This window comes from Theropithecus gelada, chromosome 7b, assembly GCF_003255815.1.
Source record: "Theropithecus gelada isolate Dixy chromosome 7b, Tgel_1.0, whole genome shotgun sequence".
NCBI classification, from domain to species: domain Eukaryota; kingdom Metazoa; phylum Chordata; class Mammalia; order Primates; family Cercopithecidae; genus Theropithecus; species Theropithecus gelada.
The window spans coordinates 93,528,085-93,600,173 of NC_037675.1; the positions used below are offsets into that span (position 1 = coordinate 93,528,085).

The window sequence follows — 72,089 nt, forward strand, 5'->3', positions numbered from 1 at the left end:
AGGTTTCTCCATGTTGGTCAGGCTGGTCTCGAACTCCTGACCTCAGATGATCCGCTCGCCTCGGCCTCCCAAAGTGCTGGGATTACAGGCATGGGCCACTTGCGCCCGGCCTCAAATTGCGTTCTTACAATAATTTTTTTTTAAAGAGCAAACAATGCTAATCCTTGTCGTTATGGGTTTTAAAGTCTATGTGGAATAAAGAGGGAGAAAAAAAGGCTACAATTTGATAATCTTGACACACACATACATAGAACAGATGGCATGTATACACCTGTGAAACCATCACCTCAATCAAGAAAATGAACATATTATACCCAAGTTTCCTCTTGTTTTTTGAGACAGAGTTTCGCTCTTGTTGCCCACGCTGGAGTGCAATGGCGTGATCTTGGCTCAATGCAACCTCTACCTCCTGAGTTGAAGCAATTCTCCTGACTCAGCCTCCCAATAGCTGGGATTACAGGTGTGCACCACCATGCCTGGCTAATTTTGTATTTTTAGTAGACACGGGGTTTCACCATGTTGGTCAGGCTGGTCTTGAACTCCTGACCTCAAGTGATCCACTGGCCTTGGCCTCCCAAAGTGGCTGGGATTACAGGTGTGGGACACTGTGCCCGGCCTTTTTTTTTTTTTTTGAGACATAGTCTTGGTCTGTTGCCCAGGCTAGTGTCCAGTGGCATGATCTCAGCTCACTACAACCTGTGCCACCCAGGTTGAGGGGATTCTCCTGCCCAGTAGGTGGAACTACAAACGCAGGCCACCATGCCTGGTTAAGTTTTTTAGTAGAGACAGGGTTTCACCATGTTAGCCAGGCTGGTCTCAAACTTCTGACCTCAAGTGATTCCACAGCCTCGGCCTCCCAAAGTGCTGGGATTATAGACATGGGCCACTGTGCCTGGCCCAGCCTCTTTGTAATTCTTTTCAACACCTTCTAGACCCTGATCTCTCAACCACTGAACTGCTTTGTTACTACAGATTGCTATTTATAACATTTCCTATTTATAGAAATGAAATCCTATCGCATGGGTTCTTTTTAATCTTTCATTCAGCACCGTTAGTATGAAATTCATCCATATTATGTTATCAATAGATCATTCCTTCTCATTCCTGGGTGATAGTCTATGATATGAATTCAACACACTTTATCCATTCATATGTTGATAGACATTTGGGTCATCTCATTTTTGGCTGTTACTAATCAAGCTGCTATGAACATTCATGTAAGTCTTTGTGCGGATGTATGCTTTCATTTCTCTTGGGTAAATAACTCAGACTGGGATGGCTGGGTCAAGTGATAGGTGTGTTTTACCTGAAACTGCTAAACTTCTTTCCAAGGTGGGACAATTACTGGTGGCTACATTTTATATTCCTGCCAGCAGTGTGCCTTCTAGCTGCTTTACATCCTTGCCAACAATTGGTAGTCTTCCAAATTTTAACTATTTTATTTTTACTTATTTAAATCTATTTTTTGAGACAAGAGTTTCATTCTTGTTGCTCAGGTTGGAGTGCAATGGCACGATCTTGGCTCACTGCAACCTCTGCCCCTGGGGTTCAAGTGATTCTCCTGCCTCAGCCTCCCAAGTAGCTGGGATTACGGACATGCACCACCACACCTGGCTAATTTTGTATTTTTAGTAGAGATGGGGTTTCACCATGTTGGTCAGGCTGGTCTCGAATTCCTGAGCTCAAGTGATCTGCCCGCCTAGGCCTCCCAAAGTGTTGAGATTATAGGCATGCGCCAGCCTAACTTTAACCATTTAATAGGTGTGTAGTGCCATCTCATTTTGCTGTTAATTTGCATTTCTCTAGTGACTACTAATGTTGAGTACCTTTTCATGCGCTTCCTTGCCATCCTCATATCTTTTTTGGCAGTGTTTGTTAAAATCTTTTGCCCATTTAAAACATTAGGTTGCTTAAACTGGGCACAGTGGCTCACGCCTGTAATCCCAGCACTTTGGGAGGCTGAGTTGGGTGAATCACCAGGTCAGGAGATCAAGACCATCCTGGCTAACATGGTGAAACCCCATCTCTACTAAATATACACAAAATTAGCCAGGTGTGGTGGCGGGCACCTGTAGTCCCAGCTACTTGGGAGGTTGAGGCAGGAGAATGGCGGGAACCCAGGAGGCGGAGTTTGCAGATCACACCACTGCACTCCAGCCTGGGTGATATAGCAAGACTCAGTCTCAAAAAAAAAAAAAAGTTAGGTTGTTTATTATTAAGCTATAAGGATTGTTTACATATTCTAGATGTTTTTCGAAGAGCAAAATTTTAAATTTTGATAAAGTACAAACTTACTGATTTTTAAAACTAGTTCATGTTCTGTGTGTTGTATTTTAAAAATCTTCACTTCCTGTGTGTATCCTACATTTGAAAAAAGGAAAAATCTTTGCCAAAGCTAAGGTCACTAAAATTTTCAGTATGTGATTTTTATCAAATAAAATCTTGGCCTCCTCCTTTTTAAGTCCCGTTGAAGCACAAAGTTTGAGATTTTTTTCTGAAAAATATATGATAAAAAATTTGCTCTATGATTTAATAGTACTGTGGTCCAAAATGAGAAACAGCAAATTAAATGCTAATTATAAATTTAATACCAACGTATACAATCAGGTACCTAATAATTATTTTATTTTTTATTTATTTTTGAGATGGAGTCTCACTCTGTTACCTGACAGGACAGGTATGCGCCACCACACCCGGCTAATTTTTTTGTATTTTTAGTAGAGACAGGGTTTCACCACGTTGGTAAGGCTGGTCTGGAATTCCTGACCTCAGATGATCTGCCTGCTTCAGCCTCCCAAAGTGTTGGGATTACAGGCGTGAGCCACCATGCCGGGCCCTAATAATAATTATTATTTTTTTGAGACGGAGTCTCACTCTGTTGCCCAGGCTGGAGTACAGTGGTGTGATCTTGGCTCATCGCAAGCTCCGCCTCCCAGGTTCACACCATTCTTCTGCCTCAGCCTCCTGAGTATCTGGGACTACAGGCGCCCGCCACCACGCCTGGCTAATTTTTTGTATTTTTAGTAGAGACGGGGTTTCACTGTGTTAGCCAGGATGGTCTCAATCTCCTGACCTTGTGATCCGCCCGCCTCGGTCTCCCAGAGTGTTGGGATTAGAGGCGTGAGCCACCGCACCTGGCCTTAAGTATGCTTGTTACTAGAAGGACTGCCTTTGTATGAAAAGAAAGACATTTCCGATTCTTCACGTTTTTATTGCTCTCAGAAGTTTAAAATGTGAGCATTCGATAGTTCAGCCAGACTCTTCACTTCCAGGTAACTTCTTCATTGGGTCGCAATTCCCTGTGTGAAAAGCAAAAAAGGAAGAAATGGAAAAACTGTAAATAAAACTTTGATAAGAGATAAAAGGGGAAGTCAGAAGAACATGATTTCAATATTTCATTTTCTTTTTTTTTTTGAAATGGAGTCTGGCTCTGTAGCCCAGGCTGGAGTGCAGTGGCACGATCTCGGCTCACTGCAAACTCCACCTCCTGGGTTCAAGCAATTATCCTGCCTCACCCTCCTGAGTAGCAGGGATTACAGCTGTACACCACCACACCAAGCTAATTTTTTATATTTTTGGTAGAGACGGGGTTCCACCATGTTGGCCAGGCTGGTCTCGAACTCCTGACCTCAAGGGATCCGCCTGCCTCAGCCTCCCAAAGTGCTAGGATTACAGGTGTGAGCCACCGCACCCAGCCAATATTTTATTTTCTATTACACTGATCCGTTTAAAAAACTTACATATTAAATTCATCATATTTATTCTTTTTATTCATGACTTTAACTTTTACCATATTGTCAGCTTCATTTTTCTGGGTTAAAGAATTGTGATTACTTAGTTTATATGAAAGCTATTATCTCTGCTCAGTGAGTTCATTCAAAATGTTTTCTAAACCCTTTCCAGCTTATTTTCTCTTTCTTGAAATCCCTGATTTGTGAATCACCTCTATCATCTCTCCATACCCACTGTGGATGCTGCTCACTTCTCTTGCCCCTCAAGCTTCCTCCTACCCAGCTGTATGCCCACTGGCAGGCATCCTGTCTTGCTAACGGGAACTCTCTGCTGCCAGAGGAGCCATCTCTAAGGCATAATGGGACCAGGCAGCTGCCAGCTGCTATCACTCTACCACCAGGTCTAAAGCTGTCAGGTAGTGTTGCTAAGAACACAGCGCCTAGCTGCTATTATTACTATTTCTCTCAGCTACAGCATGTCTTAAGACAATATATGACAATATATGTGGAAGCTGTAATATAAGCTAGGCTTTGGTCAGCTACTTTTAAACTGTGGCTGTATTAAAATGCACTTTGAATTTAAAAAAAAGATGATACTTTCAAAGACCTGAAACAGCCTATTCATTAAATGAAGACTTTACATTCTAGAGGTAATCATATTGTTTTATCCAAGGATTCAATAACAAACAAGACTAAAAACAGTGTCATTTGAATCTAAGTCCTCAAGGGGGAAAAATTACCCCTTCTATTTATTTTTGGCACATATAAAAAAGAATATTCCCCAAATTTGGCCAATTGCTGGTTTAAAAACATGCAGACTAACCTTTTAAATAACGAACTCTTGTTCCGGAAGGCAGTTAGCCGTTCATCATTCTTTCTGTCTAAATAACATCCAATGACAAATCCCATAGGGACAAGAACATGAACCCAGTGGTCCCGCACAATCTGAAGTAAGTTCACCATGATAGCTAAAAGAAAAAAAAATTATCAGAAATACAACTGCTTTTTTTGTTTTCTTTGAAATAACTTTTAAATTGCATCTGGGCTGGGCACGGTGGTTCATGCCTGTAATCCTAGCACTTTGGGATGCTGAAGTGGGCAGATCACTTGAGATCAGGAGTTTGAGACCAGCCTGGCCAACATGGCAAAACCCCATCTCTACTAAAAGTACAAAAATTAGCCAGGTGTGGTGGTGCGCGTCCGTCATCCCAACTACTGGAGAGGCTGAGACAGAATTGCTTGAGCCTAGGAGGCCGAGGTTGCAGTAAGCCAAGATCATGCCACTGTACTTTAGCCTGGGCAACAGAGCAAGACTCCGTCTCGATAAAATAAATAAACTGCATCTGAAACAGGAAGATAATAGACATAGATGTAATAGATGTTAAAAGCCTAATAAGCCTCTTTGTTTGCCTGGCATCAGAATATTGTATAATACTTAAAAATCTAATTGATGAAGATTACACACGGGACAATGATTAATATAAAATTACACTGCACTGAGTCTATTTATTAAATTTTACTACTAGCTTCAATAGTGATGTGATATGATACAGAGCAGAGAAACAGAGAGGGTATGTAAAACATTCTGCCTGCAATAGCTGATTGTTTGCATCCTCCTCATGTTGTTTTGGAACTTTTTCTTATAAAAGAGATGAGGTCTTGCTACGTTGCTCAGGCTGGAGGGCAGTGGCTATTCACAGGCACTATAGCTCTCAACTCCCGGGCTCAAGTATTCCTCCTGCCTTAGCCTTCCAAGTAGCTGGGACTATAGGCATGCACCACTGCACCTGGCTCTCATTTAGAACTTTTACATGTGTAAAACATATTTAGAACCTCTCGCAATGCAAAAACAAATTTAATACAATTTTGCCAGAAGTGGAATTCTTTAGGTAAAGCTGTAATTACTGAAAACTAAATTTAGAAAGAAAAAAGATATGAGAGAAAAAAAAACTATATTCAATAATGTCACTGTAGATATGAATATAGATTACTCTAAAAAAGGTAAAAGGGCCAGGTGTGGTGGTTCACGCCTGTAATCCCAGCACGTTGGGAGGCTGAGGCAGAAGGACAAGGTCAGGAGTTCGAGACCAGCCTGGCCAACATGGTGAAACCCCATCTCTACTAAAAATACAAAAATTAGCTGGGCATAGTGGTGCATGCCTGTAATCCCAGCGACTCAGGAGGCTGAGGCAGGAGAATCGCTTGAACTCGGGAAGCAGAGGTTGCAGTGAGCTGAGATGATGCCACTACACTCCCGACTGGGGGATAGAGCAAGACTGTCTCAGAAAAAAAAACAAAAAACAAAAACAACAAGGTAAAGGGAGAAGAAAATTTACTTTTATAGTGTGACTACTAGGTGGCTCATGCCTGCAACCCCAGCACTTTGGGAGGCTAAGGCAGATGGATCACTTGAGCCTAGGAGTTTGAGACTAGCCTGGTTAACATGGAAAACCGTGTCTCTACAAAAAATAAATTGGCTGGGTGTGCTAGTGTATGCCTGTAGTCCCAGCTACTTGGGAGGCTGAGGTGGGAGGATTGCTTGAGCCCAAGAGACGGAGGTTGCAGTGAGCTGAGATCACACCACTGTACTCTAGCCTGGACAACAGAGCAAGATGCTGTCTCAAAACAAAAACAAACAAACAAACAAAAAAGACTACTAGGTTACTAGGTACCAGAGCCATGTATTTCTATACGTAATGTGAATTAACTATTATTTACATTTTACAGATAAGAAAACAGCTTAATCCAAATACTATTAAGTATAGAGCTGGAGTTCAAATTCAGCTTCACTCTACAGCTCTGGCTCCTATTATATAGCTCATGCCTAAGAAACCCCTTCCTGAATTGATGTTTATGGTACTTAAAAGCTTTTAAATGCTGAGTGTCCAGAAGGTAGATGAGGAGGAATAGAACTACAGGTTTTTCTTTATCCGAAATGCTTGGAACCCGAAGTGTTTTAGATTTTTTCAGATTTTGAAATATTTGCATACACATAATGAGCTATCTTGGGGATAGGACCGAATTTAAACATAAACTCCATTTGGGCTTTACATATACCTTATACACATAGCCTGAAGGCAATCTTATATGAAACTTGTTTTTTTTTTCAAATAGTCTTGCTCTGTCACCTAGGATGGAATGCAGTGGAGTTATCATAGTCCACTGCAGTCCTGAACTCCTGAGCTCAAGTGATCTTCCCACCTCAACCTCCTGAGAAGCTGGAGCTACAGGTGTTAATTTTAAAAAATCCTTAAAAAAATTTGTAGACACAAGATCTTGCTATGTTGCCCAGGCTGGTCTCAAACTTGTGGCCCCAAGTTTCACATTTGGGGGCATTTTGGATTTCCAATATTCTGATCAGGGATGCTGAACCTGTAATGGTCATCAGGTGGAAAATAAATTGCACTAATTCAATAAAAACATAGTTGGATTGCCAATTTCCTATAAAAATTCGTGCATACAGATGAATTCAAAATACACCTGTGTGCATTTGGACCTAACCTAATAAATCATGTACAGTGACTGAGAAGACATATGACAACATCCTAGAAAGACAATACATTATTGCCAACAAAACTGCTTAGCACTAAGCTCTGCTAGGCCTATGTAGACTGAATTTCTGCCTCTCCTCTGACACTGATTGGCAGTTATACAATTCATACATTTTTCTTTCCTTTTTCTTTCTTTTTTATTTTGAGACGGAGTTTCGCTCTTGTTGCCCAGGCTGGAGTGCAATGGCGCGATCTTGGCTCACCGCAACCTCCGCCTCTCGGATTCAAGGGATTCTCCTGCCTCAGCCTCCTGAGTCGCTGGGATCACAGGTATGCGCCACCATGCCCAGCTAATTTTGTATTTTTGTTAGAGACGGGGTTTCTCCATGTTGGTCAGGCTGGTCTTGAATTCCCGACCTCACGTGGTCCACCCGCCTAGGCCTCCCAAAGTGCTGGGATTACAAGCGTGAGCCACCGCGCCCGGCTTTTTTTTTGAGACAGATTCTCACTCTGTGGCCCAGGCTGGAGTGCAGTGGTGCAACTACAGCTCACTGCAACCTCTGCCTCCCAGGTTTAAGTGATTTTCTTGCCTCAGCCTTCCGAGTAGCTGGGACCACAGGCACGTGCCACCATGCCCGGCTAATTTTTGTATTTTTAAGTAGCGACGGGGTTTCACTGTTGGCCAGGCTGGTCTCGAACTCCTGACCTCTTCATCCGGTCACCTCGGCCTTCCAAAGTGCTGGGATTACAGGCATGAGCCACCGCGCCTGAACATACGTTTTTCTTTTAAAAGGCAAGGTCGGCCAGGTGCGCTGGCTCACGCCTGTAATCCTAGCACTTTGGGAGGCTGAGGCGGGTGGATCACGAGATCAGGAGTTCGAGACCAGCCTGGCCAACATAGTGAAACCCCGTCTCTACTAAATATACAAAAAATTAGTCGGGTGTGGTGGCGGGAGCCTGTAATCCTAGCTACTTGAGAGGCTGAGACGGGACAATCGCTTGAACCCGGGAGGCGGAGGTTGGAGTGAGCGGAGATTGCGCCATTGCACTCCAGCCTAGGTGACAAGAGTGAACCTCTGTCTCAAAAATAAAAATAAAAAAGCAAACCAAAAGGGTAAGCGCATCATTTTGGTGCAACGGTGTCGGCTCAAGAGGATCTGCGGTTTGGAAGAGAGCGAGGTTAGCGAGGAGACAGAAGGCTAGGACTTAGATGAACGTAAGCTGCTTGGGGAGGGGAGGCAGCCAGCGTCTTCCCTGCTTCAGGCCAGGCATGGGATACTGGCTAGCGGGCGGTCACTGGGTCACATCTCTACGGACGTTTTCCTGTTATAACAGCCTCAGAAAACCCATTCCAAAAGCTCCGGCCCGGAAATCCCATCCTCCACCCGAAGAAAACTCCATTTTCCTTTCCCGTCACCTTCGCTCGGAAGCCCCGGGGAAGCTCAGACCACCCCTCCACACACGCACAGCACCGAGGGCCTGCCTAGAACCCTCTCCGTCACCCTCGCCGTGATCCGCGGCGCGGCGGCCCCCCAGGCTCCCCAGACCCACCTGCAGCCTCAGTGCCAACAGCGACCCCGAGACCAAGGGCAACTCAGCCACCCGCGCCAGTGGAAGCTGCGACCTCGGGACCTGCCATTCGCCGCGCCGGCACGGAGCAGAGGGGTGACGCCAGCAAATCATACTACTTCTTCCTCCTCAGGGTTGACTCCTTTTTTTTTTTTTAGCTTCCAAACATTATCAATAATTTCTGAATACAATTTCGCTCCACTCAGACGAGGCGTGCAGGTGTGAGCGCCGTCGCCTTCCCACAGCCCCGTGCCCACCCCCCGGAGATGGTCTCGCCCTGGGTCATCCTCGTTTACGCCGCTCGCCTCCAGCTCCAAAATGGCGGCCGCCGCTGGGGGGCTTCTGCCGGCCGGTAGTGCCCCGCGCTGCTGAGCCAGCATCGGCTTTTCTACCTCTTGAACCTGGATTCGCTTAGGGGTTGGGAAGGGCAGTGGACGGCGTTGGGGGAGGCCTGACGAGGCAAGTGAGGGCGGGAGAAAGGAGTAAGCCTCTGGCGGGGGAAGGCGGCGTCACTGGCCCTCCGGGAGCGCCGGGCCCCGACTCCGACCCGGTCTCCCCCGAGGACTCGCCCCCGCCGCTTCGGCTGCGACTGTCCCTGTCGTTCCTGGCAGAAGTGGTCAGCGAGGGAAAGAGAAGTGACTTCTCCATGGGTTTCAAGCTCCCAGCTGTTTTGCGGCAGCTCGTACGGTTCCCTCCCGGGATCTTCTTTCCTCCTTTCTGCTTCCCTCTGCTTACCCTTTCATCTCTTGGCGCTGGAGGAGTTAAGCCGACGCCAGCTTTAGCTGCTTAGCCTCGTGGCTACGGCGTTCTCAGCCTCCCCCGCTCGGGCTCTTCCCGTCGTTTTGGGTTGAGAGACCACGAGGTTACTAAGCTCTGGGCACCGCGTAGGCGTCCTTTTAGTTCATCGACTCCAGAGACCTTTAGGATGTTTGTACCACGCTGTACTAAAAGGGTCTCGGCCCTTCGCGCCCTCCCGCCATTGCCCCCCCCAGCGCTTCCACTATCACTGTGAAGTTATAATTCTTTTTTGACTTCGTACTGTTTTGTGTGCTCTTTAGAAAACAAGAGGTCAGACTGTAACCCCGGCAAGTCTGGCATCCTGTGACCAGGCGAACCTGAGCTATCATTTATACCCATCCCCTAATTTTTAATTTTACAATCCCTTTAACCCCTTTTTTCCTTTCTTTTTTCTTCTTCTTTTTTTTTTTTTTTAATAGAGACGGGGTTCACTATGTTGCCCAGGCTGGTGTCGAACTCCTGGGCTCAAGAGAACCTCCCATTTTGGCCTATGCTGGGATTACAGGCGTGAGCCACCATGCCCGGCCTTGCAACCCCAGTATGAAATTGCTGCTTTCCCTCAACTGACAGGAAAGAGACTTCCCCACTCAGTGAGTTCCAGGGCTAACCCAAACTCCTCTGTTTTCCCTTGGATTTTGCTTAGTTCACCTTAGTTGTCATCAACATGCACGGTCATGATTTTTTATTTTTGAGAAGGAATCTCGCTCTGTTGCGCAGGCTGGAGTACAGTGTCACGATTCTCGGCGCACTGCAACCTCTGCCTCCCGGGTTCAAGTGATTCTCCTGCCTCAAGAGTCACGAGTAGCTAGGAGTACAGGCGCGCACCACCACGCCCTGCTAATTTTTGTAGTTTTAGTAGAGACAGGGTTTCACCTTGTTGGCCAGGATGATCCGCCCGCCTCAGCCTCCCAAAGCGCCGGGATTACAGGCGTGAGCCACCGCGCCCAGCTGATTTATTATTTGAGACGGGGTCTCGCTCTGTCCCCCAGGCTGGAGTGCAGTGGTGCCATCTCAGCTCACTGCAACTTCCGCCTCCCGGGCTCAAGCAATCCTCCCACCTCAGCCTCCCAAGTAGCTGGGGTCACCAGCGCAGCCACCGCGCCCGGCTACTTTTTTGCGTTTTTAGTAGAAATGGGGTTTTGCCATGTTGCCCAGGCTGGTCTGGAACTCCTGAGCTCAAGCGATCGGCCTTCCTCGGCCTCCCAAAGTGTTGAGATTACAGGCGCAAGCCACTGCGCCCGGCAACATGCACGATCATTATTGAGAGGGCAAGTAACTGTGAGATATTGGGTATTGTATATACAACGATGATCACTTTTACTCCTCTATACATTGAAAATCCATTCAAATACTTTATGTGCCCCCTTTATAACAAAATAACTTGGGTTAGGGCAACAAAAAAGGCTTTATAAAGGAGTAAATATGTGAGTTGGGTCATGTAGCATCAAAAGGAATTTGCTGAGCTCAAAAGGAGAAGGTAATTTCGGGATTCAGTACAGGAATATAGAGCTTTGAGAAGCTTTAGCATACTTAGGGAGAGTGGGATAATCAACCTGCTTGAGCATTTAGTGCATGAGTGATTGGTGAAGCAAGAGGTAGGTTAAGATCAGCTTGTGAAGGATCTTGATTTCCAATAGGGAGTTTAGATTTTATTCAGTAGTTAGCAGGAATCCAGTGGATATTTTGTGCAAGGAGTGAGCAGGAGGGTATTTGTTTTTTTAGGATGGTCTCTGACAGCTATATAGAGGATCAACTGGGAACAGAAAAACTAGATGAAAGGAAATTGGCAATCATTCAGGTAAGGCAATGAGGGCCTCCATGGAGGCAGGACATAAAGGAGGTCAGAGAGACACTAAGTAAATGTCAAATGGGATTCACCTGCTGACTGCTAAGTTAATGGTAAGAAGGTGACTTGAGTTTTTATTCTGGGAGAGTAAATGGTTGGCAATACTATTAAAACTTAGTCTGAGACATGCACACAAACATACGATGGTGCCAACCTGCACTTTAGGGGTGACAACACGATGCTCTATAGTGTAAAGCATTGATTTTTATGGTCTGGAGTCTAGATATGCACTGTTATAGTAGTCACTAGCCACATGTAGCTACTGAGCACTTCAGATGTGGTTAGTCTAATTGAAATGTGCTGTAAATATAAAATACACAGTGGATTTTGAAGATTTAATATGAAAATGTAAAATATTCAACATGATTATATGTTGAAATAATATTTTGGTTCTACTGGGTTAAATAAAATACATTAAAATTCACCTGTTTCTTTTTCACTTTTCCATGTGACCACGAAGAAATTTAAACGTACATTTGTGGCATGCATTATATGTCTGTTGACAGAGCTGTTCTAGTCTAGACTAGATGTGGGAATTGGTAAGGAGGTGGAATATGAGCTGGGCCCAAAGACATTGAGCAGTGATGTCAGGGTGGCTTCCTGGCAACCTCCATTGCCAGTTAAGGCATTTGGTTTGTGTTTTCTCAAGCAGTAAGAAGCCTTCAAAGATTTCTGAGCAAGGGGTAATATGTGCAGGGTATTTCTGAAGATGAATCTGGTAGCGATGTTTAGGTTGGATGAAGGGAGGAAAGGAGGCAGAGAAACTGAGAAACCCAAACATAAGGTAGTGAGGCCCTTCCTGTATTAGGGTACTGGCAGTAGGGATAGAAAGAGAATGATATGCAAAGCGTTGCTGAGGGAAGAATAATCAGGAGGTGGTAATAATAGACTGTCCCAGAAATGAAGAATCAGCATGTAGCATTCCAAGCCTTGGTACTTAGATAACAACTAATATATTCATGTCGCAGAGCTGTAAAATACAATTTGAGACTGAAGAAATTTGGTCTCAAGGTAGAATCAGCAAAGTTAGGAGGGAGCGGTCCACTAAATACTTTCTCTTTTTATCACCCTGCTTTCTGTATCATCTTATCAATCATACGCACCAGCTAATATCCCCAAAATACAGAATTACCTATATCATGCCATCATTCTACTTGATAATGAGTCTTAAAATGTTTCTGTTGCCTGCAGGACTAGGTTCACAGTTTCCAAGGCCTTTCATTATCTGGCCCCTTTCTGTTCATTAGGCCTTACCTTTTCTGCTTTTGTGAATGTGTGCCAGGCTAGTTTTTTCACTGGTACTTTAAAACTTTTTACTCAAAAGTGCGGAGATCTGAGATCTCTGGTACTCCTTTACTCCTGTTATTCCTCTGTTTTAAGTACCTTCTCTTTGTTTCTACCCATGTCTTATCCTTAGTGAGTAATCTTAAATCCCACCTCTTCTATGATTCTCAATAACATAAGGTAATATCAACTTAAAAAAAAAACTTCCCATATATATATGTATTTTATATATTTTATATATATATATATATATATATTTTTTTTTTTTTTTTTGAGATGGAGTCTTGCTCTGTCGCCCAGGCTGGAGTGCAGTGGTGCGATCTCGGCTCACTGCAAGCTCCACCTCCTGGGTTCACACCATTCTCCTGCCTCAGCCTCCCGAGTAGCTGAGACTACAGGCGCCTGCCACCGTGCCTGGCTAATTTTTGATATTTTTTTTTATTAGAGACGGGGTTTCACCGTGTCAGCCAGGGTGGTCTCGATCTCCTGACCTCATGATCCACCCGCCTCGGCCTCCCAAAGTGCTGGGATTACAGGCATGAGCCACCGCGCCCGGCCCCTAAATATTTTTATGTCTTTTATTATCTGTTTATGTAAGCTTAAGCTTCCTAAAATTATGACAGATCTCTTTTTTATAAAAGGACCACATATTATACTACTTGGTGCTGCTCCTGATGCCTTAGGGCAAGATACAAATTAAACACCATAATTGTAAACAGAATGAAATCATAATACCACATTCATAAGGCTTTTATTTATTTTTTAGATTGATAAAGAACTCTTCAGAATTCCTGGTGTTTCATCATATATACGACTGAGATATCAGTAAGTAGTGAATGTTTAATAAAGATACAGCTTTATTATGAATAATTGTAGTGAAAATATCTTTTCATCTGTTGAAATCTTGGTCTGTCTGTAAAAAAAGTTTTAATATGAACATATTCAGTTCTAACTGCAAGATACCGTGCATGTTACTTCATAATCTAAATGAAGAAAGTGGGAATTAAGGAAGACTTAAGTAGAAAAGAATTTCCTTTAGGCCATTGTTATAATTGTGGTACAGTAAGCTTTTTGGCAGGGATAGTTTCCAAGGTCCTTTCCAAAATTGTATTTATAAACATTTTTCATCAAATAGAGAATTAATGTCTTTGTACCCCAAATAAGAACACATGAAGGCCAGGTGTGCTGTCTCACACCTGTAATTCCAGCATTTTGGGAGGCCAAGGTGGGTGAATCACTTGAGCCCAGGACTTAAAGAGCAGCCTGGACAACATAGTAAAACCCTGTCTCTACAAAAAATTAGCTGAGTGTGGTGGTGCGTGCCTGTAGTCCCAGCTACCCAGGAGGCTGAGGTGGGAGGATCACTTGAGCGCAGGAGGTTGAGGCTGCAAATGAGCCATGATTGCACCACGGCACTCCAGCCTGGGTACCAGAGCAAGATCCTGTTTCCGGAAGCAAAAACAAGTCAATATATTTTAAATTTTAATTTACCAACAGTTATTTATTGAATAACCACTATGTGCAGGGATGTGCTAATGTACTAAGGATAAAAAAATGGATCAAGCCAACTCCTGTACTCAGAGAGCTCTCCTAAGCAAGGGCAAATATATGTAGATGGGTTCCGGTTTATGGTGTGGTAAGTGAGCTTATTTAATACTAGCCATGCCCCGTTCCTTCATTTAAGAAACATTCATCGGCTACCACTGTATGTTAGGCACTGTGGAGGCATTGGTAACTGTGATCAAAACAGAAAGTCTTTACCTTCATGGAGTCCACATTCCAGTGTGGGCACAGGAGGAGAGAAGGTGACAGACAAAGCAAGTAAATAAATAAGTAGCAATTAGCACTAAGTATTTTGAGGGAAATAGAATGATGTTGTAATGGGCGTGAAGAAGGGCTTTAGGGTGGTCAGAGAATGACTACCTCTGAGAATGACTCAGTAAATTAGAGACAGGGAAAATATATAAACAAGTTAGAGGTTTTGGTCATAGTGAAGAGAGAAGAAAATTTGAGAAATATAATGAGTTGTTATGAAAGTATATCCCTGGAAGTGCTTTATAAAGGTCCTTGATAAGTCTCTGTACAACTTAAGCCAACGGACATTTCTCTGGCTTCTCAGGCTTAGTGCAAATGGGAGGTGAGGAAGTGGAGACTTAGTGCAAATGGGAGGTGAGGAAGCGGAGATATATCTGTGGACAAATATTCTGAGAAGTTTTTTTGTGAAAGGGAAATCCAAAAATGATGCAGTGGTTGTTGGGGGTTGAAGGGTTGAGAGAGGGTTCTTATAAGTTGGGAAATTCTAGAGTATTTTTATAAGCTTGCAGGAATGGTCCATCAGTGATACACTGATGCAGGGGAAAGAGCAAATGACTGAAGATGTCAAGTCTTTCAGAAGGTGAATAGAAATGGGATCAACAGCGCACATAGAGGGACCGACCTTGGGTGGGAGCAGGACTGTTCTATACAATAGGAGACCCAACAGTGTACATGCAGATAGGCTAATAGATGTAGTATCTGGAAAATGAGAAATTACTCTCTAATTTTATCAGCTGAGACTAGGGTGGAGGGAGGGATGGGTGATCTTTGAACAAAGAGGAGGAGGTGTGGAGAAGTCGTCTCAGAAATTGAAAGTCAACCTACTAAGAAAAGTCAGATTGAAGGGTAATACTTAGGGCCTATTTGAGGCCTTTGGCCATGAATTTAAAGAGCAAATAGCATTAACTGGGCATGGTGGCGGGTGCCTGTAATCCCAGCTGCTTGGGAGGCTGAGGCAGGAGAAGTACTTGAACGCAGGAGGCAGAGGTTGCAGTGAGCTGAGATCTTGCCGCTGTACACCAGCCTGGGCGACAAGAGTGAAACTTTGTCTCAAAAAAAAAAGAAAAAAAATGGGCTGGGTGGATCATGAGGTCAAGAGATCAAGACCATCTGGCCAACATGGTGAAACACCATCTCTACTAAAAAAAAATTACCTGGGCGTGGTGGCGCATGCCTGTAGTCCCAGCTACTCAGGAGGCTGAGGCAGGAGAATCACTTGAACCTGGGAGATGGAGGTTGCAGTGAGCCAAGATCGTGACACTGCACTCCAGCCTGGCGACAGAGTGAGACTCAGTCTCAAAAAAAAAAAAAAAAAAAACAAACCAAATAGCACAGCTGTAATTCTCCATATCCCATCCCCCCCAACCCCCGCATGATTGGAGTTAATCAGGACTGGGGTTTTGCCAGCCTAGTAGAGAGAAGGACTAGAGAAGCAAGACATTTGAGTGTTTGCAAATAATCTTAACAGATCATGAATTGAAGGTGAGGACCTGAGTGAAAACAGGAGGGGGTCGTGGATAGGGAAAAAGTAGCCAGCGAATTAGAGAGATACCACTGAGCACAGAGGATTTTTGCAATGGGAATACTAGAGTAAGTAAGGTGTTAGAGAGTGAGATGCTTGAAGGTGAAATTTTCAAAGTAGTACAGTTACTGATAGTGATAAGTTTTAGGGTGTAATCGTAATGCTGGGTGGCTGAAGTGAAATGAAGATTATTGGAGTTGAGGAAGTCAAGGAACCAACAGGTCAGTATTGAAGTTACTCAGAGGAACAAGGGTCATGTAAAAGTCCCCAGTGAATGAGGCCAGGTTAATGGATGCCATAGTGAAGGGAAAATGTGAAAGACAAATAGTGAACTGCTGGGTGGCAAGAGCTTTAATGGGACTAGAATATTTGAAAGAGGAAGGAGAAGACATGGTTTAGAAGCTGCAGTGAGGAGCAAGGAGCACATACCTCTTGCTTTTCAAGTACAGGGGGTACAAAAAGTTAAAACAACAACCACAAAAAACCTTGAGAAGGCTGTAAGAGAAAGAGTAGGATTAGGGAACAGCCAGGTACCTGGGAAGACAAACAGGTGAAGAGAATTTTCAGAGAAGCAATTGCAGTTACAGGTGAGTAGAATCATAGTTCCAGAGAGCATCCTGAAAGGATTTGAGAGGGAGAAGAGGTAGGGGATTAGGTCTTACTGGGAGATGTATGCATCATTGATAGTTGATAACCTAGCAGTCTTGTGATTTTGGCTGTCACTCAGATAAACAAAGCTGGGAGATGTGGTGGGTTTAGCAGTCCCTGTCAGCCTCTTGTGAAAGGTGGATTTCAGTTTACCTCAGTTTGTTGATGACCTTGAGTAGTGGTGAGAAATTATTAGGTAATTCAGTGGCCTTCTCTCCTATTTGCATAGTTAGCCAGGAAAGGCTCATTTATTTTAGGGAGCTGAAATCTGAAATGTTGCTGTGGGGTTGAACTTTGTTAATGAATATTTTCATAACTTCTGCTTAATAGCACACAGTTCCAGGTTCTAAATCCCATTTTTTTTTTTAAAAAAAAGTATATATTTTATTTTATTTTATTTATTTTTTAGATACAAAGTCTCCCTCTGTTGCCCAGTCTAGGGTACGCTCTAGGGTTTCACTCTGTGCCCAGTCTAGTGGCACACTCATAGCTCACAGTAACCTCAAACTCCTGGGCTCAACCAATTCTCTCATCTTGGCCTTCTGAGTAGCTAGGACTACAGGTACATGCCACCAGTCAGTATTTTTATTTTTTATTTTTGTAGAGACAGGGTCTCACTACATTGCCCAGGCTGGTCTCAAACTCCTGAACTCTAGCAGTCTTCCTGCCTCGGCCTCCCAAAGTGCTGGGATCACAGGCATGAGCCACCATGCCTGGCCTATAGATGTGTTCATGTTATATTTTCCTGAAATATATGTAGTAGGCATCCCAATTTGCATTCCATCAGATATATGTTGAGCATGCATCAGGTTCTATTTAGGAGTTGCAAACATATGCCACCTGTGTTTTTCTGTTGCTCACATTCCAATGCAAGGGTTCTTAATGTTAAACTCCCTGAAAAGTTTGTGAATTTCTGTGTGTATATGTACTCTTGTTTTTTGTTTGGTTGTGTTGAGAGTTGGTGGGGGAGAGGGGAGGGCCCATAGGTTTTTATCAGATTCTCAAGGGGGTCTATTTAAGGACCACTGGTCTAATTAATAGGAGAGAAAGACACATAAACTAATCATTGTAATACAGTGAAATCAGTGCCATCACAAAGCACGATAAAAGACGAACAGATTCACCTTGAAGGATGAGTTCATTAATTCCTAAACATTTATTTATTGAGGAACTTGGATGCAGTAGTATCTGTTGTAGGTAATTTATACATTATTTGAAATACTTCATCCTTTTTACATATCTGTTAATACTAATGTTTTATAGACTGAGATACACAGGTGAGGAAAGTTTAATTAACTTGCTTCAAATCACATAGTAGATTCATATATGGGTCTATTTGATTGCAACATTCACTACCCCACTAGGGAGCCACTAAAGGGCTCATTGTGTCCAAGATTATGTTTGTGCTTTTAAACTTGGCAGTGACTTAATAAACTTGCTTTCACTTAAAAAATAAGTAAACTTGGCAGTGATGGAAATGGGCCTTTAAACTGCTTTTTGTGTTAATGGAATATCTATGAACTTAAATACTTGAACTAATTTTAATCAATTTGTCTATTATATATGCCAGACGGTGCTTTTATGTTTATTTATGTTTTCATTTCATTTGAAAGACCCTTCTAGCTTGCTGTTTCTGGACCAAAAAAAATGACGTCTATTATCAAGTTAACTACCCTTTCTGGGGTCCAAGAAGAATCTGCCCTTTGCTATCTTCTCCAAGTCGATGAGTTTAGATTTTTATTGGACTGTGGCTGGGATGAGCACTTTTCTATGGATATTATAGATTCCCTGAGGAAGTAAGTTACATTTCATAATTCTAGGTTTTTATTAAATCAACTTCTCTTTTCTGTACTGTAATACCATTTCAATGTAATAAATATTGCCTTTTTACACTAGTTTATAGCAAAAGGCTTAATTTTGCTTATGCCAAAAACCTATAGTGACCATTTTAACTTGTAGAGTTTTGATTGACTTATAAGCTTTGCTTGTTGAAATTCAGCAAAATCTTAAGCTAATGGATTTCAGTAGAAATTTTTGCATGCTAATTTTTGGAAAGAACAAGAATACATAAGAATTTGAGAAGAGGAAACATTTTCCATGTGAGAGTTCTGTGGTCAGATCACATTAGCTTACTTTTCTACATCTTTTGATGCTAAACATTGTGAACTGGTTCTCAGAATGACCATGAGATACTGATTCATCCAAAAAAAAATCATTTATGGGCTGGGCATGGTGGCTCGCGCCGGTAATCCCAGCACTTTAGGAGGCTGAGGTGGGCGGATCACTTGAGTTCAGGAGTTCGAGACCAGCCTGGCCAACATGGTGAAACCCCGACTCTACTAAAAATACAAAAATTAGCCAGGTATGGTGGTGTGCACCTATAGTCCCAGCTACTTGGGAGGCTGAGGAAGGAGAATTGCTTGAACCCAGGAGGCAGAGATTGTACTAAGCCTAGATCATACCATTACACTCCAGCCTGGGCGACAGAGCAAAACTCTGTCTCAAAAAAAAAAATCAATTATGTTTACAGTATTATACCAATTTTGCAAGAAAAGAGGACTTAAATATTTAAAAATCTTTAGAACTTGAAAAAAAAATCCAAACCATTTTATTAATTTATTGTGTTAATGAGAACATATGCTTCCCTGATTAATTGAAGTTTTACTATTCAATTAGCAAAACTGTTTGTGGTTACTGTGCGAAAACGCTGGGACAAAAATCCATTATAAGTGTGTGGTCATATAAATATCCTCTCCTTAATAATTTCTGAAATTCTTCTCTTTTTTTTGAGATGGAGTTTTGCTCCTTCCTGTTGCCCAAGCTGGAGTGCAATGGCATGCTTTCGGCTCACTGCAACTTCCACCTCCAGGGTTCAAGTGATTCTCTTGTCTCAGCCTCCCAAGTAGCTGAGATTATAGGCATGCACCACCCGCCCGGCTAATTTTTTGTATTTTTAGTAGAAACAGGGCTTCACCATGTTAGCCAGACTGGTCCCGTACTCACGACCTCAGGTAATCCGCCCACTTCGGCCTCCTAGGGTGCTGGGATTATAGCCATAAGCCACCATGCCCAGCCAATAATAATTTCTGAAATTCTAAGCTGAGTTCTTGAACTTAATAGTTTGCAACCGGGCGCAGTGGCTCACGCCTGTCATCCTAGCACTTTGGGAGGCTGAGGCGGGTGGATCACTTGAGGTCAGGAGTTCGAGACCAGCCTGACCAACATGGTGAAACCCCATCTCTAGTAAAATTACAAAAATTAGCTGCGCATGGTGGCGCATGCCTGTAATCCCAGCTACTCAGGAGGCTAAGGCAGGAGAATCACTTGAACCTGGGAAGCAGAGGTTGCAGTAAGCCAAGATTGCACCATTGCACTAGAGCCTGGGCAACAAGAGTGAAGCTCCATCTCAGAAAAAAAAAAAAAAGAAGTGTTAAGTGAACCTGGGCGCGGTGGCTCATGCTTGCAATCCCAGCACTTTGGGAGGTAAAGAACGGGGGATCACCTGAGGTCAGGAGTTTAAGACCAGCCTGGCCAACATGGTGAAAGCCTGTCTCTACTAAAAATACAAAAATTAGCCAGGCGTGGTGGTGGACACCTGCAATCCCAGCTACTCCAGAGGCTAAGGCAGGAGAATCACTTGAACTGGGCAGCTGAGGTCACGCCAGTGCACTCCAGCCTGGGCAACAGAGCGAGACTACATCTCCAAAAAAAAAAATATCATGCAGGATAGCTATTAAAAATCAACTTGCGGCCAGGCATGGTGGCTCACCCCTGTAATCCCAGCACTTTGGGAGGCTGAGGTGGGCAGATCACCTGAGGTTGGGAGTTTGAGACCACCCTGACCAACATAGAGAAACCCCATCTCTACCAAAGATACAAAATAAACTGGGTGTGGTGGCACATGCCTGTAATCCCAGCTACTCGGGAGGCTGAGGCAGGAGAATCGCTTGAACCCAGGAGGCAGAGGTTGTGATGAGCTGGAGGTCGCGCCATTGCACTCCAGCCTGGGCAACAAGAGCGAAACTCCATCTTAAAAAATATCAACTTATTTGTGGTGTCTACTGTTCTTTTTCATTTTTGTTCTTGTTTTTATTTTTAGGCAGGGTCTCACTCTGTCACTCAGACTGGAGTGCGGTTGCATGATATCATCAAGCTCAACCTCCTGTGCTCAAGTGATCCTCCCACCTTTGCCCCCCAAGTAGCTGGGACTACAGGCTCATGCCACCACACCTGTCTTTTTTTTTTTTTTTTTGTATTTTTTATAGACATGTTTTGCCATGTTGCCCAGGCTAATCTTGAACTCCTGAGCTCGAATGATTTGCCTGCCTTGGCCTCCCTAAGTGCTGGGATCACAGGTGTGCACCATCACACCTGGCCTTCTTTTCTGTTTAAAATGTGTCTACACACCATATATTTAAGTGTACCTTATACTACATTTTTTATAGCTATGCAGAGCACAGGTAGTAATAATTGAAATTCATAGGTAATCATAATTTTAGCTCTTAGTTTTGCTCTTCTGCCCCAGCATAGTCTTCAATCCAGAATTCCAGAATTGGGGAATAATTTTGAATATTCTGTCTTTACCCTTTGAAAAGATTCAAGTAGTCGTCCTTTGGATTGTGTTCTTGTAGGCACGTTCACCAGATTGATGCAGTACTGTTGTCTCACCCTGATCCTCTCCACCTTGGTGCCCTCCCATATGCTGTCGGAAAGTTGGGTCTGAACTGTGCTATCTATGCAACCATTCCTGTTTATAAAATGGGACAGATGTTCATGTATGATCTTTATCAGGTAATTTAAGCAATTAAAAAAATTTTGTTAGCACTCCTTCAGTGATAGTTTTTCACCTTTATTTGTGTTATTCTTTTAGTCTCGACACAATACGGAAGATTTTACACTCTTTACATTAGATGATGTGGATGCAGCCTTTGATAAAATACAGCAGCTAAAATTCTCTCAGATTGTGAATTTGAAAGGTAAAAAGAATTTCCAGTAGTAAGTACTTAGACGAATGGGGTTTAACTTGCTAGAAAATACTGAGGAGAATTCAGAGAGAAAATTATAGGCATTATGGTCTGAAGAATAAAAAAATTAGCACGTTCTGCCTTGATATAGAACTCTTAACTTCCATTTGAATTTTAAAATATTTCAGAATAAATGCCAACAAAATGTTAATAGCTCAGGCTTTTTCAAATTTAACTTGGGAAAGACTCATTTAGTGTTTACCGTGTATAATAAACAAAAGATAATTTGGCCATTTCCTCCTCCTCAGAGCTTACAGTTAGATTGAGGCGACAAAGTAGCTGAGATGGCTAAATGTAGTGATTGGGGTAAATGAAGTGCTATGGCAGCAGAGTAGATAATGAATTCTAGCATTGGACATTAAAAAGTTTATTATTGAATTAGGTCAGGAAGTCCTATATTAAGTCTATATTTATCATCTACAGAGAGAATTGTATTAGATATTTTCATAGAAATGAACCCTGGCATTGATAAAATAGTGCAATAATGGACTCTGAAGATTTAGCCCAGAAATAACAACAGTCTCAACAGTTTTGCTTCTAGTTAGTTTTTCTGTAAGATAAATTCTTTAGCACAATGAGATTTAAATTATTCTGTTAGTTTAGAGGTTAGCAAAAATGGAAACATTTGATAATTGTATATATAAAATACACATTAAAATTTGCTAGTTCATACTGAATAATTTAATAGTGTACTAGCTTTTAAATCTAATCTCTAGCCTTGTACTTATAAGCACAAATATCTCTACAAGAATACATAATAAAGTAACAAGAATGTTTGCCTCCAGTGAGGGAGTGGAGTAGCTGGGAGATAGGAGAATGAAGCCTGCTTTCACTATATGCATTTTCACTTTTGAATTTTGTGTTATTACATATACAGTATTACCTATTAAAATATTATCATTTAGAAATAAATAACCTTTCTTTAGGGTTGTAAAAGAAATCTGAGTATTGTTACCTTGTTGACATAGGTAAAGGACATGGCCTGTCTATCACACCTCTGCCAGCTGGTCATATGATAGGTGGAACAATATGGAAAATAGTCAAAGATGGAGAAGAAGAAATTGTTTATGCAGTTGACTTCAACCACAAGAGGGAGATGTAGGTATATCAAGACAAAAGCTAAAGGAAATGCAATTGGTATTATTTTATTCTTTGAAGGGAAAATAAGAAACACAGTTTTTGTTTTGGTTACCAGAAATTTAGGGCAACTTAAAAGCATCAAATAGGAATGTTTTCAAAATTAATTATTTGCATAGTAAGGGGGAAAAGTATGGTATAAGACATAAGAGATTTTAAAAATTTACACGTTAAGTATACACTCTACAAAACAGATACCTCCCTGGAGATGTTGCAAAGGAGATGAATTTTAAATATGAAATTATGTAAATAATAGCAGGTTCTCGACCTGCTATTTAACAAAACTTTGTGGATGGGTTGTTCTTTTGTTTTGTAATGTGATATGGTTTGGCTCTGTGTCCCCACCCAAATCTCATCTTGTAGCTCCCATAATTCCTACGTGTTGTGGGTGGGACCCAGTGGGAGATGATTGAATTATGGGGGCGGGTCTTTCCCATGCTGTTCTTGTGATAGTGAATGGGTTTCACGAGATCTGCTGGTTTTAAAAACGGGAGTTGCCCTGCACATAATGTAATTACCATCTAATATAACTGCCCTGAATGTTTAAAGTTAGTCCCTTTGAAAGGGAACTCAATGCTGGTTATGATTTTACACACTTCATGTGGCACTCAGAGCATTACTATACAATATTTTGGTGTTTAGTCTGTTACAGGCTTGTTTTGTTTTATCTGTACATTAAGTTCATAGCTATTTTGTGTTACATTACAGTAGTCTCAGAATCTTTATATTAAGAAATATTTAACACAAATAGACTGAATTTTAGACGCTTATAACCATAGATTAATGAGGAAAGGAAGATTATGTTGCAGGCTGAAAGAGTGAGGGTCGTGATAACTCAGTATACCACTGGAGCCTATATGAGTAAACAGCAAACTGTTCTCATAAATGCAGAATGTTGGCAAACTGACAAACTGTGTTTGTGACTAGGTACATCTGAAGCCTGTTAGCAGTAGTGCAAGTGCAAGTGTTGCTTGTGACTAGGTACATTTGAAGCCTGTTAGCAGTAATGTGAACCTGTGATCAATTAAGCAGCTGACCAATCATTACCTCCTCCTCCCTGGTCTTTCTACCCAATAAATATGAAGGGCTGTGGAAGCTTAAGGCGGCTGCCTTTGCTCACTAGAAACAGGAAGCTCTCTTCTTTCCTGGTCCCTTCCTTTAAAGTAGATACTTTTGTTTTAAGTTTTCATTTCTGCGTTCGTCCTCCTTCGTTCAGTCTCGTAGTAACCATGGCAAACTGTGGCATGGCTATTTGAGTAAATGGTATTGAAGGATTCAACCATTTGGGAAAAAATCAATTTGTGTCGTTTTAATTATATAACAAAAGAAATTTCAGATGGATTAGAACTAAATAGAAATGAAGCAATATTGGTGAGTCTGATCTCTGAATTGGAATAGACTTTGTAAGCATAAAAATAATGGACCAAGTTACAAAAGAAAAGTTTGATAGATTTGATGACATGCAGGTTCAAATGTCTGAAACAACGAATAAAAAAAAAATCAAAGTAGGAAAATATTTGCAGCAAGTTGCCCAAAAACTTGCAACATATATATAAGATCAAGTATTAATTTATTAATAAAAATATACCAGTTGCAAAATGGACAAAAGTTATAAAGTCAAAAAAGAGAAAGTTTAAATGATTTTTTTTGTTATACACCGTTAAAATTATTATTCTTATTTATATTTTTATGTATTTTTTTGAGACAGAGTCTCACTCTGTCGCCAAGGCTGGAGGCAAGTGGTGCGATCATGGCTCACTGTAGTCTCAACCTCCCAGCTTCAAGTGATCCTCCCATTTTAGCCTCCAAAGTAGCTAGGACTACAGGTGCGCTCTAACATGCCTGGCTGTTTTTGTATTTTTAGTAGAGATGAGGTTTTGCCGTGTTGCCCAGCCTAGTCTTGAACTACTGGGCTCAAGTGATCTGCCCACCTCTGTCTCCCAAAGTGTTGGGATTACAGGTGTGAGCCACTGCAGTAGTCAAAAATTATTTTTAAATGGTGATTTTCTTCTGGGAAGTATGTAGAATTGGTCAGTCTTTTTGGTTGAACTTTTCTGGGTAATGTTAAATCTTTCTGGAAAGCCTTTTAGCAGTACTATATATTACAGTAAATACATTTCTAGGAATGTGACCTAAAGAAACAATCAGAAATGCAATTGAAGCTTTTGTAAAAATGTTCTTTGAAAGATTATTATGGCAAAAATAAATGACCTAAATATCAGTAAAGGGAAGGGATCAAATACAGTGTAGACACAATAAAATGTTTTTATAACTGTTAAACATTTAGTTTACAAAAAAAGTTTATGTCATGAGTAAAAACCAGGATATAGAACTGAGTATATAGGAATGTATATGGGATATCAGCTTTGAAAAATACATATGTATATCAGTACCCTAAGACAGGGCGAAAAGAAAAAAAAAATGTGTGCATAGAAGAACTTATATGATTAGAAGGATGTACACCAAAATATTATGTCAGTTATCTCTGAGTAATGGTACTCTGGAAGATTTTTATTTTCTTCTTTATACTTGCTTGAAGTTACTAGATTTCTTATCAATGAGCGTGTCTACTTTTATAGTTAGAAGAGGGAACACCTTATAAATGAAGCTGCTTATTTTTTAAGTAAGAGAAGCTATTATTGTTTACTTGAAATGATATAAAATATTCCTCTTCTTAAAATTTCTTATAGCCATTTAAATGGATGTTCCCTGGAAATGCTAAGCAGGCCTTCCTTACTTATCACAGATTCATTCAATGCTACATATGTACAGCCTAGAAGAAAACAGAGAGATGAGCAGCTTCTGAGTACGTATTCTTTCATGTCCTTATTATTATTTTGTAACTTTTTGTATATTTAGGGAATATAAGTACAGGTTTCTTTGTTTTTTTTCATTTTTTTTTTTTGAGGCAGACTTTCACTCTTTTACCCAGGCTGGAATAAAGTGGTGCGATCTCGGCTCACTGCAACTTCCGCCTCCCGGGTTCAAGTGATTCTCGTGCCTCAGCCTCCCGAGTAGCTGGGATTACAGGTTTACACCACCATGCCCAGCTAATTTTTGTATTTTTAGTGGAGACAAGGTTTCTCCATGTTGGCCAGGCTGGTCTCAAACCTCTGACCTCAGGTGATCCACGTGCCTTGGCCTCCCAAAGTGCTGGGATGACAGGCATGAGCCACTGCACCTGGCCACAAGTACAGGTTTCTTAACGCATATATTGCACAGTGCTGAAATCTAGCCTTTTACTGTATCTGTCCCCAGAATCGTGAATGTTGTACCCAATGTATAATGTCCTTTTTGAGTAGCCGTGGAAATGCTTGATAGTGGGAATGACTGTATTCTGTATTCTGTTTAACACTTTTCTTGGTCATAAGAGATTGGTTAACTTTAGTATTTTTGAAAAAAATATTATGTGACCATCAGTTTTTGTATAAGAAGAAACTTAGCTGGTTTGAATTTAACTTTTGTGGAAGAGTGTAAAGATTGGCTTCTTTTTGCCAGTCAGTACATAGCTAGCTATCCCTGGCACTCACTGGCATATGTCTATATATAAAGACCTCATACAAATCTATTAGAAAAATATACTCTAGAAGAAAAATGAACAAAGAGATAAGTGGATAAATGAGGGCACAAAGAGTCCAGTAATTTTGGGTGTTTTACACTCTAATATAGTAGGCCATTGCTGCTTGCTTCATCTTACATTGTTTTTTTTTTTTTTTTCTGAGGTGGTGTCTTGCTCTGTCACCCAGGATGAAGTGCAGTGGCACACTCGGCTCACTGCAACCTCTGCCTCCTGGGTTGAAGTGATTCTTCTGCCTCAGCTTCCAGAGTAGCTGGGATTACAGGCATGTGCCACCATGCCCAGCTAATTTTTGTATTTTTAGTGGAGCTGGGGTTTTGCCATGTTAGCCAGGCTGGTCTTGAACTCCTGACCTCAGGTGATCCTCCCACCTCAGCCTCCCAAAGTGTTGGGATTACAGGTGTAAGCCGCTGCACCCGGCCTTATATTCTTTTTAAATAAACTATATGGGATTTCAGCAGGGAAAATTGGATTCCATTTTTAAACATGTTTTCAACCATTGTTTTTAGTTCATCTACTTTAAAAGTATAACTATTAATAATATACTGTGTTGCACCAATTTTAAGAAGCTCAAGCCAGACACTGTGGTTCATGCCTGACATTGTGGTCAATGGTCAACACTTTGGGAGGCTGAGGCAAGAGGATGGCTTGAAGCTAGGAGTTCAAGACCAGCCTGGGTAACACAGTGAGACCTCATCTCTTTTTTTTTTTTTTTTTTTTTTTGAGACAGAGTCTCGCCGTGTCGCCCAGGCTGGAGTGCAGTGGTGTGATCTTGGTTCACTGCAAGCTCTGCTTCCTGGGTTCATGCCATTCTCATGCGTCAGCCTCCAGAGTAGCTGGGACTACAGGCACCTGCCACCACGTCCAGCTAATTTTTTCTATTTTTTAGTAGAGACGGGGTTTCACCATGTTAGCCAGGATGGTTTTGATCTCCTGACCTTGTGATCTGCCCTCCTCGGCCTCCCAAAGTGCTGGGATTACAGGGGTGAGCCACTGCGCCTGGCCTTTTTTTTTTTGAGATGTAGTCTTGCTCTGTCACCAGGCTGGAGTGCAGTGGCGCGATCTTGGCTCATTGCAACCTCTGCCTCCTGGGTTTGAGCGATTCTCCTGCCTCAGCCTCCCGAGTAGCTAGGATTACAGGTGTGCGCAACCACGCCCGGCTAATTTTTTGTATTTTTAGTAGAGACGGGATTTCACCATGTTGGCCAGGATGGTCTCGATCTCTTGATCTCGTGATCTGCTTGCCTTGGCCTCCCAAAGTGCTGGGGATTATAGGTGTGGGCCACCATGCCCGGCCAAGACCCCCATCTCTACCAAAAAAAAAAAAATTTTTTTTGCCAGGCATGGTGGTACAGGCCCGTAGTTCCAGCTGCTTGGGAGGCTGGGGTGGGAGGATTGCTTGAGGCCAGGAGGTTGAGGCTGCAGTGAGCTATGACCACACCACTGCACTCCAGCCTGGGTGACAGAGTGAGACTCTGTCTCAACACACAAACAAACTAAAAAACAGAAAAAGGAGCAGCTCTTTAATTCTTATTTTTGCTAGAGTTCAGTTTTACGACATATTTCCAAGGGGACTTTCATCTAGAGCAAGGAAATCCATAAAGATACACTTGTTGAGAGGGAATATGATCTATATTTTATTCTATAGGCATACACGCATACGAACTATGTGTCATACATAGTTGGCCCTTTGTAGCTGCTGTTCCACATCTGAGGATTCAACGAACTGTGGATTGAAAATATTTGAAAAAACAATAAAAGAAGATAATGCAATAATTTAAAAAATATAAGTAAAAAAAATACAATGTAACAACCATTTACATAACATTTACATTGTATTAGGTATTATAAGCAATAGAGATGATTTAAAGTACATAGGAGGATGTATGTAGGTTGTATGCAGATATATTTTTTTTTTGAGACAAAGTCTTTCTCTATTGTACATGCTAGAGTGTAGTGGCACATTCACGACTCTCTGCAGCCTCAAACTCCTGGGCTCAAGCACCTCCCTCTAGCTTCCCACATAGCTAAGACCACAGGCATGTGCCACCATGCCCAGCTAATTTTTATATTTTTATAGAGATGTGATCTCCCTATGTTGTCCAGGCTGGTCTTGAACTCCTGGACTCAAGCCATCCTCCTGCCTTGACCTCCCAAAGTGCTGGGATTACAGGTGTGAGCCATTGCGCCTGGCCACCATTTTATATGAGGGACTTGGGGCATCTGATGGTTTTGGTATTCGTGGGGGTCCTGGAGCCAGTACCCATGGATACTGAGGGATGGCTGTATATATAATTGTGCGAGTGTATATATATGTATGTACATAAATTTGGGACAAAGTTCATTGGGGTGGATAGGCGAGACTGGGGTAGCCCAGAAACACCAGGCTGGTTACATTTGGCCTAGCCAAACAATTTTCTCAGTGATACACACACCATTTTCCATGTGTATTATAATGTATAGAGTTTTGAGGACTACTGATTTATAATTTTTCAATGAAAAAAGATTGAGAGTTAATGACACTGAATTTCTGAAGAGATAGTCAACAGAATCAAAAGCAGTTGTAATGACCTGAACAAAATTCCTTATTTTGTACCTGGCCTAGTAGTTGCTTATTTGTAAATTACAGTCTTTCTAATAAAAACACAGAGAGAAAATTATCTGTAATTTTGTAGCATAGTATTGTTATGTTCTATAGGGATTTTACATTCTTGTTTTCTAGCAAATGTCCTGGAAACACTTCGAGGTGATGGAAATGTGTTAATAGCAGTGGACACAGCAGGCAGAGTTTTGGAACTTGCTCAACTTCTTGATCAGATTTGGAGGACTAAAGATGCAGGACTGGGTGTTTACTCATTGGCACTCCTAAATAATGTCAGTTACAATGTGGTAGAGTTTTCTAAATCCCAGGTTTGTTCTCATGTTGTCACTTGTAATAAAGAAGTTTGCTACAGTGATTGGGTCTGTGGAAGTGGGTGTCTTCATTGTTTTTTGGATTTTATTTTTCCCTTGAAGAGATTGTTAGTAATGATGATAACTTGCCATTAACCATTTACTGTTCTGTGTGCTTTAAATGTATTATTTCATTTAATCTGTATTTATTCTACTAAGTAGTTTCCCTTTTATCCCTGTTTTAAAGATTAGGCAAATTGCTTCTCTTCTAACTCTTTAGTATCCCAGTCTGTAAAATGGGGACAAAAATAGAACCTACCTCATAGCATATACATGTTAGAATTCATTGTTCTTTCTTTTAAATAAGCTTTTTGCCTTGAAATAGCAATCTCTGGGAGTAAGATTTTCATTTAGAACATATACCTTGCCTTTTCAAAAAGATTTAAGGTGATTTATACGTGAAATATAATGTAAAATTGGGTTTTTTTGGGATGAAAACTAGGGTGGGATAATCTAATGGGAAATGGAAGCAGAAAATAAGCTGCTTGTCAAAACATTACAAATTTAAGCAACCAGTGGGGGTAAAAGATAGAACTTGGATTCCTTGACTATTAGAGAATATACTGAAGTTATAGGATTTCTAATTCTTGTCATCTTTCCCCCCACATTAGGTAGAATGGATGAGTGATAAATTGATGAGATGTTTTGAAGACAAAAGAAATAATCCATTTCAGTTTCGCCATCTCTCTTTATGTCATGGTCTTTCTGACTTGGCCCGAGTACCTAGCCCTAAAGTTGTACTTGCCAGCCAACCTGACCTGGAATGTGGATTTTCAAGGGATCTCTTTATTCAGTGGTGTCAGGATCCTAAAAACTCAATCATTCTAACTTACAGAACTACTCCTGGGACTTTAGCACGTTTCCTAATTGATAATCCTTCTGAAAAAATTACAGAAATAGAGGTAAGCACTTGTATGTGAACTTTATCTTAAGACTGTTTGGGGGATACATTGTGCGTGATGTATAAAAAATAGTGACCAAAAATAAAACTTGAAGTGGTTTTAGGATTTTGATCAGAATTACTCTTGAGAGCCAGGAGTGATGGTGTGTGCTGTAGTACCAGCTACTCGGGAGGCTGAGGTGGAAGGATCACTTGAGCCCAGGAATCTGAGGTCAGCCTGGGCAACATGCCAAGACCTACCCCCCATCTCTTAAAAAAAAAAAATTACTGTAGAAGAGAGCCTTTAACAGCACAAATTTCAGAGTTCCTTAACTGGAGGTTCTCATTTTTTTTGAGATGGGGTCTTGCTTTGTTACCCAGTCTAGAGTGCAGTGGTGCTGTCATAGTTCCATGCAGCCTCAAACTCCTGGGCTTAAAGGATCCTCCTCCCTCAGCCTCCCAAGTAGCTGGAACCACAGACGTGTGCCACCAGGCCTGGCTATTTTTTTATTTTTATTTTTTGTAGAGACGTCTCATTGTATTGCTGTGGGTGGTCTCAAAAGAAGTTCTCATTCTTAAACTTTTCCTTGGTACCCTCTAGTTTACCCAGAGGGTAAGCATATACAGTGTTTTCTCCGTCTCTGAAAGGTTCCTTTCCTGTCTCTTGCTTAATTTAAATCAGACTCTTTCCTAAAGACGTTCTTTATCCTGTAGCCTCCAGAAGTAATTACTCTTTCTTTCAGTGTTGCATGTACTTTGAATGGAGTACATGTCTTCCTTGTTCTGTATTGCAGCTTCCTAGCTATTTATCTTCCATTTGCAGTTTTTGCCTTCAGACCTGCTGATATGCTGACCCCTCCTTGTTTCTGACATTTAATGATCTCTTGGTCATTCTGTAACTCATTCACCATTTGACCCTGATTCACAGTCTTCCTGTCCACTTGTATTCAGGACTTTATTCTCATTGACTTTAGCATCCATGTGTATGATCTGTCCAATTCTTCTCAGTTACTTGACACCTTATTTCTTAATCTTTTCCTTCATCTTACCTCAGACATCCATTCCTGCTGTCATGCTATCTGTTCCTGTGGTCATGCCTGTAACCTTCTTTTGGCCGAACAGTCTCCAAGCATCTCATTCTGAATTTACAGCTGACTTTCCCTGTTATTCTCATGACAACAGCTCTTCGGTTCCATTGGGACTTTCAGTTCACGAACCTCACCTCTATACTGTCTGTCATCCTTCCAGCCTTAAACTCAGTGGTTCACAATTAATCAAAATTTTGCAAATACCTTTAACTCTCTTACACTTCTGTTTTAGTCGCCTGGAAAGGCTTTGACCTTAGTTAAACCATTTGCTTGGTGCGTGCCTGTACTTAAGCCGCTTTATGTTTCTGAAGTTAAACACTACAGTGTAGACAGATTTGTTTTCACATGCATAACTTCACATCTCAGAAGGGGACCCTACACCAGTACTCAGCATTCGGTAGGATGTTCCCGTTCTCACTGTAAGGCAATTTTATATCTTCTTTCTCCTCAAAGATCCTACAGCTCACTCTCAGCCTTCATTCATAGCACATGATCTTGTCTCAAACTTAACATAGAAATGGAAGCAGTGAGTCAGGAATTCCTTTATCTTTCCACCACTAAATATACTAACTTGATCTGCATCTGCATTTGCTGCCTTATCTCCTGTTATAGGAACAAGACAATTAGCTCAATGACTAGTATACCCAAAGATCGTTTGCTTAATAACCAGTGCATCAGTTCTATCGATTTTTCAAAACTAGTATATCATTAAAGTTTGTAGCATTTGATATAGTGGGATGGTTAATAACTGCCAGAGTTGCAAAAGTGTAGGTGACTAAACCTTAACGTAAAGCTGTAACATAAAGCAGTATCATAAAGCTGCTTCTCATTTTGTCTTTGTAGCACTCATGTAATTATTTAATTAGAGATAGACTCTCGCTGTGTCACCCAGCCTGGAGTGCAGTGGCACCATCATAGCTCACTGTAACCTCGAACTCCTAGGCTCAGGCTGTCCCTCCCCCTCCCCCTAACCCACTCCACCTTGCAAAGTGCTGGAATTATACATGAACCACCGCACCTGGCCCTTAGCAGTCATTTTAAGGAAAGTTTAGTTTGTTAAAAGCTATGTGGTAGGGATATCTGTCTTCCAACTCTACTTAAGAAAAGCATAACATCAGTAACTAAAATCTGAGATATATGTACTATAATTATAGAATTGTTGAGCCAGGATTCTGAGCAAGCATAGCAAAGTAAAATGGTGTCTTTGGGGTTATTTAGTAGCTTGGAAATACAAGGTTAAAAGAACTAAGAAATACTTGAAACAATTTCATCAGATAGGAAATACTGAATTTGAAAATTTTAATTACTAGAAATTAAATTGGGTCTAATAAATCATTTGAGGAATTAGTAAAAGAAAAATGGTTTAAGTTTGGGAAAAAAGATAGACGGTGATGTTCAGAAGCATGCTAAAGAAATGAAAAACAGCCAAAACATCAAATGTTAAGTTTTTGATCTTTTTAATAACTCATGCTCATGCTCAGGGACCTTTTCTTGCTCACCTTCTTAGTGATAGTTCCTTTGCAGTTATCCCTCCCATCTTCATTATCTAGCAGTTTCCCCTCTACTTGATCACATCCAAAACAATTTTTATTCTTCCCCTACTCCCAATACTATTCTTCTGTCTTATCTCAGAGAATGCAGCACTTCCCACATATTCAAGCCAAAAATCTGAAGTTTAAAAAATGTTCACTGAAGTATAATATATACTGAAATCTACGTTAAGTGTATAGCATGATGAATTTTTACAAATTGAATGCACCTGTCTAGTCTGTACCCTGATCGAGAAATAGAATATTTCTATAGCGTGTTGGGCAGAGCCAACTAAGGTAAAAAATAGAAATGTAAAAAAAGAAATAGGGGACTGAGTGTGGTGGCTCACGCCTGTAATCCCAGCAGTTTGGGAGGCAGAGGCGGGCAGATCACGAGGTCAGGAGTTTGAGACCAGCCTGGCCAACAGAGTGAAACCCCGTCTCTACTAAAAATACAAAAAATTAGCCAGGCATGGTGGCAGGCGCCTGTAATCCCAGCTACTCGGGAGGCTGAGGCAGGGGAATTGCTTGAACCTGAGAGGTGGAGGTTGCAGTGAGCCAAGATTGCACCACTGCACTCCAGCGTGGGTGACAAAGCGAGACTCCATCTCAAAAAACAATAAAAAACACATACAGTTCACTGTCTTAACCATTTTTATGTGTACAGTACAGTAGCGTTAACTATATGTACATTGTTGTATGACAGATCTCTAAAACTTTTTCATGTAGCAAAACTGAAACTCTGTACCGATTGGATAACAACTCCCAGAGAGATCTTTTAAACATTCATCATTTCATGTCATTCACTTGCTTAAATGGCTCCAAAGCCTTCATTCTTCTCTTTCAATAACATCCATACTACTTACGCAGGCTTCTTAGATCCTATATGATCTAATCCCCACTTACCTTTTGACCTTAGCTTATTCCACTTTCTCTGTGCCCTACAGTGCATCAGGATCTTTGCACTAGCTGGTCTTCTGCCTATAGTGTTCTTTCCTGGCTTTGTGTGTGGCTGGCTCCTGGTCATTTAGGTCTCAGGTTAAACCTGAGGCCTACCCTCTCAGGTAGGCCTTTGACTACAGATTTAAAATACCTGCCTGGTTTAGCTGCCCATCACCTTACTTGAATTATTTTTCCTAGCACTCGTCACCATCTGATGTATTCCTTGTTTGTTGTCTTCCTCTTCCCACCATCAACTAGAATTTGAATTCCATGAGAAAAAGGCCCTTGTTTTTCGGTATCTTTAGCACCCAGAACAGTGCCTGACATGTTGGAGGCCCTCAGTAAGAGCATTGGTTGAATTCATGAATGATCAAAAAAGTGAATATGGAATAAACCAGATTTCTGATTGTGTTAGACAAGAAAAGTTTACCAAGTATGGTATTTTTTCATCTCTATCTAATGCCCTTCTAAGTCAAGTCTTATTCATTTAGAAAGAGCAAAAATGAACAACGAATAAGGATTCATAGGTTGGAGTAGATTTGGATCAGAAAAAGGAGTAACTTGGAGGTAATACGGTGAAGGAGTAGGAAGAAAAATATTTTAGAGTTGGTTATTCTAGAAATCTGTTTCTAAATAAACTATTAATCTTATATATTTTAAATGAAAAATAAGATAGAAAAATTTGTTATAGCAACAGGCATAAACTAAATCACAGAGGTAAAGACTTTGTTAAAGATTATTGGTGGGTCAAAGGCATCTGTGTAGGTTGCTAACTGTTTTAAAAAAAAACCCACTATTTTCTGAATGAAACTTATTTTCAAATAAGTTATTAGGCAAATGTGAGATGCCAGATATAAACATGTATTTACTTTTTTATTTTAACTTCTTATTTTTTTGAGACAGGGTCATGTCATTCCCTGTCACCCAGGCTGGAATGCAGTTGCCTGATCATAGCTTACTGCAGTCTTGAACTCTTAGGCTCAAGCGTGCCTCCTGCTTAAGCCTCCCAAGTAGTTAGCACTGCAGGCATGTGCCGCCATGCCCAGCTAATTAAAAACATTTTTTATAGAGATGGGAACTTGCTGTGTTGCCCAAGCTGGTCTTGAACTACTGGCCTCGAATAGTTCTCCCACCTTGGCCTCCCAAAGTGCAGGGATTACAGGTGTGAGCCACTGCTCCTGGCCTTAAACATGTAAATCACCCATTTATTTTAGACATGAAAATAATCTGATTTTGGTTTAATTTTTTTGTTGTTACTTGTCTCCCCTCCCCTTACCCCACTGGGCAGCCCCTGAACTAGAATAGTCTCAGAAAGATTCCCTTTTTTTCATTACTTTTAATTTTGAAAAAATTTCATACAGGAAAGTTACAAAATATTATACCCAGATTCCCCAATTGTCAACATTTTACTGGATTTGCTTTATCACTTATATACACATGACAAAATATTACTTTTTCTGAACCATTTGAAGAAAAATTACAAATATTTCATCATTATCTCTAAATATTGCCAGTGTGTATTACCTGAAAACAAGGGCAATCTCCAGCAAAACCATGTTACATCCATTGAAATCAGGAAATCAACATCGATACCATCCTACCATTTCATCCACTGACCCCATTCAGCATTCACCTTTTACCGATGACCACGTTGTCCTTTATAATTACCCTTTCCTTTTTTGTCCAGGTTCCCATCCGTGACTACATACTGCATTTAATTGTCATAACTATTGACATTTTTGAAGCATATATATTCTGGAATTTTTTTTTCTTATTGATATACTAATATCTGGTTTTGTTTTGTTTTTTTTTGAAGAGAGATGGGAGCAAGGTGTGGTGGTATGTGGCTATAGTCCCAGCTATTGAGGCAAGAGGATTGCTTGAGCCTGGGAGTTTGAGGCAAGCCTGGGCAATATAACAAGGCCTTATCTCAAAAAAAATACGTGTGTGTGTGTGTGTGTGTGTGTGTGTGTGTATGTGTATATATATAGTGAGAGAGAGAGTGCGCGAGAGAAAGAGATGGGACCAAATTGTCACATATTTCACATATCGTGAGACTTGTATTTTCACTTGAGTCCTTCTTGAACAATGTAAGAAGATATAGATCTACCTTACATAGTACCTGGTATATTATAAACATTTAAATGTTTTTGAATAAATAAATGAATGCTTTTTAGTAATTTTATAATAGTACATTGTATATGTGTACTGTGATTATTTAATCTAGTGGTTCTCAAAAGTGTGGTTTGAGGATCCCTGGGAGTCCCTGAGACCCTTTCAGGGAGTCCACAAGGCCAAAGCTATTTTTTATAATACTGGTAAGATGATATATGCCTTTTCACTGTGCCTACATTTATACTGATGAGTAAGATCAGTGGTGCATAAAGTCCTTACACTTTGGCCTAAAACTCCACTAGTAGTCACTGCATTTTTCACCACCCTACACTTGTCATTTAAAAACAAAAACAAAAAAAAAGGCTAGTTTCACTTAAGAATGTCCTTCAGAGGCTGGGCGTGGTGGCTTATGCCTATTCCCAACACTTCAGGAGGCTAAGGTAGGAGGATCACCTGAGGCCAGGAGCTTCAGACCAGCCTGGGCAATATAGCAAGACTGCCTCTACAAAGTATAAAGGTATATTAAACAAAAGAAATTTGAAAGAGAATATCTTTGAGGGGCCAGACATACTGACTCATGCTTGTAATCCCAGAACTTTGGGAGGCTGAGGTGAGAGGATTGTTTGAGGCCAGGAGTTTGAGACCAGTCTGGGCAGCATAGTGAGACCCTATCTCTATAAAAAAGAAAAAAAATGTCCTTGAGGGAATAGTAAAAGTTACTAATATTACTAAGTTCTTTTAGTAAAAGTTTCTTGGTTTTTTTGAGATGAATCTTGCTCTGTCGCCCAGGCTGGAGTGCAGTGGTATGATCTCAGCTCACTGTAACCTCTGCCTCCCGGGTTCAAGCGATTCTTCTGCCTCAGCCTCCTGAGTAGCTAGGACTACAGGTGTGTGCCACCACGCCTGGCTAATTTTTTTGTATTTTTAGTAGACATAGGGTTTCACTGGGTTAGCCAGAATGGTCTTGATCTCCTGACCTTGTGATCCATCTGCCTCAGCATCCCAAAGTGCTGGGATCACAGGCATGAGCCATTGCACCTGGCCTAGTAAAAGATTTTTTAAAAGCTGGGTGACAAGATAGGAAGTATTAATAAAGAACTTGCATTGTGTACTAAAAGTACAATGACTGTCTCCAAGAAAAACACTTGTATGTTTATTTGAGTCGTGAGTTAAACTAGCCACTTTTTTCTGGGAACACTTTTTTTGTTTGTTTGTTTTTGTTTTTTGTTTTTGAGATGGAGCCTCGCTCTGTCGCCAGGCTGGAGTGCAGTGGCGTGATCTTGACTCACTGCAACCTCCACTTCCCGGGTTCAAGTGATTCTTCTGCCTCAGCCTCCCAAATAGCTGGGAGTACAGGTGTGCATCACCATGCCCAGCTAATTATTTTTTTTCATATTTTTAGTAGACGTGGGGTTTCACTGTGTTGGCCAGGCTGGTCCCGAACTCCTGATCTCAGGTGATCCACCCGCCTTGGCCTTCCAAAGTGTTGGGATTACAGGTGTGAGCCAGTGCACCCGGCCCTGTTTTGTGTGTGTGTGTGGTTTTTTTTTTTGAGTTTGGGTCTCTGTTGCCTAGGTTGGAGTACAGAGGCACAGTCATGGTTCACCACATCCTTGAACTTCTGGGTTCGTGTGACCCTCCTGCCTCAGCCTTTCTACCAGCTAGGACTATGGGTGTGTTTCATCACATCTGGCTAATTTTTTATTCTTTTTTGTAGAGACTGGGTCTTGCTATGTTGCCCATAGTGGTCTCGAACTGGCCTCAAGCAATTCGTCTCACCTCCGACTCCCAAAGTGCTAGAATTATAGGCATGAACCACTGTGCCCAGTCTGGAACACCATTTTTATGTGAAATAATGACAGGGTCATTCAGATTTGGGTGTTTGGCAGACATTTTCTTGGAAATTAATACATTGAGCCTGTCACTCTAAAGAAAACAATTGACAGCATTTGGTGGCTTAAATCTGATAAAATTCTAACTTTCAAATGAAAATTTAGAATTTTGGAAAACTTATACCCAGCACTGTGAGATTGACAACTTAAACTGAAAAGACTTCTGATAAGATTGGTGGTGATATTTGCAAATGTGATTTTAAAAATATTGTCAACATTTGTAAGATCTGGATAACCTGGTGAACTAGTATATTCTAAATAACCAATTAAGTATGTGACAAAATAATGCACAAATTAAAAGATCCATTCAAAATTTAAGGTACAGACTGGGCACCGTGGCTCACGCCTGTAATCCCAGCACTTTGGGAGGCTAAGACAGGAGGATGGCCTCAGTCTAGGAGTTCAAGACTAGTCTGGATAACATAGTGAGACTTTGTCTCTACAAAAAATAAAAAATTAGCTGGGCATGGTGGTGCACATCTGTGGTTCCAGCTATTCAGGAGGCTGGGAGGTTGAAGGGTTGCTTGAACCCGGAAGTTCGAGGCTGCAGTGAGCAGTGATCATGCCACTGCACTCATCATAGGCAACAGAGCAAGACCCTGTCTCAAAATGAAGAAAAAACCCACAGAGTGTAAGATACATAAAAAAAAAATTTAATGTAACAGAGTACAAAAAGTCTATCCGTATGGTTTCAGGTTCTGCATTAAAACTAACCTTTAAGAAACTACCACTTTCTGAGTTTTAATGTAGTATCGAAGAATAATATCCATGAAAGGACTATTTACATATTTTTCCCTTTCCAACTATACGTGTGTGTAAGCCTGGATTTTCTTCGTATACTTTAACCAAAACAGCATATTGCAAGAGAGTGAATGGAGAAGCAAATGTGAGAATCCAGCTGTCTTCTGTTGAGCTAGACGTTAAAGAGATTTGAAAAAATATAGAATAATGCTATTGGCCGGGTGCAGTGGCCCATGCCTGTAATCCCAGCACTTTGGGGGGCTGAGGAGAGCAGATTGCTTGACTCCAGGAGTTTGAGACCAGCTTGGGCAACATGGCAAGACCCGGTCTCTACAAAAAAATACAAAAATTAGCTGGGAGTGGTGGTGCGTGCTTGTAGTAGTCCCAGCTACTCAGAAGGCTGAGGTGGGAGGATCGCTTGAGGCTGGAAGATTGAGCTGCAGTGAGCTATAATTGCACCACTGCACTCCAGCCTGGGCAATGGAGCAAGACCCTGTCTCAAAAAAATAAAATAATGCCGTTCTTCACACTATCTTTTTTTGCTTTGGAAAATGTAATTATTTTTTGTAAAAATTTGTTAATGTTGGCATGTGGTTTTATCATTATTTATTTTGTTTTTGAGACAGAGTTTCACTCTTGTTGCCCAGGCTGAAGTGCAATGGTGCGATCTCGGCTCACTGCAGCCTCCATCTCCCAGGTTCAAGTGATTATCCTGCCTCAGCCTCCCTAGTAGCTGAGATTACAGGCATGTGCCATCACGCCTGGCTAATTTTGTACTTTTAGTAGAGATGTGCTTTCTCCATATTGATCAGGCTTGTCTCGAATTCCCGACCTTAGGTGATCCACCCGCCTCGGCCTCCCAAAGTGCTGGGATTACAGGCATGAGCCACCGTGCCTGGCCTATTACTATTATTAATTAATTTATTCTTGAGCTGGAGTCTCACTCTGTTGTCCAAGCTGGAATGCAATGGTACGATCGTGGCTCACTGCAGTTTCCGCCTCCCAGGTTCCAGCGGTTCTCCTGCCTCAGCTTCCTGGGTAGCTAGGATTATACGCATGTGCCACCATGCCCGGCTACTTTGTGTATTTGTAGTAGAGACAGGGTTTCACCATGTCGGCCAGGCTGGACTCGAACTCCTGACCTTAGGTGGTCTGCCTGCCTCAACCTCCCAAAGTGCTAGGATTACAGGTATAAGCCACCATGCCCGGCTGGTTTTATTATTTTTTAATGAACATAAATATTTTAAAAATTGCTCAGTTTTAATTTCTGATAAGGTAGACATTCAGAAATAGAACCCACAAAAACAAAAAGCTCTTTGGAGTTCTCTAATTTTTAGGAGTCTTAGGTAGTCCTGAGATAAATATATGAGAACTACTGATTTAATCATTCCATTTTGATGGATTTTAAAATTTTGTCCAGTTTTTTACTATTATAAACATTGCTGCAATATACTGATGTACTTTTTTTTTTTACACATTTGTGATTGTTTCAGTAGGATAAATTCCTAGAAGTAGAAATACTGTGTCAAATGATAAATTTTTATTTTTAGATGTTAGCAAATTGCCTTTTAACATAGTTGCACTAATTTTCCCACAGACAATGGAAGAAGGTGCTCTTTTCCCATGTATGGCATTGCCAATCTCATAGATGAAAACAATTATGTTTTTTATATTTTGTACTTTTCAGAAATTAGTAAAGTTAAGGGTCTTTTCATGGCCAGTAGTTATGTGTCTTTCTTATTTTGTAAATTGCCTTTCTAAGTATCTTGTCCTTTTTCATGTGTTGATCATCCTTTTCTTAACTCATTTGGAAGAGCTCTTAGGAAAAAATAGTTTTTGTTGGTCACAGTGCTAAAGATATTTTTCTGTTTCTTTTTTGTTTTTCTTTACAGTTTCTTATTTTATGAGGTTTAAAATGTCAAAGGGAGATTTTCTTCATTCATGTTGCTGCATTTATTTGTTTCTTGTTATGGCTTTTGGGCCTCACCTACTCCAAATTATAAAAATGCTTATCTGTATTTTCTTTTCCTGATTGGGGATTTTTAACCAGTTTGATTGATTGATCGATTGAGACCGGGTCTTGCTCTGTCAGACTCAAGTGATCCTCAGTCTCAGCCGCCTGAGTAGCTGGGACTACAGGTGCGTGCTACCACTCCTGGCTTTTTTTTTTTTTTTTTTTTTTTGTGGAGACGAAGTCTCATTATGTTGCCCAGGCTAGTCTCAAACTCAAGTGATTTTCCTGCCTCGCAAAGTGGTAGGATTATAGGTGTGAGCCATCGTGCCCAGCCTCCCAGCTAATTTTTAAATTATTCCTAGAGACAGTCAACCTATGTTGCCCAGGCTGGTCTTGAACTCCTGACCTCAAGCAGTCCTCCCACCTTGGCCTCCCAAAGTGCTGGGATTATAGGTGTGAGCTACTGTGCCTGACCAACCAGTTTGATGTAAATTAAACCCATTCTAGATGATGTGTGACAGCTCAATTTTAATACTAATCTAAGTAGGACCTATAATTGCATGTAATGGAAACTTGATTAATTTCAGAGGAAAAACATCAGTTTAAAGATGACAGAGCAATTTAGAGATGCGGTGTATCTCATATCCCACTGCTTTAACCCCCTAATATTAACATTTCCTTTCATCTGTTACTTTTTTTTAGTTGAGGAAACGTGTGAAGCTTGAAGGGAAAGAACTTGAGGAATACTTGGAAAAAGAGAAACTAAAGAAAGAAGCTGCCAAAAAGCTTGAGCAGTCAAAAGAGTGAGTCATTTTCAGACGGATTACAAACTTATAGATGCAATTTAAGAAGAGTGTGTCTTTGACTTAAATGTTTCATTAAAAATATTTTTAAGTTTTCATAAGACTTAATTTTGTTACAGACATCTTTCAAATGTCTAGAATACCAGATCCTGTCAGTGCTAATATTATTATGCATTTATTTGTTATGTTTTATAAAATGTCAGTCCAATAATATTGAATGTTATTCCAGTCATGCTTCACTTAATGATGGGGACACCTTCTGAGAAAAGTGTTGTTAGGGGATTTAGTCATTATGCAAACATTAGGAAAAATGTTTACACAAACCTTGATGGTATAGCCTACTGTGTGTCCAGGGTCTATGATATGGCCCATTGTTCCTAGGGTACAAACCCGTACAGCATGTTACTGTACTGAATACTGTAGGCCATTGTAACACAATGTTAAGTATTTGTTTATCTAAATGTATCTAAACATAGAAAAGGTACAGTAATCTTATGGGACCTCTGTTGTATACGTGGTCCATTGTTGTTGACCGACATAACTGTATATTATCATTTGAGTTAACATTGAATTATTAATATTGAGGATTGATTCAGTAATAAATAGATAAATATTAATTTAAAATATCTTTGAAACTTTATGACCTCGATCTATTCTAAAATCCTCCTAGGGCAGATATAGATTCCAGTGATGAGAGTGACATTGAGGAAGATATTGACCAGCCATCAGCTCATAAGACGAAGCATGACTTGATGATGAAAGGTGAAGGCAGTCGTAAAGGAAGTTTTTTCAAACAGGCAAAAAAGTCCTATCCTATGTTTCCTGCCCCAGAAGAAAGAATTAAATGGGATGAATATGGAGAGATTATCAAGTATGTGAGCAAAACAAACTTTTCTCTCTTGCGAATTGGAGGTATTAACTGTGTTATCATTTTTCAGTTCATGAATTTGATCTTTCTAGTCACATGTACGTGGTTAGCTTCTGAGTACCTCAGACTGAAGACACAGAAGACTTGTAACTTGAAACATAAAAATAGAGATGCTGAGAAACAGAGAATATTAGGAGAAAACTGGCAGTTTTATGACTTAGTTGTGTAAAGGTTTAAAAACATGATCACATGATCAAGACTTTTTTTCCCCACTTAAAAAGAGAGGAAGATGTAGAATAGGAAGAACTTTGGGGCTGTGCATGGTGGCTCACACCTGTAATCCCAACACTTTGGGAGGCCTAGATGGGAGGATCACTTGAGCTCAGGAGTATGAGACCAGCCCAGACAATATAGTGAGACCCCCATCTCTATCTTCAAAAAAAAAAAGAGAGAACTTTGGATGACTGGTGATTGCATTACCAATGGATTATGTCTTAAGTATTATACAAGTTTTATGAGATTAAGAGGAATATGATATAGCATGAGTGAAACCATCGAAAATTTACAAAATCTATACTCATAATTAGAAAAACAACTGCAATCACATGTTGTAATTGCAAATTTGAAAACACTACTATCCTGTGTAAAAAAAAAAAAGAGAGAAAAAGAAAAACGTAATACAGGCTGGGTGTGGTGGCTCACGCCTGTAATCCCAGCACTTTGGGAGGCCGAGGCGGGCGGATCACAAGGTCAGGAATTCAGGACCAGCCTGGCCAAGATGGTGAAACCCCGTCTCCACTAAAAATTCAAAAAAATTAGCCGGATGTGGTGGTGGGCACCTGTAATCCCAGCTACTCTGGAGGCTGAAGCAGAGAATTGCTTGAACGGGGAGGCAGAGGTTGCAGTGAGCCAAGATGGCGCCACCGCACTCCAGTCTGGGTGACAGAGCGAGACTCCATCTCATAAAAAACAAAAAATGCAATACATACAGTCATCTGGTAATTGATATCAAATTTCATTGACTTTGGATGAAATGTATATTTAAATCTTGAGATATGTGAGGACTGCAAAAATTATGCCGCCTACTAGTTATATATGTTATGTAGTATTAGCTTGCTTTTTTACTGCTTCTAATTAGAGACTTATTATTTAGACCAGAGGATTTCTTGGTGCCAGAGCTTCAAGCTACTGAAGAAGAAAAAAGCAAATTAGAATCTGGTTTGACAAATGGAGATGAACCCATGGATCAGGATTTATCTGATGTTCCTACTAAATGTATTTCTACAACAGAGTCTATTGAAATAAAGTAAGTGCTTCTGTGACATTTTGAAAATAGATTATAAGATAAAATTTCAAGCATTTGAATTATATAATTTACATTATTTCAAGCGAAATTTCTGAATATTCTTTAGTAAGTTTGTGCTTTTAAAATTTAATTTATTTTTGTATGAAGAGACTTGCGAAATATGGTGGCATGATATTTTCTCTTCATTAATGGTATTTGAATGCCAAAGTAATTGAATTGGTGGTGAGGGGTGTACTTAAATTGTAACATTAAATTGTCCATTTATATGAAGAAAAATTATTTCTGGCCTTTTTAGTCTGTAAGCAGGTGAAAGGGAATAGTGTAACTCACAGTTTAATTTTTCTGAGTCACTGCTTGTTTCATAAAATATACTCCGTGACTTAAACAACTCTAAGACCCTAATGTCTGGAAAATACTGTTGTGATCTGAAGTAGTTAGAAACCTTTTTCCCCCGCTTTCTACTTAGTTAAATAGTACTAGTAAATGATCATTTTGGAGTTTTTTTTAAGTCATCAGAGAACAAAATTTGTCCAGTAATATCATTTAGTATATATTTTTGGGTGTAGATAAGATCTAAATAATACAGATAGGGCTGGGCATGGTGGCTGATGCCTGTAATCCCTGCACTTTGGTAGGCCAAGGTAGGCAGATCACTTGAGATCAGGAGTTTAAGACCAGCCTGGCCAACATGGTGAAATCTCATCTCTACTAAAAATGCAAAATTATCCCTGCGTGGTGGTGCACACCTATAATCCCAGTTACTTGGGAGGCTGAGGCAGGAGAATTGCTTGAACCTGGGAAATAGAGGTTGCAGTGAGCAAAGATCATGCTACTGCACTCTAGCCTGGGCAAAAGAGTGAGACCTAGTCTCAGAAAAAAAATAAATAAATAAATAAATAAAGATAAATCATACAGATACTATAACACATGTGTATTTCTCAAATCCTAGTGTTATATGTTATATACATGATAAAAGCCATTTTTTTTTTTAGAATTATGAGAAAAGTTACCTTGAATAATCATATCTAATTACAGAGCCCGGGTTACCTACATAGACTATGAAGGACGCTCTGATGGGGATTCCATTAAAAAAATCATTAATCAGATGAAACCACGACAGTTGATCATCGTCCATGGCCCACCAGAGGCCAGTCAGGATCTGGCAGAGTGCTGTCGCGCCTTTGGTGGGAAAGATATTAAAGTATACATGCCAAAGCTGCATGAAACAGTTGATGCCACGAGTGAAACTCACATCTACCAGGTAAACATGCCAGGAGTTGCCAGTGAGTAGAAATAAGTACTTTTTGTGGCAGGTTAGGACAGGTAACATTAGAAATACAGAGATGTGTGAGACAGACAGACATGGATGGTCTCCTGCCCTAGCAGTCCTGATACTGTATGGGGCTTAGAACAAGGAAATACCATTTATCACGTTGTTGTGACTCTGAGAAGAAGTATAGGATACTATGAGAGTATTAAGAGGGGAAACCACCCACCTTTAGAGGTTTAGAAAAGGTTTCCTGCAGGAAGTGATAACTAATCCTAACTGATGTTTAGATGGGTTATCAGGACAGACGGAGTAGAAAAGTGGGGGAAGAGCATTCTAGGCAGAGGGAACCATATTTGCAAAAGTACAGAGGTAAGGAAAATGATTGTTTAAGAATTAAAAAGTTTTAGAAGAATTCCCGGATATCAAGGTTCTACTCCTAATTGGAACAAATGGAGACGGATGCCGAATATAGGACTAGCGCAGTAGAGAGATAAACTTTGTCTGGTAATGGGAGATGGTGTCAGTTTAAGGCTGGAGTGATGTCTATATCTGGAAGAAATGGATGTGCACATATCAGGCAGGAAATTTATTCTGGGCAGAGTAAGAAGAAGCACCCTTCCAAGAATATGGAGATGTGAAATTCTGAAAGGACAAGCAGTTCGGTACCTAGTGAAGTATGCCAAGTACTAGAGGATGGGACTGATCAGTGGTTCTCAACCTTGACTGCACATGAGAATCATCTGGGGAGCTTTGTGAGGGTCAGAGGGATTCAGTGTTCTGGTCTTAGTCTTACCAGTTATGTTAGAAACACTAGATATGAGGCTCTGATATACTTTTTGTTTTAATTGCCATGTGATTCCATTTTGTAGTCAGGGTTAAGAATCTCTGTTTTGGAAAGTAGGCAGGGGCCCAATGATCTGCAAGGTAATGAGGTCATTGCAGGTCATTGTGAGGCTCAGATGAGTGAAAGATTTTCCAATTTTAACATATTACCAGAGGCAGAAAATGATAATAGGTTATATTTAATTTGTTAATCTGTATTCTGTGGGTTTTATTTCTCTCCCCCTCCTTTGCATATCTAGGTGAGATTAAAAGACTCACTTGTCAGCTCTCTTCAGTTTTGTAAGGCAAAAGATGCTGAATTAGCTTGGATAGATGGTGTCTTAGATATGAGAGTTTCCAAAGTGGACACAGGGGTTATTTTAGAAGAAGGAGAACTAAAGGATGATGGAGAAGACTCAGAGATGCAAGTGGACGCTCCCTCAGATTCTAGTGTTATAGCACAACAAAAGGCCATGAAAAGTCTGTTCGGAGATGATGAAAAAGAAACAGGTGAAGAAAGTGAAATCATTCCTACTTTGGAACCGTTGCCACCTCATGAGGTAAAAAAAGCATGTGCTTTTTTGATTTCTTCCTGAATTTGTCATCCTTCTAGTTTTCGTGTCTTTTGGTTTCTTTTTTCCCCCTTCCAAAACTAAGTGGGTCTGTGGAACCTTTTATATTTTTAACCATTTAAAATATGTGTCAGCTGGGGGCAGTGACTCACGCCTGTAATCCCAGCACTCTGGGAGGCTGAGGTGGGAGAACTGCTTGAGGCCAGGAGCTCTAGATCAGCCTGATTAATATAGTGACACCCTGTCAAAAACCTAGCCGGCATGGTGGCATGCGCCTGGAGTCTCAGCTAAGTAGGCTGAGGCAGGAGGATTGCTTGAGCTCAGGAGTTCAAGACTACAGTGAGCCACGATTGTGCCACTGCATCTAGCCTATATGATAGAGCGAGACCCTGTCTGGAACATAAAATATGTCTCACATTTGGGCTGATTTTGGAGTTTTTAAAAAAGAGAACTTGCAGCGTGCTTCTGCGTGTTTGTCTTTGTGTATATATCAATTCTATACAGCTAAGGAATGACATATCTTTAACAAATCTTTTAAGGTACATAATTGTTTCATGATTTGTTTTTTTGGTATGGATTTTTAAATTTTAAGTTTGATGATTGTGAAGATCACCTGCCTGCTTCCAGTCTGGAGATTTATAGTTTTCTAAGAAAGTCATACTGGTGTGTTTTCTGTTTTGTTTTGTTTTGTTTTGTTTTGTTTTGTGATGGAGTCTTGCTCTGCTGCCCAGGATGGAGTGCAGTGGCATGATCTTGGCTCACTGCAACCTTTGCCTCCTGGGTTCAAACGATTCTCCTGCCTCAGTGTCACAAGTAGCTGGGATTACAGGCATGAGCCACCAGGCCCAGCTAGTGTTTGTATTTTTAGTAGAAATGGGATTTTGCCATGTTGGCCAGGCTGGTCTTGAATTCCTGACCTCAGGTGATCCACCCACCTCGGCCTCCCAAAGTGCTGGGATTACAGGTGTGAGCCACCGCCCCCAGCCGAAAGTCATACACTCCATTTTTTTTATGTTTCATTCAGTTCAAATAACTTTTGGTTTTGATATAGTTAGAAATCTTTAATTAAGTGTACGTACAATTTCATCTAGCATTTACATATTCTTGAGAGGTATCTAGTTAACTAGCAAAGATTCTAGGTAATTAAACTTGGAAAAATACTAAAACTATGAATCTTACATGCATGTCAAGTGATGTCTTCAGCCCTACTATGAAATTAAGAATAGAGAGACAGCCTCTGTCGCTAGATTCCCTTCTAGTACAACCCTCAAAATTGGGAGGAGGAATTAGAATTTTTTTTCTTCTGTGCTAAAGCTAAAGCTCTTCAAAGTAATGTTAAAGCAGAAAGCAGCAGCATTAGGCAAGAACCACTTTCCTTACTGATTGTAGAACCTGTGGCATCCATTGCATTTGCTCTGAGGAAGGAGGACAGGGAAAATGGGATGAGGGAGGTTGAGGAATTGTCCTTTGAAGTAAGCAAATGACTGGGATCTAGAAAATGAATTTTTGGTTCAGTCCTGCCCATGGCACTCTAGTTAATCCCGTTAGGCAAGTGGATGAGTGAAGAGCATAGCATTACCAAACATCTCTGTTATGATGAGGCATGACTAACAAAACTGATTGTGAAACAGAAAATGTGAAGGGCATTGTAATGTTAAATAATGGGGTAAAATGTAGAATAACAACTTGGAATGTGATTTGCAGTCTTGAAATGATCTGTCAGAGGACTTCAGGGAATAATAGAAAATCTCTTAGAGATCATGTAGTATTTTACTTTATTCAGTACAGTTGTATGTCTGGTGTTTTACTTGAAGTTATTCTTTCCCCTTTGACTTTACCTAAGGTTCCTGGACATCAGTCAGTTTTTATGAATGAACCAAGACTGTCAGACTTCAAGCAAGTTCTCTTACGGGAGGGGATTCAAGCTGAATTTGTAGGAGGTGTACTTGTTTGCAACAATCAAGTAGCAGTCCGCAGAGTAAGTGTGTTTTCAATAAGGGCTGAATTGAACACATACTTCTGATGTCTTGTCATTTTGAAATTCTGTAATTCTTGATTGGTATTTTCACAAAACTGAAGATCAGTAATTTATGTTCATGATCATGACCTCAAAGGCTTACAGAAGTCTTACTGACTTGAAGGCTTATGAAAGACTCTTGAAGAAATGGTATAAAATTTTATAGTAAATTTTAATTATTTGAATCCTCTGACATTTATGTGTCTATGTAAAATTCATGACTTCAGTATTATATCCATATGCTGTGAATCAGAGCAACCTGTGTCTGACCAATCATAATCTATTTCATATATTTCAGTTTTTATGTCTGCATATTAATGAATAGAAAATGTACTAAAGAATTTTTTTTATTTGGTTTCTAGACGGAAACTGGACGCATTGGATTAGAAGGCTGCCTTTGTCAAGATTTTTATAGGATAAGAGACCTTTTATATGAACAATATGCCATTGTGTAAAAGACATGATGTCAAGAAGGATCTGCTTGACCTTTCTAAGAAAAAGGGATTCTTATCTTACTTTGAGCTTTTGATGTTTTGTTTTGTAACATACAGAAAGAATCTGCCAGAAAAACTTACATGTATTAGATTTTTAAAAATATAAATAGAGAACATTTTGCAAATGCTCAAATGAGCATTCTATCTTTTGGCTTTCAGAGTGACAGAACTCCTAACAGGTGTACAGGCCCGAGAGTTGAAGGTGATTGGTTTTCTCTACAGACTCCTTGTTCTAGAAGGGCTTTTTACTTGAATAAAACAATGCAACTTAGCAAACCAATTCATGGCCTTAGAGAAACATTTTTGCATGAGTTCTTACAAACTGTTATATTTTCTGGAATGATAAGTGAGAATTATTTAGAAAAGACATGCTCAAAAAAAAAAAAAAAAACCTAAACTGATAGAACAGTTTTTTGAAGTTTATTTTTAAAAGCATATGTGCTCTGACTCTTTCCAGTTTGAATATGCAATTGTTTTCTGCCTATATTTCCCAGTGATTTACTCTAGGGTAAGGTACTACACATTTGGTTCAGAAATCAATTTTTATTTCTCCTATATCTTGTTTTATCAAGATTTTGTTGTGGCATTTCAATGTAAATTATAACACCATCATTCAAAAGAACTCCTTGATGCAGTATAGTCTTAAGGGTTCTGCATACCTTTTAGAAACATCTTAGCCATCAGTTAGGTCCTGTATTAAACTGTTTAGTGCTCTGTTTTTAAGAAAACAAATGTTGAACCTCACACTTTTATGTGGTGACAGTATAATTTAATTAAAAGGTGTAAATGTTTTCATCTCTTAAGCTTGCTCTTTCCTAAGGTCACCCAAGCAGTGGTTGGATTTTATACACATTACTACTAAAATAATACTGAAGTTGGATAAGGTTATCCTTTCTGTGTTTGTGTCTTTCTTGTGACTAACCACCCTGATATAGTATAAACCACTGTGTTCAAGAGTAAAAACAATATATGCAATTTTCATTGAACTTAAGGAGTGAAAACCATGTAAACTGTTGAAACTATTGTAATCCATTAATGCTTTTTAAGAAGGTAGCTTAATCATGGCAGACCTTGATGTTTATTTCTCAAATAGTTAAGCCCTCTTCTTTACACTTAGTTGTTTTTTTTTTTTTTTTTGAGACAGACTCAGCCAGGCTGGAATGCAGTGGTGAGATTTTGGCTCACTGTAACCTCTTTCTCCAGGGGTCAAGTGATTCTCCCACCTCAGCCTCCCAAGTAGGTGGGACTATGGGCACATGCCACTGCACCTGGCTAATTTTTATATTTTTGGTAGAGACAGGGTTTCACTATGTTGGCCAGGCTGGTCTCAAACTCCTGACCTCAAGCGATCCATCCACCTAGACCTCCCAGAGTGCTGGGATTACAGGCATGAATCACCACAACTGGCCTACCCTTAGATTTTTGGAAGGATCGATATTCTTATTTAACTATGTGTGGAACAACCCAGTAATATCAGAGTTGACTTACTATTTCATTCTCTTTCAGATGCTTACAAAGCTTCTATTGTAGATTATAGTGTTAATGCAAAGTTTACAGACTTTTGATATGGAAAACCAGATATACAAAACAATGTTACAAAAGGCAGATATAAAGAGTATGTTTTCTTTTTAGTGCTTTGGAAAATTTTCACTTTAACTCTTATTACTGTATAGATTAAGCCCTGTAGTGCTATTTATATTCCAGGGGAAAGAAAATCTGAATTTGTTTTATGGTTTAAAGCATCTGGTTTACATATTGTATTGTAATACTGATACGGTTTGGCTGTGTCCCCACCAAATTGAATTGTGTTAATAGTTCCCATAATCCCTATGTGTTGTGGGAGGGACCCAGTGGGCGGTAATTTAATCATGGTGGCGGTTACCCTCATGCTGTTCTTGTGATGGTGAGTTCTCATGAGATCTGATGGGGTTTTTTTTTTTTTTTGAGACGGAGTTTCACTCTTGTTGCCCAGGCTGGAGTGCAATGGCACGATCTCGGCTCACCACAACCTCTGCCTTGCGGGTTCAAGCAATTCTCCTGCCTCAGCCTCTTGAGTAACTGGGATTACAGGCATGTGCCACCACGCCCGGCTAATTTTGTATTTTTAGTAGAGACGGGGTTTCTCCATGTTGGTTAGGCTGGTCTCAAACTGTTGACTTCAGATGGTCCGCCTGCCTCGGCCTCCAAAAGTGCTGCTGGGATTACAGGCGTGAGCCACAGCACCTAGCCTGAGATCCGATGGTTTTATAAGGGGATTTCCCCCACTTTGCTCTTCACTTCTTCCTACTGCCATGTGAAGAAGGACGTGTTTGCTTCCTCTTCCACTACGATTGTAAGTTTCATGAGCCTCCCCAACCTCCCTAATTGAACTGTGAGTCAATTAAAACTCTTTACTTTATAAATTACCCAGTCTCGGGCAATTATTTATAGCAGTGTGAGAACAGACTAACATGAATACCAATACTGAAAAATTGTTTCTTGCCTCATCTTTTTATTGTCCTATGAACAGGAATTAAATTTTAAAGTATTGCCTTAAGATGATTGTGCTAAATAATAGTCATTGCAAGAGCAATAGTTTTACCTGTTTCTAGATGACAATATTACTAAAATTTCTCAAATGAAGACTTTGTTTTAACTTCTGTTACTTCAGAAAAATATAAATTTTAAAAATGACTATGAGATAAATCATGAACTCAGTGGAATTTTCAGATGAGATGGGGCACGTTCAGGGTGGTATGGCTGTAGAAGGAATTTTCAGATCTTTATTATTTAGAAGCAAGTATAGGTATAACATGTGGACTATCAACTGATATCTGCAAATAATTTGGTTAAAAAGAAATTTGATTGTAGTATTTGTTGCAGTAGGATTATAAATGTCAAATATCATTGTAAACATTTCTATATTTTTAGAAATATCTTGGTGGCCTGAAACAGAAGTGAGGAAATCCATTTTTTAAGGTGAGCCATTTGGCTTTTTAAAAACATTGAGATACAATTTACATAACATAAAATTCACTCTTTTAAAGTGTACAATTCATTGGTTTTAGTATATTTGCAGAGCTGTACAACTATTACCACTATATAATCCCAGAACATTTTCATCACTCCAAAAAGAAACACCATACCCACTACCAGTCACTCCTCATGCCCCCTTCCTATGACCCCTGGCAACCATTAATCTACTTTCTGTCTCCTTGAATTTGCATTTTCTGGACATTTCATAAAAATTGAATAATATATGATATTTTATGTTTGACTTCTTTCGTTTAGCATAGTGTTTTCAGAGTGCATCACTGTTGTAGCATGTGTCAGTACCCTTTTTGTGACTGAATATTATTCCATTGAATGGATATACCACATTTTACTTATCCATTCATCCGTTGATGTATATTTGAGTTGATTCCAAATTTTGGCTATTAAGAAGAATGCTGCTGTGAACATTCATGTGCAAGTTGTTTTTTTTTTGTATGTACATATGTTTTCAATTTTCTTGGGTATATATCTAAGAATTAGAATTGCTGGATCATACAGTAATTCTGCTTAACCTTTTGAGGAGCTGCCAGGCTGTTTTCCAAAGTGGCTACAACATTTTGCATTTCCACCAGCATGTGTTTGAGCATTCCATTTTCTCATTCTTGGCAACATTTATAACTCCCTTTTTAAATTTTAGTCATAGTGTGTGTGAAGAAGTGTCTCACTGAGGTTTTGATTTGCATTTCCTTAATGACTGATGATGTGGAGCCTGTTTCCATGTGCTTATTGACTATTATGTATTTTGGAGTAATGTCTGTTCAAATCCTTTGTCCATTTTCAATTTGTTTATCTTTACTGTTGAGATATAAGAGTTTTTTTTTAATATATTCTGGATACTAAACCATTATATATTGATTTGCAAATATTTTATTCCATTCTGTGGCTTGTCTTTTCACTTTCTTGATAGTGTACTTTGAAGCACAAAAGTTTTTAATTTTGATAAAGTCCAATTTGTTTTTTTCCCTTTGGTTCTTTGTGCTTGGTTTTATATATATATATATATATATATATATATATATATATATATATATTTTTTTTTTTTTTTGAGATGGAGTCTTGCTTTGTCACCCAGGCTAGAGTGCAGTGGCGTGATCTCAGCTCTCTGCAACTTCTGCCTCCCAGATTCAAGCGATTCTCCTGCCTCAGCCTCCTGAGTACTGGGATTACAGGTACCCACCACCATGCCCGGCTAATTTTTGTATTTTTAGTAGAGACATGGTTTTGCCATGTTGGCCAGGCTGGTCCCAAACTCCTAACCTCAAGTGATCCACCAGCCTTGGCCGCCCAAAGTTCTGGGATTACAGGTGTGAGACACCTTGCCTGGCCTTGGTTTTATATATTAAAAGCCATTCCTTCATTCAAAGTCACGAAGGTTTACACTAAATTTTTTTTCTATCTAAAAAACCATTCCTTCATTTAAAGTCATGAAGATTTACACTCTTTTTTTTTTTTCTAACAGTTTTATAGTTTAGGCTCTTATAGTTAGGTCTGTCATTTTAATTATTATCTTTTTTTTTTTTTTTTTTTGAGGCAGGGTCTCACTCTGTCATGCAGGCTGATGTGCATTGGTGCAGTCACAGCTCACTGCAGCTTCAACCTCCTGGCCTCAAGCAGTCCTCCCACCTCAGCCTCCCAAGTAGCTGAGACTACAAGTGTGTGCCACCATTTCTGACTAATTTTTAAAATTTTTTTGTGAAGACAGGTTCTCACTCTGTTGCCCAAGCTGGTCGTCTCAAACTTCCAGACTCAAACAATCCTCCCACTTTGGCTGCCAAAGTGCTGGGATTACAGGCATGAGTCACTATTCCTAGCGTTAATTTTTGTATATGGTGTGAGGTAGGGGTCCAGTTTCATTTTTTTTGCATGTGGATATCCAGTTGTCCCAGCATCATTTGTTGAAAAGACTATGTCTCCATTGATTTTTTCTGCCACCCCTGTTTAAAATTGGTTGCTCATGAGTGTATGGGTTTGTTCTTGGACTTGAAATTATGTTTCACTGATCTGTATATCTATGCTAGTACCACATGTCTTCATTACAGTAGCTTTGCAGTAACTTTTGAAATTGGGGAAGTGTGAGTTTCCCAACTTTTGTTCTCTTTCAGGATTGTTTTGACTGTTCTGGGTCTCTTGAATTTTCATGTGAGTTTAAGATTCTGCTTATTGATTTCTTTTTTTTCTTTTTCTTTTTTTTTTTGAGACAGCATCTTGCTCTGTCACCCAGGCTGGAGTGCTGTGGCTCAATCTCGGCTCACTGCAACCTGCCCCTCCTGGGTTTGAGAGATTCTCCTGCCTCAGCCTCCAGAGTAGTTAGGACTACAGGCACATGCCACCACGTCAGGCTAATTTTTGTATTTTTAATAGAGATGGGGTTTCATCATGTTGGCCAGGCTGGTCTTGAACTCTTGATGTGAAGTAATCCAGCTGCCTCGGCCTCCCAAAGTCCTGGGATTACAGGCATGAGCCACCATACCCAGCCTAAGATTCAGCTTACCAATTTCTGCAAAAAAGCCCACCCATTTTTAATATGAGGTAAAAAGCAGTTGACATTTATCACTTAGAGTCTTTTAATGTTAGGGCTGAAAGGGACTATAGAACTCATATAATTCAACCCACTTATTTTAGTATTGAATGAATGGCCCTGTGCAGGGAAAGGGATTTGGTTGAGATCCACATAACTGTTTAAAGGCAGAGTTGGGATTGGAACCAAGTCTTAGAGAATCTGTTGTTACTTCTACACTGCATTATTGCTTCGGTTCCCTAGTTTACATTCACTTTGCTTAGGAATAATATGTTCAGTTTATCTTCTCTAAGAATGGCAGCTGTTATTTAGGACAATGGCATGCTGAGAAATAGATTGATTTCTATTCTATATTGTGTCCAGTAAAGGTTGGGGGAGAAAGAGTAAATCTTATTCTTCTGTACTTTTCTTTGATTAATATAAGATTCTAGAGTTTTATCAGAAGATTATTGTCCTTTAAAATATTGATGAACTGATTATCACTTAAAGGATATAAATAGTGGGTAGTAATTCAGTGATTGAGAGGTTGATTGCAGGTTTTTTTTTTTTTTTTTTTTTTTTTTGTGGTAACCATAGAATGAATGTAGAATGAATTTGCATTCAATAATGGGAACTAAGGTCAGGCGTGGTGGCTCATGCCTGTAATCCCTGCACTTTGGGAGGCCGAGGCAGGTGGATCACTTGAGATCAGGAGTTCAAGACCAGCCTGGCCAACATGGTGAAAACTCGTCCCTACTAAAAATACAAAAAATTAGTCAAGCGTGGTAGTGGGTGTCTGTAATCCCAGCTACTTGGGAGGCTGAGGCAGGAAAATCACTTGAACCTGGGAGGTGGAGGTTGCAGTGAGCCAAGATCACGCCACTGCACTCCAACCTGGGTGACAGAGCGCAACTCTGTCCTCACCTCCCCCCTACCCCCGCAAAAAAAAAAAAAAAAAAAAAAAAAAGGAACTAGAGAAGGAACATTCAAATCTTCCCACCTGGGCAGGTTCCAACCAAATGTTTATTTTATTTTTTTTACCTCCTCTTTTGTTTTTGTCTCACTTCAATCACTTTGTGTTTATGTGAAAATACCAAAAATTACCAAAATGTAAAAACCCAGGGCTTTGCTGGAAGTGAGAGTATCTTCTTGGCTTTTCCCTTTCTTTTCCTCCCCACCACTATACACACATGCACACACAGCTCTATTTTTTGGTGCTTTTCATTCATTGCTCACTCCCACTTCATTTTAGCTCTTGAAGTCAAAATGTGATTCCAAAGAGCAAAATAGAAGTTTGGAGAGTTTGAAATCTCTCCTCGTGGCTGGATGCCATGGCTCCCCACTGTGATCCCAGCACTTTGGGAGGCCAAGGCAGGCGTAGTGCTTGAACTCAGGAGTTCAAGACCAGCCTGGACAACACGGTGAAACCCTGTCTCTACAAAAAGTAGAAAAATTAGCTGGGCGTGGTGGCTATAGTCCCAGCTACTTGGGAGGCTGAGGTGGGAGGATCACTTGAGTCTGGGGAGGTTGAGACTGCACTGAGTCCTGAATGAATGAATCCATCTCTCTCTCTCCATATAGTCGAAGAAAACCAAAAGTGTATGTGCTTTTTTGTGAAATTGTTAAGGATTCCATGAATCCTACTAAAATTGTTGATAGTGATAATTTCAAGTGGAGAATATCTAAAGGATTCGTGAGACCTTCCTACCTCATTTTCTGAGGTTATGTTGACTTTAATATCCAGTTTATCATAGATGTTTTCTTTTTTCCCTGACATAATTGTTATGTTAAAAACAGAAAAAAGGAACTACATATTATACATTCAAAACTATCAAATGTAACGCTGTGGGAAACTTTATTCCAAGGGTGCTGCCACTGCCCTTGTTTTAAATATTTTTGGAACTTCATTTCTCTTCAGGTCTATTTAACAAACTTGTTAGGAATGTTGTAAATTATTTTAGAAACACATTGTGGTCTTGGCCCCAGTGGCGTTGCCATTTGTTACTACATGACTCCCCACACACCCTAAAAAGAAAAAGGACTTTAAAAACTCTCTAAAGACAAGCATTTGCTATCACAGTTGATTTTTAAATTTTATATTAACTATTTAATATCAAACTATAAAATGCAAGTAGTGGAATTTTACTTTTAGAAAGTATCAAATTATGTAGATAATGACAAAGTTATAAAGTTACTATAATTTCCAACTCACCCAAAGGTCATAGTATAGTTGAAATTTCATATTTAAATATCAAAACAAATGTCTAAAGAGATTGTGTAAATTCTTTATCAGTTATAAGGAAAAACCAAATACTTGTCCTGAATATACAGAAATCAAATTGTCAAGGTTTTTCTTCTATGTGATTTTTTTTTTTTTTTTTTTTTTTTTGAGACAAACGCAGGGAGAAAGAATTATGTGTCATAAGGAGGATTCGGAATGTTGTTCATTTTATCTACATTACTGCCTATTAAGAAAAGCTTCACAGTTATTTCAACTATTTTATTGAATACTTTTACCTAAGATAATAAAACCGTTAAGTAGAGATTTTTCTAATAGTATAAAAATCAGTGTAGGCCCAGCACAATGATTCACACCTGTAATCCCAGCACCTTGGGAGGCTAAGGCAGGAGGATTGCTTGAGCTTAGGAGATCAAGACCAACCTGGGCAACATAGTGAGAACTCATCTCTATTAAAAATCAGAAAAATTAGCCAGGTGTGGCGACTCATGCCTGTAGTCGCAGTTACTCAGGAGGCTGAGGCAGGAGGATTCCATGAGATTGAGGCTTCAGTGAGCTAATGATCATGCCACTGCACTCCAGCCTGGGTGACAGAGTGAGACCCTGTCTCAAAAACAACAAAAATCTCAGTGTGACAAATTCCTAACAGCTCAAAGACTACTTGTCTTATTTGTTAACTATTTTGAAATAATTTTAAACTTACAGAAAAGTTAGAATAGTTCAAAAGATCCTGTATATCCTTCCCCTAGATTCTTCTATTGTTAACATCCTGCAATATTTTCCATACCACTCTCTAGCTATGTATTCACATTATTTTTTGAACTGTTTGTTACTAAGTTGCAATTGTGATGTCCCATTAGTCCTAAATACTTAAGTGTATACTTTTTAAAAACAAGGACACTCCTACATAACCACAGTACTTAAAATCAGGAAACCAGCATTGATAAAATTCTACCATTTGATCCACGAACCCCATTTGAATGTTGCCATTTACTCCAAAAATATCCTTATAGTAACCCTTTCCTTTTTTGGTCCACGGTCCAATTCAGGGTGAAGCATGCATTTAGCTATGTTTTCCCTTTAGTCTGCCTTAATCTGGAGCGGTTCCTTGGTTTTTCCTTTTTTGTGACCTTGACATTTTTGAAGAATGCAGGCCGGGTACTTTGTAGAATGATGTGCACTTTGGGTTTGTCTGATATTTCCTCATGATTAGATTTAAGTTGTGAATTTTTGGCAGGAATACCAGAGAGGTGATGCTGTCTTCTTCTCTGCATTATATCAGGAGGCACATCATGTCAATTTTTTCCATTACTGGTGATGTTAATTTTTAACAATTTTTAACAGTTGTTTTCAAGATTTCTCCACTGTTAAGTTAGTATTTTCTGCACTTATATTTGTTTTTTGGTATAAATTTTTAAAGTACAACATTATGTTTTGACATATGTATCCACAGTGAAATATTTATTACAGGTACTTATTAATTAATGAGGAATTAGGTATTTTGTGGGTAGCTATTTTGAGACTGTCAATATCCTATTTCTCAAAATTTTACCCTTTACTTTTCGCATCCATTGATGATCCTTGTGTGGATCAATTATTGCCAAATGGTGGTTTTCTTTTCTTTTCTTTTGAGACAGTGTCTTGCTCTGTTGCCCAGGCTACAGTGCAGTGGTGAGATCATAGCTCACTGCAGCCTGAAACTCCTGGGCTCAAGCCGTTCTCCCCTCAGCTTTTGGAGTTAGCTGGGACTACAGGCATGCATCACCACACCCAGATTAGTTTTAAATTTTTTGTAGAAATGGGGCCTCTTCTTCCCCATTTATTCAATATTCATATCAGTATAGAACATGGGTTCCTGTTTCATCATCTGTAAGTTATGATTTATTCTGATGCTGCCATTGTCGAAGATTTGAGTAGTGGGAACACTTCCCAGCTAGCTCCTGTGTCCTTTGAATACATCCCCATGGTTCGTTGAGTACTTCCTTGCTTTCTGGCACCACAAGATGTTCCAGGCTCATCTTTTATTTTCCCTACCCCAGTCCTGACATCAGCCATTTCTCCAAAGAGTCCTGGTTCATATTAGTGGAGAATGGTATTTAAAACCAAGATCCGGATGCTAAGGCTGTGCTCATTGCCCCTGTACTAGCATTGGCACTGTGTGTTCTCCCAGTGGACAAATTTGGAAATATATGCATCTATACTTGTTACCTCATCCATCCATATATATATTAAAAACAAGTACACACTGATACCCTATTTCACATCTACTCCACAGGGTTTATTCTAGTCTTCTCCCTTTCCACAATTGTATCTTCTCCACCCTACATTTAAAAACTGGACTTCCAAAGTCTTCAATACATTGGCTTATTTGTTCATTCTCCCTGTGATTAACCAACTTCCTGACCATGTGGCTGGCTCCTTTGCTCCATCTCTGCCCCTCACCCCCTAGCGTGCATCACTGCTGTGAGGACTGAGTTCCCTCCCTTTCCTCGATCCATGACAGCACCTGCCAACTGAACCCCACAGTGGGGATTTTAAGGAAGGCACTTTTGGCTCAGATGGCAGTGCCAAAACGGGTGTTCCAATTCACATGGTGCTTTAGCAGTTGTGGAATAAACAGATTCTGAAGGTCTATCCTGGACTGCGTATAGTCTTTGGGTTTTTGTCTTGCTCATTTTGTTAAAATGTTTTCCTGATGACTTTCTACTCTATAATTAAGCCTTATACGTAATGTTCAAGCAGGCATCAGACAAATTAATGATCATTGTGGAGTGGAGTTAGGAAGGAAAAGATGAAAAGGAAGAAGGCGTAAACCCAGTATTGAGAGGAGAAATGGGTATAGCAGGAGTAGCCGTCTCAATCTGAAATGCTGTCTGAGCCAAGACACATTCACAGTTAGAGATCTTAAGTAATGTGTTAATATTATTTTATAACTGTCCTTGGGGAAAAAAAAAAAAAAGCAAAACTGCCTGTCAGTTCATTTGGATCGTCCACCCTCTTAACTCAAGTTTTAGGAGTGTCAGGACCAAGTTAGCTGTATTGAGTGCTGAGGTGTTCTTTTTTTTTTTTTTTTTTTTTTTTTTTTTTGAGACGGAGTCTCGCTCTGTAGCCCAGGCTGGAGTGCAGTGGCCGGATCTCTGCTCACTGCAAGCTCCGCCTCCCGGGTTCACGCCATTCTCCAGCCTCAGCCTCCCGAGTAGCTGGGACTACAGGCGCCCGCCATCTCGCCCGGCTATTTTTTGTATTTCTTAGTAGAGACGGGGTTTCACTGTGTTCGCCAGGATGGTCTCGATCTCCTGACCTCGTGATCCGCCCATCTCGGCCTCCCAAAGTGCTGGGATTACAGGCTTGAGCCACCGCGCCCGGCCTGAGGTGTTCTTTTATTAAACAGTCAGCTGTTCAATCTTAGTGATTTGTAGTGGGAGGAATAATATGCCCCTGGACAAATAATTCCTTGGAAAGCTCAGGTTGGAGTCCAATTACGTAACAACTGTGGGCAACCTGCATAATAATCATTCGAACTTTACCTGTGGGAAAATGGAGTCTTTGGCCATAATTATTTCCATTTCAGAGATTTGTTTCACCTGTTAGGAATAATTGCTCAAGTGCCCTTTTTCTAAAAAATAACTGAGCACTTAGCAATAGTAAGTGTCACGGAGTATTTTCTGCATACCAAATTTGGTATTTTCTGCTTACAAAATGCTGTGGTAGCATCTCACATGCATTGTCTTATTTAATCATAACTGTGGGCAGTTTGGGTACTGTTATTATCTCTATTTACAGATGAGAAAACTGAGGCTTATAGTCATTGGTAATCCTCCACTGCTCACACATGATACGCATTACAGTGTGTCGTGGTTTTGACATATCAATTCTTCAGTTTTGAGCAAAAGAAACGATCTCTAGCTAACTTAGGAAAAAAGTGGGTTTAATGGGATGGTAACCACAGGTAGCTCTTTGGATCCAGGCAGCAGGCCAAATAGTCTTTTTACTTTGAGACAGTCTCGCTCTCTTGTCCAGGCAGAATGCAGTGGCACAAACATGGCTCACTGCCACCTCAACCTCGGGCTCAAGTGATCCTCTCACCTTAGCCTGTCGAGTAGCTGGGACTACAAGCATGTACCACCGTGCTCAGCTAATATATATATATAAATTTTTTTTTTTTTTTTTTTTAAAGATAGAGCCTCTCTCTGTTGCCCAGGCTGGAGTGCAGTGGTACCAATCTTGGCTCACTGCAACTTCCGCCTCCCAAGTTCAAGTGATTCTGCCTCAGCCTCCCAAGTAGCTGGGACTACAAGTGTGCACCACCATGGCCTGCTAATTTTTGTATTTTTAGTAGAGATGGGATTTTGCCATGTTGGCCAGCCTGGTCTTGAACTCCTGACCTCAGGTGTTCCCGTGCCTGGCCTAATTATTGTATTTCTTGTAGAGACTGAGTCTCACCATGTGGCCCAGTTGTTCTCAAACTCCTGGGCTCGAGTGATCCTCCTGCCTCAGCCTCCCAGTGTGCTGGGTTACTGGTGTGGGCCACTGTGGCCTCCCCAAGTAGGCTTTCAAGGCATTCCTAAGGGAAGGAATCAGGTCTCTCCATGTATAATGTCATGAGGGAAATCCAGCCTGGCTTTTGTCATGGCTAGAGAGATGGACATCCTGATTGTTAGTCTTACCAGGATTAGACACAGATAGGGGGAGTCTAAGAATTTAAGGGTCTATTACCAAAAGATAGAAGAATGGATGCTGGGAGGCAAAAATAAATATTCACTCAGTAGATGTAGTCCTAAGAGTGCAGGCTCTGGAGTCGGGCTTCAAATGCCAGGGCCACACTTTCTGTGTGGATCAGGCCAGTTACTTTATATCTTAGCATGTCAAGTATATAGGGATGGTCATCGTACCACTTCCTAGGGTCATATGAGGACTAAATGATGTGAACCGTGCAAAGTACTGGAGTGTGGCACACAGCACCTTAAAATATGTTAACAATTATTAATTGCCTAATTCTGTCTTTAGTACATCCCCTAAGGCTAGGTACCATCTCCATTTTCACAATTGAAAGAAGCTTGCTGTGGGGGCGGGGGGTCCAAGTGGCTTTTTCAAAGTCACGCAGCTGATCACTGGCAAATCAGTACCTTTGCCATGCTATGTGACCTATGAAAAGGTGCTCTAGTATTTATCCTTGTAACTTGTAGATAAGAACCCTTAAGGTAACTTCCAATGTATTATAATTTCCTCTAGATAACAGTGGAATTTATACCATATGACCTAGTAGAGATCTAACACATTTTTATCTTTAGACATTTTCTAAGACAATTTTTTTTTGAGATAGAGTCTTGCTATGTTGCCCAGGCTGGAGTGCAGTGGTGCAATTTTGGCTCACTACAACCTCCACATCCTGGGTACAAGCGATTCTCGTTTCTCAGCGTCCCGAGTAGCTGGGATTACAGGCACCTGCCACCACACCCAGCTAATTTTTTGTGATTTTAGTAGAGACAGGGTTTCACTGTGTTGGTCAGACTGGTCTCAAACTCCTGACCTCAGGTGATCCGCCTGCCTCGGCCTCCCACAGTGCTGAGATTACAGGTGGGAGCCACCATGCCTGGCCCTAAGACAATTTAAATGCAACAGACTTTCTGGTTTGGTCAATGTGATATGTATTAATCTAGAGATACTGAATCTTTTCTTATCTTTACTACTGATTTTATGCTATTTCCCATAGAATAGCAGAAAACAAGTATCCCTTAGTCAAAAATAAGAAAATCCACAGGCTGTATGAGAATCTTACAACATCTTTATCCAGGAATGTTTATGTGTTGGTTCCAAAGAGTCATCGAACAATTTCTCATAAAATCTTTGGATAAGAGGGAGAGATGAGGGTTGGGTAGGGATTTAATGAAGTGGGTGTCTAACCCTTCCAAAGCTGTTTTCAAAGGTTGCTCATTGATGGATCTGTGCTGGTGTGAAATCACAGTTTCTGTCCTCATTTTACCTTATGTGGCATTTTAACAAATTTCTGGTTTGAGGATACTGGGGGCAGGTTAAGAAAATTTGCAAATGACCTACCACTGGAAGAAGTAGCTCTTGTATGAGAAGACAAAGTTGGTACCAAAAGGGATCCTAACAAATTTGGACAATGGGCTAAACCTAGGAAAATGAACTGTCACTTGTCTTTCCAAACCATTGGTACAAAATAATGGAGAGATAAAGTCTAGAATTCTAGGTTTTACAAAAAAGGTTTTGTTGGACTATAAGCTGAGTATAGAGATAGCAGCCAAAAAAGGTAATGGACTTAGGGCCACATTACTAAGAAACAGACAGACTCAGTAATTGCTAATATACTGTTTAAAATAAAGGTCGTGGTGGGGCTGCTTCATTCTACTGGTAAGAAAGACCCTGATTAAAGCCCTTCATTCAGCAAACACTCTCGCTTCCTTTATTTTAATTTCCACTCTAATGAGTAGTAAATGCACATTATAGAAAATTTAGAAGGCATAGAAAAACAAACAGGAAAGTGCCACTAAATGTAGTACTTTTATCATTTTGTTGTATCTCCATCTTTTTTCTGTGAAATGTTTATATAACATGTATATAATTTTGTATCATGCCTTTAGAAAACTTTTCCATGTTTATAAACTTTTTTTCTTTAAAACATCTTATAATGGCTGCAAATACTGCATCATGTGGCTATATCATTATTTATTCAGTTCTCTTCCATTTTTGGATGGTTTCCAATTTTTTCTCTGTAATCTGAAATGCAGACATTTATGAATAAAATTATGCTTCATGGTGGATACTAGCAAATCATTGCAAAAGGAGTAAATCCCACTTCTTTTTTTTTTTAATTTATTTTTATTTATTTATTTATTTTTGAGACAGCGTCTCTCTCTGTCATCCAGACTGGAGTGCAGTGGGTCAGTCTGGGTTCACTGCAGCCTCTACCTCCTGTGCTCAAGTGATCCTCCCACTTCAGCCTCCTGGGTAGCTGGGACTATAGATTTGCATCACCAAGACCAGCTAGTTTTGTATTTTTATTTATTTATTTATTTATTTATTTAGAGATAGGGTTTTGCCATGTTGCCCAAACTGGTCTTGAACTCCTGGGCTCAAGCGATCCACCCACCTCAGCCTCCCAAAGTGCTGGGATTATAAGTGTGAGCCACTGCACCTGGCCCCTGAGTCTCACTTTTTAGGAACATTAATAACTGACGTAGGCCCAGAGGGGAGAAACTAGCTTGTTGAAGGACCTGGAAACAATAACAAATAGGAACTAAGGGTATTTGATTTAGGTTGGAGTAGGCAATAGGGCTCATTTTTGGAAGAGAGAGAACCTTAGGAAGGAATGAGCTCAGGGTCACTAAAAGGCTCCATGAAGCTGATCAGGTAAATTGCAGCATTCCTTCATGCCCAGTGATGCCCTGGCTTTGTGTGTTCTACATGTAGTAAATTCTCTTTCTTTGGGAAAGAGGAGGTAAGTCTTCAACATTTACCAACTAAATGAGAGCATCAGTAGTCTACCACCATCATCCCCAAATACATCACTGCTTGAAGAATTTGCTTCCTGTTCCAGCATCTTATATGTTAATTATCTCCATTTGCCTTTCCTCCTCCTGTTTTTTAAAGAAGGTTTCTTTCTCTCATAAAACTTAGGAGACCATATTAGACCCCAATCAGCTGGGAAAGACAGAACAAGGTTTTAAAAGATTTGTTAGAACTGTCACTTTCCTCATTACCTTATTGCTAATTATTATTTTTTTTTTTTTGAGACAGTGTTTCGCTCTTGTCACCCAGGCTGGAAGGCAATGGTGCGATCTTGGCTCACTGCAACCTCTGCCTCCTGGGTTCAAGTGATTCTCCTGCCTCAGCCTTCTGAGTAGTTGGGATTATAGGTGTCCGCCACCATGCCCAGCTAATTTTTATATTTTTAGTAGATACGGGGTTTCACCATGTTGGCCAGGCTAGTCTTAGACTCCTGACCTCAGGTGATCTGACTGCCTCGGGCTCCCAAAGTGCTGGGATTACAGTTGTGAGCCACCATGCCTGGCCCTAATTATTATTTAATATGTTTCACAATGGGAACAAGCAGGGCTGTTGTGGAACTGTCCAAAACTCACCCATAGGCTTCAGCCTCAAGCAGACATCCCAAGAAATGCCAGTGCTTAAGTTTTGGGTGAGTTCTTCATTCTATAACTTAGGTTTCCTTGGATGTGAGGCCAATGTCAGCTTAGTTAGCTCTGGAGTGCTCTCAAAGGATTAACTTCTCCTGGCAATTCCATGGAAATCAATGAACAGCAAATACACTGTAAGCTATATGATAGGGCACGTTATACACTATTTAATGCACTAGGCCCAGTGTTTCCATTTAGTTGCCGGCCTAGACTGAAGAGCACTGTTATTGAGCACTCACTATGTATCACATACTTGCCATCCATTACTTTGATTTAACCCTTTGATAGCAGCCCATGCCAGATCTAACAAGTTATCCCCACTATACAGATGAGGAAGTGAAGACCCAGAGAGACTGAGCATTTCTCTGGGTATTAATCACTAGTAAATAAGAGCCGTAGCCAAGGTATGAATTCAGATTTCTGTGTATTCTGAAGTTCACACTCTTGGGCTAGGATAGTTAAGGATTTCAACGGAGTAACTACAATTGTAGACCATATGTGGCAACAAATAGACATTCAAAAAAGAGGAATCATTTATATAGATTGAAAGGAGACTCATAAAATAAGACGAGTGTATTTCCTATACTTCAGAAAAGGAAACCTCCATGCTTCTCTGGTCGTTGGATTGAGAATTCAGGATCTTTTCATTTCTAGGGCTTTCATTTGCTTTTCCTCACCACCCTTTCAAAATAGAAACAGTGGTCACCTTAGTTAGAGCTGGAGTTTAATCCAGAATTGCATGGTGTTTTCCTTGCTCCAAATGCTTTCACAGCATGATGCTGCTCCACCTGTCCCATTCTGGAACATTTTTTTACTGCTTTTAGAGCTACTCCAGACAGATGTAACATTTTGAGATCTCCGCCTTTGAAATAAAGTAGGGAAAGGACTAGTGCCAAATGCAAATTCAGGAACCAAGGAAAACTTCCAGACTCAGCAAGGAGAGATGTACAAAATAATTAGTAGTGGGGTATTTGGAGTTGCTAACCTCAGTGTCCATTCTAATTCCCTTTCTGACTATGAAGGCAGCAAAATAGCTAAGGAAGATAGGAAACCTAACATTTGGACTTACTATGTGGCAGACGCAGGGCTAGGCACATTATTACTGCATTGTTTGCAATAGCAAGCCCAACTACATTCATAAATAGGGGAGTAGTTGAGCTGATAATGTATATCTATATGCAGGATATCTAACATATTAAAAATAATTTAGATTGAGAGATGGTTATTGCATACTGATCTGGAAAGATGTTTATATTAAAATGACAGTAAGTTGCAGAGTAATATATTTTCTTTCTTTTTTCTTTCTTTTTTTTTTTTTTGAGACAGGGTCTTACTCTGTCGCCCAGACTGGAGTGCGGTAGCACGATCTCGGCTCACTGCAACCTCCATCTCCCAGGCTCAGGCGATTCTCTGGCCTCAGCCTCCCGAGTAGCTGGGATTACAGGTACATGCCACTACTGCCTGACTAATTTTTGTATTTTTAGTAGAGACAGGGTTTCACCATATTGGCCAGGCTGGTCTTGACAGAGTAATATATTTTCTAAAGATGTGTGTGAGGCTGGGTGCAGTGGCTCATGTTTGTAATCCCAAAACTTTGGGAGGCCCAGGTGGGAGGGTCACTTGAGGACAGAAGTTCAATGTGAGCCTGAGCAACAAAGTGAGATGCCCATCTCTGAAAGAAAGGGAGAAAGGAAGGAAAGAAGAAAGGAAGGAAAGAAGGAAGGAAAGAGGGAGGGAGGGAAGGGAGGGAGGGAGGGAGGGAGGAAGGAAGGAAGGAAGGAAGGAAGGAAGGAAGGAAGGAAGGAAGGAAGGAAGGAAGGAAGGAAAGCAAGGAAGGAAGGGGAAGCAAGGAAGGAAGAAAGAAAGAAAGGGGAAGAACCTATATATTTTAATGGCTGAGGGAAGATTCTCACCCAGGTCTGCACTAAAGTTGAAAATTTTCCACATGTTCAATGGATTTTACTAATTCTTTTTCCTCAATGAGTACCTAAGCTGAAAGAAAATGATATGAATGTCATATGAAAATCCTTACCTCGTCTGTCCTCAGTGCCAGTATACAATGGAGCTGAAGAGAGGCAGTAGAGGAGGTGATGGAGAAAGAGGGGAGGAAGAAGAATGAGCAGGAGGCAGAGGAGACTTCCTGGAGGCATTTCCCCCAGGGCATTACTGCCCTTGGGCCCTAGGGTCCGCCACTGCCTAGCCTTGCATTAAGTAGACTCCTGTCTCTGAGGACATCACAATGTAGTCCAATCTATGCCCCTCTCATTTCTAATATATGATTCACTGCATTTTTAAAAGTCTGGACAAGTTCTGATATTAAATATGGTTTTATGTGAGATGTTTTAAGAACATGTACATTTGGTTTGGCACCAGTATTTAGGGTTTTGTTGGCCTTGGCTATCCAAAATGAATGGCAGTCATGGTGAGTGAGACCAAATGAGTGCTTGGTGTAGAAAGAACACTGACTAGAGATTTGGAAGCCTTGATGCTGCCACTTTCTACGGGAAGAAATCTCTGGCTGTCTCTGACTCTCGGTTTATTTATCTGTAAAATGGACCTTGGGTGGTGATATGGTTTGGCTGTGTCCCCACCCAAATCACATCTTGAACTGTAGTTCCCATAACCCCCATGTCGTGGGAGATAATTGAATCGTGGGGGTGGTTACCTCCATGCTGGTCTCGTGATAGGAAGTGAGTTCTCACGGGATCTTATGGTTTTATAAGCATCTGGCATTTCACCTGCTGGTGCTTCTCTCTCCTGCCACCTTGTGAAAAAGGACGTGCTTGCTTTCCCTTCTGCCATGATTGTAAGTTTCCTGAAGCCTCCCCAGCCCTGTGGAACTGAGAGTCAATTAAACCGCTTTTCTTTATAAATTACCCAGTCTCAGGTATTGCTTCATAGCAGGTGAAAATGGACTAATACAAGTAGGGTTAAACTGGATAATTCATTAGATCTTTTTCTACCTTATGATTCTATCATCTAAGACAAACATATTTTGCTGCTTAGGGCATGCCAAAAATAGATAGGGCATCTATTTTTTTAGATCCAAGACACTGGGGAATAGGTAATAAAAGTGAAACCTGGTAAATGAATGCCTTTCTGGGTCTCCAGAGCTGTCATCCTCCACACGGCCCTCCCCTTCCTCATTACCATCATAATTTACTGGGTAGAAAACAAATACTACATTAATTCAGCCCACTGTTCTCAGCAAAGAAGAAAGCTGTGCACATCATTTTAACACTTACAAAGAACATTCCTTTGTTGGATGGATTTACTGTAGATCTCCTCAAACTTGAACAGGGGAAAATCTTTCTTGTACAAATGGCTGTCTCCTGTAGGTATTTTCCTATTGAAACCATGTTCTGTTCATAATAAATTGGTTTTATTGGTAGTTTTCAATGGTGCTCAACGTAAAGGTTTCAGCCTAATCTTAAAAGGTGTAATTAGTTGGAGTTATTAAAAATGCACCATCCTACGGATTTTTGAAAACTCATGTAGAGCTTCAGAAAACATTAATTCCCCCTTTAAACATGTTCTTTCTTTCTTTCTTTCTTCTTTCTTTCTTTCTCTCTCTCTCTCTCTCTTTCTTTCTTTCTTTCTTTCTTTCTTTCTTTCTTTCTTTCTTTCTTTCTCTTTCTCTTTCTCTCTCTCTCTTTCTTTCTTTCTNTCTCTTTCTTTCTTTCTCTTTTTTTTTTTTTTTTTTAGGCAGAGTCTCATTCTGTCACCCAGACCCGAGTACAGTGGCGTGATCTCAGTTCAGTGCAACCTCTGCTCACCAGGTTCAAGCAATTCTTCTGCCTCAGCCTCCTGAGTAGGTGGGACTACAGGCGTGTGCTGCCACACTCGGCTAATTTTTGTGTTTTTTAGTAGAAACAGGGTTTCACCATATTGGCCAGGCTGGTCTTGAACTCCTGACCTCATGATCCGCCTGCCTCGGTCTCCCAAAGTGCTGGAATTACAGGCGTGAGCCACCGTGCCCGGCCCTTTAAACATTTGAGAGAAATGAAATGTATCATTTCATCAGTATCCATCTCTGGAAAGAATGTAGATATACAAAAGAAGAGCTTTTTACTGGGAAGAGCTAGGCTAAAGAAGGACACCATCCAGAGAAATTACTTTTAATAAAATACCATAAAGCAACCAAATGATGCTTTGATTAAGAAAATAGCCCGAAGACAGATTTGCATCCTATGCAATGCCTCTGGAACTGCTCCCGTCCACTCTGGAACAACCTGTTATCAGAAAGTCTAGAAATAGAAATGACTAATGTCTATCTTACATTGTGCCTATTGACCCTCAAGTCACCCCAAAAGTGGGGCTGGTGCAAGTTAGAACCATTTATTGAAAGTGGCCTACAGGCAGAGTGCTGGACTCTGGGGGAGGAAAAAGAAATCTGGCACAGTCTTGGCACTGTTATATGTGAAAGAACATGGACAGAGCAGCCTCTTCAATCAATCAGAACTGGACAGATAGATAGACACTCAAGAGCGGGGCAATGGAAAGAAAGAGGGAAGCAGGGGGAACTATTAAAGTACCTTAGTTGGGGTAACCTTAGAAGGAGAAATAGAGGCTGGGCCCTGGATGGCTTTCCCTTTGCCTCCCAGCAAATCTAAAGGAAGAACACAGGGAGGCTTGACCATTGACTTACTGTATACCTGGGAATATGTTCTTTCTAAATGAAAGGTGTTGCTTTGCAGGGGAGGTGGTAGGTGATTTGCCAGAAATGCGAGGCATGGTAGGATAGGGGCAAGCTGGGATTTCTGACAGTAAGTGTGAGTTTAAAGCCAGAGAGCTGATGGACTGGGTTTTGCTATCAGTTCAGCCATTTTAAGTCATGTCAATGAGTTTCTCTCCACCCACATGGAAATGGGCCACGAGATCTGGAGTCTGCGATCTGGTTATAGGACCCAGGACAACGCTGCTCTGCTTCAGCTGAATGGTGAGCATGGTGACTGTAATGGACATCTGCAGTTTCTGCCTATCCAGCATCCATTCCTCCTCCTGCTAGTAACACCACCTGGTTTTCCTCTGAGAAACCAAGCCTTTCCCTGTGCTGAGGGGAAGGACCACACTCTCAGCGCCAGCGGTGAGCCTGTGACACAAGGCAGAGCCGCCTGGTTGGTTCAGGGCCGAGAACCAGACTTGGGCCAGGCCAGAGAGTCCCAGCACCAGACCTTTAAAAAACTGGTGGGTGGGCCGGACACGGTGGCTCACGCCTGTAATCTCAGCACTTTAGGAGGCTGAGGAGGGCGGATCACCTGAGGTCAGGAGTTTGAGACTAACGTGGCCAACATGGTGAAACCCCCTCTCTACCAAAAATACAAAAATTAGCCGGGTGTGGTGTTGTGCACCTGTAGTCCCAGCTACTTGGGAGGCTGAGGCAGGAGAATCCCTTAAACCTGGGAGGCGGAGGTTGCAGTGAGCCGAGATTACGCCACTGTCCTCCAGCCTGGGTGACAGAACCAGACTCCATCTCAAAAACAAACAAACATACAAACCAAAACAGCCACCAGGCTGCAAAGTTGGCAGGATCCAGTCCTGGGGGTGGTGATCATCTTTGTCTCTTTGCCACATCTTGGGGGCAGCCTACCTGAGAATGTCACCCACACAGGAGACAGGGAGAGAATATGATATTGTTTGAGGTCCCCTCAATCCACTTCTTGAACTTATTATATGAACCAATGAATTTCCCCGGCCTCCTTTTTTTTTTGTTTGTTTGTTCGTATGAGCTAGTTTGCGCTGGTTTTTCCTAAATTTGCAATAGAAGAGTTCTCACTAAAACGTGCCCACCCCATGGAACCAAACAACTGTGACAGCCACATAAATATTTGTTAGTTTTTATTTTTTTCTAAATTTAATCTTCCTCTGACCTGTAAACTGGAGCAAGTGTCCTGTTTACCATGCAGGGTTGTTGGGGATGGGGATCAAATATGACGGACAGACAAGCACTTTGAAAAATCAAAGCATCACACAACTATAGCAGTGGATAATTTGCAGTCAACTGTTCTCTCTAACCAAAAAGTCTTCAGAAAATTCTTGGGTTTTGTTTTGTTTTGTTTTGTTTTGTTTTTTTGAGACGGAGTCTCACTCTGTCGCCCAGGCTGGAGAATTCTAAGTGGAGCAGAAATGTTGCCAAATTGCCAAATCAGAGATTTTCCATATATATAAGTATATTGGCAGGCTACAGTGCAATGGCGCGATCTCAGCTCACTGCAACCTCCACCTACCAGGCTCAAGCGATTCTCCTGCCCCAGCCTCCCGAGTAGCTGGGATTACAGGTGTGTGCCACCACGCCTGGCTAATTTTTGTATTTTTAGTAGAGACGGGACTTCACCATGTTGACCAGGCTAGTCTTGAACTCCTGACCTCAGGTGGTCCGCCCGCCTTGGCCTCCCAAAGTGTTGGGATTATAGGCATGAGGCACTGCAACCAGCAAAACTGTTTTTTTCTTTTCTTTTTCTTTTTTTTGAGATGGAGTCTCACTCTGTTGCCCAGGCTGGAGTACAGCAGTGCGATCTTGGCCCACTACAACCTCCACCTCCTGGGTTCAAGCTATTCTCCGGCCTCAGCCTCCCAAGTAACTGGGATTACCAGCACATGCCACCATGCCCTGCTAATTTTTTTTATTTTTTAGTAGAGATGGGGTTTCACCATGTTAGTTAGGCTGGTCTTGAACTCCTGGCCTCAAGCGATTCTCCTGGGTCTCCCAAAGTGTTGGGATTCCAGGCACAGGCCATGGTGCCTGGCTGACATCAGCATCTTCATCCTCATTCCCTGGAGTCCTCTAACAGTTTCACACCTCAGTGCACATTGGTTGAGAGGCCACATCTTTTGAAACTATACATGATACTATCATCAGAAATAACAGGGAATGATTCTTCCTGTGGAAACATATTTATGACTTCTATATCATAAGCACTGTAGTCTTTTAAAAGTGTGTGTGTGTGTGTGTTTTTTTTTTTTTTTTGAGATGGAGTTTCACTCTTGTCCCCCAGGCTGGAATGCAATGGCGTGTTCTCAGCTCACCGCAACCTCTGCTTCCCAGGTTCAAGCAATTCTCCCGCCTCAGCCTCCCAAGTAGCTGGGATTACAGCCATGCGCCACCATGCCTGGCTAATTTTGTATTTTTAGTATAGGTGGGGTTTCTCCATGTTGGTCAGGCTGGTCTCGAACTCCTGACCTCGGGTGATCCACCGGCCTCGGCCTCCCGAAGTGCTGGGATTACAAGCATGAGCTACTGCGCCCAGACGTATTTTTTTTTTTTTCTTTCACAACTTCCTACAAAATTGTAAGGCCCTTCCCTGGAAGGACTAAATCAGCATTAAGTGTTTCTGTCTCTTTTTTCATTGTTTCTATCATGCGATTATCAGGATCTTTACAAGCATTCCAAATTGGCATTGACTGATTTTCTTCAGACTAATGTATCTTCTCAAAATAGTATTTTAATGTTCAAGATAGCAAGAAAGCTTTTTCT

General features: G+C 40.6%; 2 protein-coding genes across 5 annotated transcripts; one reads left to right on the forward strand and one right to left on the reverse strand.

The window, feature by feature from the left end:
• Positions 1-3,195: 3,195 nt before the first annotated feature.
• On the reverse strand, positions 3,196-8,920 carry NDUFB1 (NADH:ubiquinone oxidoreductase subunit B1). Its single transcript, XM_025392323.1, is given in 4 exon segments — positions 3,196-3,299; positions 4,555-4,699; positions 8,774-8,818; positions 8,821-8,920. Coding segments are annotated over 4 exon segments (312 nt in total). The 5' UTR covers positions 8,906-8,920; the 3' UTR covers positions 3,196-3,262.
• A 132-nt stretch (positions 8,921-9,052) lies between these two features.
• On the forward strand, positions 9,053-50,292 carry CPSF2 (cleavage and polyadenylation specific factor 2). 4 transcript variants are annotated; one of them, XM_025392319.1, is made up of 16 exons: positions 9,077-9,250; positions 13,486-13,544; positions 18,318-18,500; positions 21,336-21,495; positions 21,575-21,680; positions 22,697-22,826; positions 25,556-25,671; positions 29,165-29,352; positions 30,006-30,296; positions 41,238-41,338; positions 42,009-42,209; positions 43,360-43,512; positions 44,548-44,773; positions 45,865-46,164; positions 48,020-48,154; positions 48,556-50,292. In XM_025392319.1, exons 3-16 carry the CDS (start codon positions 18,352-18,354, stop codon positions 48,646-48,648), a joined length of 2,349 nt encoding a protein of 782 aa, XP_025248104.1. In that variant the 5' UTR covers positions 9,077-9,250; positions 13,486-13,544; positions 18,318-18,351; the 3' UTR covers positions 48,649-50,292. The 4 variants fall into 4 exon arrangements, with proteins under 4 accessions (XP_025248107.1, XP_025248104.1, XP_025248106.1 ...); XM_025392320.1 differs by having other exon boundaries at positions 9,097-9,473; positions 48,556-49,699; XM_025392322.1 differs by lacking the exon at positions 21,336-21,495 and having other exon boundaries at positions 9,053-9,250.
• Positions 50,293-72,089: the final 21,797 nt, after the last annotated feature.

Excerpts from the sequence above, each read along its gene's own strand:
- CPSF2 (XM_025392319.1), top strand. The coding sequence starts at position 18,352 with ATGACGTCTATTATCAAGTTAACTACCCTTTCTGGGGTCCAAGAAGAA. Across the intron at positions 18,501-21,335 it reads ATTATAGATTCCCTGAGGAA|GCACGTTCACCAGATTGATG; the intron begins GTAAGTTACATT and ends GTGTTCTTGTAG. Across the intron at positions 48,155-48,555 it reads ATCAAGTAGCAGTCCGCAGA|ACGGAAACTGGACGCATTGG; the intron begins GTAAGTGTGTTT and ends TTTGGTTTCTAG.